Source organism: Pan paniscus, chromosome X, assembly GCF_029289425.2.
Source record: "Pan paniscus chromosome X, NHGRI_mPanPan1-v2.0_pri, whole genome shotgun sequence".
Taxonomy (NCBI): Eukaryota; Metazoa; Chordata; class Mammalia; order Primates; family Hominidae; genus Pan; species Pan paniscus.
Window position 1 is genome coordinate 94,545,353 of NC_073272.2, and position 72,089 is coordinate 94,617,441.

Sequence of the window (72,089 nt, forward strand, 5' to 3'; positions counted from 1 at the left end):
ATTCCCTCTCCTGCCACCCTGTGAAGAGGTGCCTTCTGCCATGACTGTAAGTTTCTTGAGGCCTCCCCAGCTATGCTGAATGGAGAGTCAATTAAACCTTATTTCCTTATAAATTACCCAGTCTTGAGTATTTTTTATAGCAGCATGAGAACAGACTAATACAGTAAATTCGTACCACAGAGAGTGGGATGCTACTTTAAAGATACCCAAAAATGTGGGAATGACTTTGAATCTTGGTATCAGGCAGAAGTTGGAATAGTTTGGAGGGCTCAGAAGAAGACAAGAAAACGTGGAAAAGTTTGGAACTTCCAAGAGAGTTAGAGGGCTCAGAAGACAGGAAAATGAGAAAAAGTTTGGAACTTCCTAGAGACATGTTGAATGGCTTTAACCAAAATGCTGACAGTGATATGGACAATGAAGTCCAGGCTGAGGTGGTCTCAGATGAAGATGAGGAACTTGTGGGGAAGGAGTAAAGGTTGCTCATGTCAGGCAAAGAGGCTGGTGGCATTTCGCCCCTGTCCTGGAGATCTGTGGAACTTTGAACTTGAGAGGGATTATTTAGGGTATCTGGCAGAAGAAATGTCTGAGCAGCAAAGCATTCAAGAGGAAGCAGAACATAAATGTTTGGAAAAATTGCAGTCTAATGATGTGATAAAAAAGAAGAAACAATTTTCTGAAGAGGAATGTAAGCCAGCTGCATAAATTTGCATAAGTAATGTTAATCTCCAAGAAATGGAGAAAATGTCTCCAGGTCATGTGAGAGGGCTTCGTGTCAGCCCCTCCCATCACAGGCCTGGAGGCATAAAACAGAAAAAATGGTCTGTGGGAAGGGCCCAGGGCCCTCCCCCTGACCCCCCTACCCCTGCTCTGTGAAGCCTTTGGATATGGTGCCCTGTGTCCCAGCTGCTTCAGCTCCAGCCATGGCTAAAAGGGGCCAGGGTACATCTTAAGCCATTGCTTTAGAGGGTGCAAGTCCTAAGCCTTGGCATATTATATGTAGTGTTGGCCTGTGGGTGTGCAGAAGTCCAGAATTGAGGTTTGGGAACCTCCACCTAGATTTCAGAGGATGTATAAAAATGTCTGTATATCCAGGCAGAAGTTTGCTGCAAGGGCAGAGCCCTCATGAAGAACTTCTGCTAGAACACTGTGGAAGGGAAATGTGAGGTTGGAGCCCCCACACAGAGTCCCCAGTAGGGCACTGCTTAGAGGAGCTGTGAGAAGAGGACAACCACCCTCCAGACCTCACAATGGTAGATCCACTGACACCTTGCACCATGCACCTGCAAAAGTCACAGACACTCAACCACAGCCATGAAAGTAGCCAGGAGGAGGTTTAATGACTGCCCCACTGGATTTTGGACTTGCATGGGGCCTGTAACCCCTTTATTTTGGCCAATTTCTCCCATTTGGAATGGTATATTTACCCAATGCCTGTACCCCCATTTTATCTAGAATGTAACTAATTTTCTTTTGATTTTGCAGGCTTATAGGCAGAGGAACTTGCTTTTCCTCATGTGAATCTTTGGACTTGGACTCTTAATGTTGGAATGAGCTAAGACTTTGGAGGACTGTTGGAAAGACATGATTGTGTTTTGGAATGTGAGGACATTAACTTTGGAAGGGGCAGCTTGGTTGGAATGATATGGTTTGGTTCTGTCCCTACCCAAATCTCATCTTTAATTGTAGTTCTCATAATCCCCATATGTCATGGAAGACTCCTGGTGGGAGGTAATTGAATCATGAGGGCAGTTTCCCCTATGTTGTTCTCATGATAGTGAGTTCTCATGAGATCTAACAGTTTTATAAGGGGCTTTCCCCTTTGCTCTGCAATCATTCTCTCTCCTGCTACCCTGTGAAGAGGTGCCTTCCACCATGACTGTAAGTTTCCTGAGGCCTCTCCAACCATGCAGAGCTGTGAGTCAATTAAACCTCTTTCCTTTATTCATTACCCAGTCTCAGGTATTACTTCATAGCAGTGTGAGAGCAGACAAATACTGAGAAGGCAATAAAGGTTAAGTGACGTCATAAGGATGGAGTCCTAATTTGATAGGGCTAGGGTCCTTTTAAGAAAAATAGACATCAAACCTTTCTCTCTGCCATGTGAGGACACAATGAGAAGGCAACAGTCTTCAATCCAGGGAAAGAAACCTCTCAAGGAACTGAATCAGTGATAAGAAATAAAAATAAAATTCTAAGCCCCTAGCTGACTGAACAAACACCCTATTGACCAAGAGGACCCCAGAGAAACCTTGATAGCTGAGTTTCTAGTCATAATACAATAGGAGATGGGACACATTTTACTATACCTTCTCCCTTGCTTACTGTCATCAAGCTTTCTTCTCTAACGGATAAACAGGAAACAGCTTTTTCAAAAAACTTCACACTAAAATTTGACTGGCTTTAAATAAAAGACTCTATGCTAATAATGTTGATTACTAGCTTATCTTCCTAGGCACAGAACAAAGAAAACATGAGATTAATCATGCCTTTGCTCCTCCCTGAGACATCTTTTTCTTCTTTTCTCCTGTTCTTCAAACATTCGCCTTATGTAAAATGTAGATTTAATGGGCACTATCTAAAGTCTCACAGGTATGTAAACATTTGTCTCATCGCTGTCCCCTTTTTATAGGAAAATGAATAAATACTAAACCTCCTGAGAATCTCTTTGAAAAAAGAAAAACACAGCCACAGATGCATTGGTGACTAGTGTTTCTTTCAGGTATGTCCTCAAACTGGCTCAACTAGCTTTTATGTATGTATTGGGTCACCTGACTTAGTCACCCAGTTTAGTTGCCAGCCAGTACCTTCATCTTGGACTTTGCAGCCTCCAGAAATGTGAAAACAAATATTTTTTGCTGTTTAAGCCACCATTCTATGGTATTTTGTTATTGGAAACTCAAGCAACGTATCATAATGACACAAAAAGAATGTAAAAAGTCAGTTTGCTTGCTCTTTGTCTTCTGACTGAAAATGCAAAGAGCTAGTAAAGAAGTTATTCCATTATACAGTGTGCCTGTATAATTTGAATAGGTAATTCAAATACCTGGAGATGATCCAGAGAGATCACCTACTGTTTATAGTAAATAATTAATTGCAAAAGTTTTAAAAAATAACTGGTTTTCTGAGCCATTGCCTAGGTCATACAAATAGTGTTCCTAAATCTTTTGTATAGAATTAAAAGTATTCATACATTTTTGTTATCCGAGTTATGTTTTATTTTTTCACTATACACTGCATTTACTCCTTTTTTTTTTTTTTTTTTTTTTTTTGAGATGGAGTCTTGCTCTGTTGCCCGGGCTGGAGGGCAGTGGTGCGATCTCCACTCACTGCAAGCTCCGCTGCCTCCTGGGTTCACGCCATTCTCCTGCCTCAGCCTCCTGAGTAGCTGTGACTATAGGCACCCGCCACCACGCCCGGCTAATTTTTTGTATTTTTAGTAGAGACAGGGTTTCACCATGTTAGCCAGGATGGTCTCGATCTCCTGACCTCATGATCCGCCTGCCTTGGCCTCCCAAAGTGCTGGGATTACAGGCGTGAGCCACCGCGCCCAGCCTACCCTTTTTTTTTTTGGAGAGAAAGGCTGTAAGCTTGCTCACTTATAAAGGCTCAGTGTTTTTAGCATTGTGTCCATTAACCACACAGAAATAGAAAAGAGATTTACTAGCATTTCTGTCCCCCCAAGTGCTTTAATAGAAAGAGGAAATGTATTATTACTACACAAATCTAATGTAAAAAATGTAAAGGGGTTAAATTTCTTTTAAGTGCACTCTTTTGTGAGATGCTTAGAGCCGATCCTATTCAGATATCTAGTACTTTCTAGAAAACCATCCTTACTTGTCAGAATCACCATGGTCTTTCCTAACTTTCTTACAGCAATCAAAATTTGATATATTGTGTTACATTCCTTGGGAACATGGAAGGTGAGTTAGCTTATTCAAATAAAAGGTTACTGGATACTGACATCTCAAAATATAATTTCATTCCTAGTTAGCAGGTGGGCATTTCAACAAGGATATTTACAACATTAGCCTAAGAATTGATTTTTGTAAAAATGTTAAGTACCATTTCAGGACAATGAAAGAAATATTTGTAAATCTCTAAATTTTATTTCACTGGAAGTTATTGTTTATTGATTTTTCCTCATATTACTAAAAACATATATCATAAATACCCACTTTGCATACTAAAAAAATAGGTAATTCAAATATGTTCAAAAGTTTAAATAATGTCCCAGCTTATTCTTGAGTAGATAATAAATACTGTGGGCCAACTTTTAGTTACCCTACATTTATTTTGTGAAAGTAGTTACAGATAGTAAAAAAAAAAAAAGAAAAGAAAAAAAGTGCTACTATGATCTCCAACTCTTAAACCTCCCTATTTCCAACAAGGATATTACCAGAAAAAAGATTTTCTTGTAATTAAAATTTAAATACATGTCTCCTGTGATTTTTCACGATAAAGGGGAGCTACTTATCTGATAAAAAATACTAGAAGTTATTTGGAACTTTTTTTTCCCAAAGATATGTTTTAGGTCAAGATACTAACCACAAACACATAGTCCAATTGTTATTGCTGGTATTTTTTAACGTTTTTCAGATGATGTAGTTTTATTTCTGGAAAACCTCAACAACACAGGTAAGTAAAAGATAAATAAATAAACACTTCCATAAAAGCCTAATAGATTTTTTAGAAAAATTGCTTTATTTTTGTCTTAGGTTAAATACTACATGTTTCTTACTATATTTTAGAAAAAGTGTTAACTACTATGCCTGATGTATTAGTTCACTCTCACATGGCCATAAAGAACTGCCAGAGACTGGGTAATTTATAAAGAAAAGAGGCTTCATAGGCTCATAGTTCCACAGGCTATACAGGAAGCATGGCTGGGGAGGCCTCTGAAATCTTACAATCATGACAGAAAGTGAAGGGGAAGGAGGCACATCCTACATGTCTGAAGCAAGAGGAAGAGAACAAAGGCGGGGGTGCTACACACTATTAAACAACCAGATCTCGTGAGAACTCACTTGATACCATGAGAACAGCAAGGAAGAAATCTATTCCCATGATCCAATCACCTCTTGCGAGGCCCTTCTTTAACACTGGGGATTACCATAAAACATGAGATTTGGTCAGGGGCACATATTTGAACCAACCTGAGATAAAATAAATGTTTATATTTGTCTTAACAATTACAATATGATTTCCATAAAGGTAGAAGTTGCCTGCATACCTTATCACCTCTGTACCCATATCTGGGGCCTTTTAAGACTACCATAGTGCTTTAAATGTAGAAGTCATTTATGAGTAGAATCCTGAGTAATTGAATGTCTTCAAAAACAGTTGAGTAGAAAAGAATACTACTTTACAGAAAATGAAATAATATTTAAAATTATTGAGATTTTTAGTTTATTCATTTTTTCATTGCAAAAGCAGTACAGATTCATTATAACAAACCAAACAAAAAATAGATGCATAACATTAATAAGAAAATAACCTCTTTTTCTACATAATCTCACTCAGAATTTATTTTTCCACACATTGCCTGCATTAATAACATATAAGCATATATATTTACTTCTATTTTGTATAAAATACTATATTATACCATTATTCTACTTTTGTAAATAAGAACTAAATCACAGATACCTTCTGTGAGCTAATGCATACAGACTTAATATATAATTTCCATTAACTGCAAATTATGCCATTAAGTCTTCTATAATATTTTCTTTCTCTCTCTATATATATATTTAGGTTATTTCCAATTTTTATATTTTCAAATAATTATATAAGGAAAAATACTGTATATTGATCCTTTGATTTTTACATATTTCATTCCTAAAACATAGAATTTCTTGGTCAAAAAGACTGTTATTCTAAATAGGTTCTTACTAATTACTTTTCAACAATATATAAGGCATTAGTAATTCACATGCCTAAATATAATGCATGAGTATCTGATTTCCAACAATTAGATCAATAACAGATGTTGTAAATATTTTAAACTTTTGGTAATATGAGAAAGAAGAAATCATATCTCATTGTTTCGATTGGTATTTTATGGACTACAAAGTGAAACTGATGATCTTTCTATGTATTTGTTGGGAGTTTAAATTTGCTGTTTTGTGAGTATTCTGCTCTTACATTTTATGAATTTTTCTACTTGCTGGCTGTTTCTTATCAATTATAAGACTTTGTCCATGAAAAAAAAGCCAAACTTTGTAAGGTATTTGAAGAGATTTATTCTGAGCCAAATGTGAGTACCATGACTTGTGATCCAGTCTCAGAAGGTCCTTAGAAAATGTGCTTAAGATGGTTGAGTTACAGCTTGATTTTATACATTTTAGGGCGACATAAAACATCAATTAATACATGCAAGTTATACATTGGTTCAGTCTGGAATGGTGGCACAACTAAAAGCAAGGGAGCTTTCTGGTCATAGGTAGATTCAAAGGTTTTCTGATTGGTAATCAGTTGAAAGAGTTATCTAAAGACCTAGAATTGATAGAAAGGAGTGTCTTGGTTAAGATAAGGTGTTGTGAAGACCAAGGTTCTTATTTATTTATTTATTTATTTTTGAGACAGGGTTTCCTTCTGTCACCCAGGCTGGAGTGCAGTGGTGTGACCACAGCTCACTGCAACCTCTGCCTTGCAGCCTCAAATAATCCTCTCATCTCAACTTCCCAAGTAGCTGGAACCACAGATGTGTGCCACCACGCCTGGATAATTTTGTATATTTTCTATTTTTGGGAGAGACGGGGTTTTGCCATGTTTCCCAGGCTTGTCTACAACCGTTGGGCTCAAGCGATCTGCCCACCTCAGCCTCCCAAAGTGCTGAAATTACAGGTGTGAGCCACCATGCCTAGCCACCAAGGTTCTTAGTATGTAGAGTCTCACAGGTGGCCACTCTTAGAGTTAATGGATAGCAAATATTTGCTATTCGGGCCTTTAAAAGGTTCTAGATTCTCAGTTAACATCTTCAAGATCAGAAAAAAACCTGAAAATGGAATAAGCTTCTCTACAAAATGTACATTTTTCCCACAAGAAACAGCAATGCATGGCTGTTGGCAAGTATGTGTCAAAAAATACATTTTGGGGTATCATGTCCATTTCTTTGTGGACATGATATCTTTTGTGTGGTGTTATACTACAGTTATGTTGAAATTTAATGTCTTACTACTAGAAAGAGTCTGTTTTGTCAGTCTTAAGATCTCTTTCTAAATGTGAATGCTGGTCAGTTATGTTTGAACTTTAAAGGGAGGAGAGTATAATGAGGCGCCATTGAACAAACCCTTTCCATCATGGCCTGAGCTAGTTTTTCAGGTTTCTTTGGAATCCCCTTGGCCAAGAGAAGACGCCATTCAGTAGGTTGGGGGAATTAGAATTTTATTTTTGGGGGCTGGAGCCAAGATGGCTAGCTAGAAGGAGCGGCGATCAGAGGCTCCCACTGAAAAGAACCATAATAGCGTGTGAATCCTGCACCGGCAAATGAGGTATCCAAGTTCTCTTATCAGAACTGACTAAGTAGCTGGTGTGACCCTCAGAGAGGACGGAAGAGCAGTGTGATGTGGCAGCCCACCTGAGAGCCACATGGGGCAGGGGAGCCCCCAACTCCCAGCCAAGGGAGGTGGTGAGCGTGCTACACAGCTGGAGAAACCGCGCTTTTTCCACAGAACTGTGCAACCCACGAATCAGAAGATCTCACTTGTGAACCCATGCCACTGGTGCCTAGGGTCCCAACCCAAGAACCTCACAGATTCTCAACTTCTCAGATAGAATTTGCTTAAGCCTGCCGCATTCCCATGGGAAGGCACAACCAGCACTTTAACTGTGGCTGCCTGCTATCTAAGCCATTTAAGCTGCTTTGGAGAGAGGCAGCAGCCAGCACTGGGACTGATAGCTGCCTAAGATGCTAAGCTCCCTGGGTGGGGGAAGGGCAGCAGACATCTTTATAGCTCCAAACAGTGCTTTTCCCCTGCTGGAGCCATGGAGGCTGGATGGCTTGGTCCCAAGAGGTGTCCCCCACATCTCAACACACTGGCTGTGGCAGACTGTGGCCAGAGTGCCTCTTCAAGCCTGACCCTGACCCATCCGTCCTCACTGGGCAGAGCCTCCCTGCAGTAACTCCAGCAACTCCAGCCAGGGTCTCAGGGACAGAACCCTGATCTCCCTGGGCCAACACCCATAGGGGAAGGGGTGGCTGCAGTCGCTGCAGACCAGCAGACATAGCCTTCTCTCCTAGTATTTCTGAGGAATCCAGGCAGCCCAGATGAGTGGGTTTCCCCCCAGCAAAGCACACCACCTCCACCAAAGGACAGTCAAAGTGCTTCATTAAATGGGTCTTGTTACCCATGCCACCCAACTGGGTGAGACCCTCCAGCAGGAGTTGTCAGACACACTATACAGGAGCAATCCTACTGAAATCAGGTTGGTGCTTCTCAAGGTCAGAGATCCCAGAAGAAGGAGCAGGCACCCATCTTTGCTGTTCTCCAGCCCCCTTGAGTAACATCTCCAGGTGCAGAGCAAACCAGATGAATAGGGCCTGAAGTGAACCCCCAGCAAACTACAACAGCACTACAGAAGAGGGACCTGACCATTGAAAGAAAAACAAACTAACAGAAGACAACAACAACAGCATCATCAACAACAAAAAGTTCCCACAAAAACTCCATTCATGGGTCACTAGCCTCAAAGTTCAAAACTAGATACACTCACGAAGATGAGAAAAAATCAGTGAAAAAATGCTGAAAACCCAAAAGGCCAGAGTGCCTCTTCCCCTCCAAATGATCACAACACCTCTCCAGCAAGGGTGCAGAACTGAACAGCGGATAAAATGGATTAATTGACAGAAGTATGGTTCAGAAGATGTGTAATTAAAAAACTTTGCTGAGCTGAAGTAGCATGTTCTAACCCAATGCAAAGAAGCTAAGAATCTTGATAAAAGGTTGGAGCTGCTAACTAGAATATCCGGTTTAGAGAGGAACATAAATGACCTGATGGAGCTGAAAAACACAGCACGGGAACTTTGTGAAGCATACATAATTATCAATAGCTGAATCAACCAAGTGGAAGAAAGGATATCAGAATTTGAAGACCACCTTGCTGAAATAAGGTAAGCAAACAAGACTAGAGAAAAAAGAACAAAAGGGAAAGAACAAAGCCTCTGAGAAATATGGGACTATATAAAAAGATCAAACGTACTATCTATTGGAATACCTGAGAGAGACGGGGATAATAGAAAAGCTGGAAAACACACTTCAGAGTATTATCCAGGAGAACTTCTTCAACCTAGCAAGACAGACCAACATTCAAATTCAGGAAATACAGAGAAAACCACTAAGATACTCCAAGAGAAGATCAACCACAAGACACATAATCATCAGATTCTCCAATGTCAAAATGAAGGAAAAAATGTTAAGGGCTGCCAGAGAGAAAAGCCAGGTCACCTAGAAAGGGAAGCCCATAAGATTAACAGCAGACCTTTCAGCAGAAACCCTACAAACCAAGAGAGATTGGGGGTCAGTATTCAACATTCTTAAAGAAAAACATTTGAACCCAGAATTTCATATTCAGCCAAACTAAGCTTCATAAGTGAAGGAGAAATAAAAATCTTTCCAGACAAACAAATGCTGAGGTATTTTGCCACCACCAGGCCTGACTTGCAAGAGTTGTTGAAGGAAGCACTAAATATGGAAAGGAAACACCAGTACCAGCCACTGCAAAAACACACCAAAATATAAAGACCAATGACACTATGAAAAAACTGCATCAACTAGTGTGCAAAATAACCAGCTAGCATCATGAGTACAGGATCAAATTCATACATAACAATACTAATCTTAAATGTAAATGGGCTAAATGCCCCAATTAAAAGACACAGACTGACAAATTGGATATAGAGTAAAAACCCATCCATGTCCTGTATTTGGGAGATCCATCTCACGTGCGAAGACACACATAGGCTCAAAATAAAGGGATGGAGAAAAATTTACCAAGAAAATGGAAAGAAAAAAATAAAGAAAAAATAAAGAAAAAATAGGAGTTGCAATCCTAGTCTCTGACAAAACAGACTTTAAACTGACAAAGATCAAAAAAGACAGAGAAAGGCATTACATAATGGTCAAAGGATTAATTCAACAAGAAGAGCTAACTATCCTAAATATATATGCACCCAATACAGAAGCACCCAGATTCATAAAAGAAGTTCTTAGAGACCTACAAAAAATGTAGGATCCCACACAATAATAGTGGGAGAGTATAACACCCCACTGTCAATATTAGATCAATGAGACAGAAAATTTACAAGGATATTCAGAACATGAACTCAGCTCTGGATCAAGTGGACCTAATAGACATCTACAGAACTCTCCACCCCAAATCAACAGAATATACATTCTTCTCGGTGCCACATGGCACTTATTCTAAAATTGACCACATAGTTGGAAGTAAAACACTCCTCAGCAGATGCGAAAGAACTGAAGTTATAGCAGTCTGTCAGACCACAGTGCAATCAAATTACAACTTACGATTAAGAAACTCATTTAAAATCACACAATTTCATGGAAATTGAACCACCTGCTCCTGAAAGACTCCTGGGTAAATAATGAATTTAAGGCAGAAATCAAGAAGTTATTTGAAACCAATGGGAACAAAGAGACAATGTACCCCAATCTCGGACATAGATAAAGCAGTTAAGAGGTAAATTTGTAGCAGTAAATGCCCACATCAGAAAGCTACAAAGATCTCAAATCAACACCCTAACATCACAATTAAAAGAGCTAGAGAAGCAAGAGCAAACTAATCCAAAAGCTAGCAGAAGACAAGAAATAAGATCAGAGCAGAATTAAAGGAGATAGAGACATGAAAAACCCTTCAAATAATCAATGAATCCAGGAGCTAGTTTTTTGAAAAAAGTAACAAAATAGATAGACTGCTAGCTAGACAAATAAAGAAGAATAGAGAGATGAATCAAATAGGCATAATAAAAAATGATAAAGAGGACATTAGCACTGACCGTGCAGAAATACAAACTGCCATCAGAGAATACTATACACACCTCTACACGAATAAACCAGAAAATCGAGAAGAAATGGATAAATTCCTGGACATATACACCCTCCCAAGACTAAACCAGGAAGAAGTCAAATCCCTGAATAGACCCATAACAAGTTCTGAAATTGAAGTAGTAATTAATTGCCTACCAACTGAAAAAAAAAAAATAAAAGCCCAGGACAAGATGGATTCACAGCTGAATTCTACCAGAGGTACAAAGAGGAACTGGTACCATTCCTTCTGACACTATTCCAAACATCGAAAAGAAGGGACTCCTCTCTAACTCATTTTATGAAGCCAGTATCATCCTGATACCAAAACCTGGCAGAGAAACAACGAAAAAAAAAAATAAATAAATAAATAAGTAAGTAAATAAATAAATAAAACTTCAGGTCCATATCCCTGATGAACATCTAGGCAAAAATCCTCAATAAAATACTGGAAAACTGAATTCAGCAGCACATCAAAAAATTTATCCACCACGATCAAGTTGGCTTCATCCCTGGGATGCAAAGCTGGTTCAACATATGCAAATCAATAAATGTAATCCATCACATAAACAGAAACAAACACAAAAACCACATGATTATCTTAATACATGCAGAAATGGCCTTTGAAAAAACTCAACATCCCTTAATTTTAAGAACTCTCAATAAACTAGGCATAGATGGAACATTTCTCAAAATAATAAGAGCTATTTATGACAAACCCACAGCCAATATTACATCGAACAGGCAAACGCTGGAAGCATTATCTTTGAGAACTGGTACAAGACAAGGATGCCCTCTCTCACCACTACTATTCAACATAGTATTGGAAGTTCTGGCCAGCACAATTACAAGAGAAAGAAGCAAAGCGTATACAAATAGGAAGAGAGGAAGTCAAATTGTCTCTGTTTGCAGACGTCATGATTCTATATCTAGAAAATCCCATCATCTCAGCCCCAAAACTTTTTAAGCAGATAAGCAACTTCAGCAAAGTCTCAGGATACAAAATCAATGTGCAAAAATCACAAGCATGCTTTCACACAAACGATAGACAAGCAGAGAGCCAACTCATGAATAAACTTCTATTCAAAATTGCCACAAAGAGAATAAAATACCTAGGAATACAGCTAACAAGAGATATGAAGGACCTCTTCAAGGAGAAATACAAACCACTGCTCAAGGAAATAAGAGAAGACACAAAGAAATGGAAAAACATTCCATCCTCATAGAATCGAAGAATCAATATTGGGAAAATGGCCATACTGCCCAAAGTAACTTACAGATTCAGTGCTATCCCCATCAAACTACCATTGACATTCTTTACAGAATTAGAAAAAAAAAACTGCTTTAATTTTCATGTGGAACCAAAGAAGAGCCCATATAGCCAAGACAATGCTAAGCGAAAAGAGCAAAACTGGAGGCATCACGCTGTCTGACTTCAAACTATACTACAAGACCACAGTAACCAAAAGAGCATGGTACTGGTACCAAAACAGACATATAGACCAATGGAACCGAACAGAGACCTCAGGAATAACACCACACATCTACAACCATCTGATCTTTGACAAACCTGATAAAAACAAGCAATGGCGAAAGGATCTCCTATTCGATAAATGGTGCTGGAAAAACAAACTAGCCATATGCAGAAAAACTGAAACTGGACCCCTTTCTTACACCTTATACAAAAATTAACTCAAGATGGATTAAATACTTAAATGTAAAACCCCAAACCATAAAAACCTTAGAAGAAAACCTAGGCAATACCATTCAGGACATAGGCATGTTCAAAGACTTCATGACAAAAACACAAAAAGCAATTGCAACAAAAGCCAAAATTGACAAATGTAATCTAATTAAACAGCAAAAGAAACTATCATCACAGTAAACAGGCAACCTACAGAATGAGAAAAAAAAATTTGCCATCTACCTATCTGACAAAGGTGTAATATCAAGAATCTCCAAGGAACTTAAACAAATTTACAAGAGAAAAACAAACAGCCTCATCAAAAAGTGGGCAGATGATACGAACAAACATTTCTCAAAAGAAGACATTTACATGGCCAACAAACATATGAAAAAAAGCTCAACATCACTGATCATTAGAGAAATGCAAATCAAAACCACAATGAGGCACCATCACATGCCAGTCAGAATGGTGATTATTAAAAAGTCAAAAAACAATAGATGCTTGTGAGGCTGTGGAGAGATAGGAATACTTTTACACTGTTGGTGGGAATGTAAATTAGTTCAACCATTGTGGAAGGCAGTATGGCAATTTGTCAAGAATCTAGAACCAGAAATACCATTTGAGCTGGCAATCTCATTACAGGGTATATACCCAAAGGAATATAAATCATTCTACTATAAAGACACATGTACACTTATGTTTATTGCAGCACTATTCACAATAGCAAAGACATGGAACCAACCCAAATGCCCATCAATGATAGACTGGATAAAGAAAATGTAGTACATATACACCATGGAATACTATGCAGCCATAAAGCAGAATGAGATCATGTCCTTTGCAGGGACATGGATGAAGCTGGAAGCCATCATCCTCAGCAAACTAACACAGGAACAGAAAACCAAACATCACATGTTCTCACTCTTAAGTGGGAGTTGAATAATGAGAGAACATCGACCCAGGGAAGGGAACAACATACACCAGGGCCTGTTGGGGACTGGGAGATGAGGGGAGGGAACTTAGAGGACAAGTCAATAGGTGCAGCAAACCACCATGGCACAAGTATACCTGTGTAACAAACCTGCACGGTCTGCACATGTGTCCCAGAGCTTAAAGTAAAATTTAAAAAAAGAAAAATAAATTTTTGATTTATAACTTATTTATGCTCTAATGACTTTAAATTTTACCTATTCATTTAGGCTACGAATGTTTTCCCCCAAGCTATTCTTAATCTGACTTTATAAACTCCTTTGACATTCCTTTAACAATATTTATGAAGTTAAACCTGTTTATCTTTGTATAGATTACACATTTTCTGTTTACAAAAGGAAAATATTCTACCTCCCCCATTCTGAAATTTTACAAATACTCTTAAGTTGTGTTGATGTTTTTATTTACTATTTTATCCTTTTGATATGTAATTTTGCATATTCTCTGACTTAGATTTCTAAAATTTCTTTTTTTCAGACAGCCATTTTAAAAAGATAGTTTGTTAAATAAACTACCTATTTACATAATTGAATTGAATTATTCATTGAATTGACAGTGATGTTTTGATCAATCAACAGACCTTTACTGAGGACATAGTATAACCCAGGCTTTTTTTCCTATAAGGTAATAAATTTTATAAATGGTGTTGCTACCCTCTAGGAATTTACATTTTAGCCTGGAAAGACCCACATTAAATACACGAACAAATCAATGAGCTAAGTTTTGGTAGAGATATATGTAATAAAAAAATGTAATAAAGACATGGCAAGAAAGGCAAATCTGTTAGAGTAATCAGAAATGGGCTCTCTGAGGAAGCAATATGCTGAGACTATAATAATATAAGAGAGTATTAGTATACTGACAAATTGATACATAGAAAATTTTAAGATTGAATCACAGAAGTTTAGAAAAAATGGTTTTAGCATGAAAAAATGTAAGAACTACGTGGAATATGGCATAAGAGTTCTTTTATGTGCAACTGCCACCTGAAAAGAACAGGAGAGATAATAGAACACAGCAATACTTAAAGAAATACTGGCTTAGAATTTTCCAAAAGTGATAAAATACATTAAGTCATAGATTCAAGAAGATCAACTCTCCCAAAGAAGGATAAGTACAGAGGAGAAAAAAAAATCTCTACAGCTGTTAATAAACTGCTGAAAACCAAAAGCAAAGATAAAATCTTAAAAGCAGACATAGCAAAAAAAAAAAAGGGCACATAACCAAGGGTGAGAAAATAAAATTGACCGATGAGTGTTCAATACTAATGATAGAAGCCAAAATGTAATAAAATGACAATGTCAATGAGCTCAGTAAAAATAACTGCTAAGCCAGACTTCTACAGTGAATGTTCTACTGATTTACAAAAAAAAAAGCCTTTTCTAGTGCTGAGAGAGAAAGAAAATCACTCTTAATAAAGGCTGCTAGTTCCGTTGTATATTCTGTTCACATGGAAAATAATAAAACCTCTGTCGTAGAAGGTTAAAAATCAATTTAAAGTATATCAGAGATTTAATGTGAATTTCAAAACAAATGTTTTTCTGTATGAAGATAAAATACTTTCATGATTCTAGATTACACAAAACACAGAAAATAAAACCATTAAGAAAATAATTGCAAAATTAAATAACACATCTAAAAATTTAAAAAGGCAAGCTGTAACTGCCCAAGGCGTTTTTCCTGCCCGCTGCATAAAGAAAGACCATGGCATTGTAGTAGAGTAAGAGTTTAATAGACACAAGGCTGGACATGACACATAGGAGATAGAGTTTGTATTCAAATTATCTCATCCAAATCCATAAGTTAGGGACTTCTCAAAGGCAGTTTGGGGGAAAGGGGAGGAGTGGCAAGGTAACAGGTGCTTACTGCTGATGGTGTTGGAACAGAGATAAAATCATGAAAGGTTAAAGCTGTCCTTCTGTGGCCTGAATTGCTTCTGGGTGGTATCACAGGAGCAGGGTTGGCAGTCCAGATAGACATAAAAAAAACCTGGAAATATATCTCAGAAGACCAATCTACAATAGTGATGTTATTTGCAGGAGTAATTGGGGGAAGTTGCAGATCTTATAACCTCTGAAATAATGGCTGACAACCATTTATGTCTGCACCTTAGCTGGACTCAGGCTCCTCTTCTACTGCAAGCCTGATAGCCTCCCATTAGCTTTACAAAAACAATTGAGTTTTGGGCAAGGCCCATTATAATTTACACTGCAGCCTAAATGTTTTCCAAAGTTAGCTCAGCTCAACAGCCCAGGAATAATTAAGGAAAAGGCAAGATGGGGAGGGGGTGTTAGCTTGCCTTACTGTTCCAACTTTTCTCACTGATATCATTTTTGTAAACTCATTTTCAGTTCTCTTCTTTGGCTTTTATATACCTTATTCTTAAAGTGTTGGCTATAGAGATGGAAAAAGGATGACAACCACTCTGGATTCTTCCTGCTGACAGAAGGTTTAGTTGCAGGGAGTGGTCCCAGAGGAATAGGAGTAAAACTGCTCCTTTGCAATGACCTGCCTGTACTCTGGGGTGTATATGGCAAAGATGTTAATATCCTGACTTACAGTTCTACTACAGAACTTAAGTGAACAGTAGACTATAGGTTGTTAGAAAAGACAGACTGAGCAAATTTAAATATACTGTCTCATATATATTTTAGTCAGTGTCCTAGTCCTGTTACTAGAATAAACAGCTGTTTCCCATTATCAGGAGGTGGCAGTGCAGATGGGCTAGGCATCTGTATGTCATGAAGGCAAACAGTTTTTTTTTTTTTTAATAAGAGACATTTCTATAAAGACAGAATAAAAACAAAGGTCAATGTTGGGCACAATTTATCCAGATGTTAGGCTCAAAGCATTTTTAGTTACAGAGAAGGAAGGCAATGACAATGTGACCTGTTTTTCTCTTTCCTATATTACAAGGAGTAAGCTTCAGTTTGCAGGGCTGTTTGAAGGTTCCTCATAAAAACTGAAAATGGAGCTACCATATTTTCCAACAATCTCACTGCTGGGCATATACCCAAAATAAAGTAGTAAAACAGTAATATCAAAGACATCTGCTCTGTTTGTTGCAGCACTGTTCACATTAGCTAAGATTTGAATGAAAATTAAGTTTCCCTCAACAAATGAGTGGATAGAGAAAATGTGGTATATATGCACAACTGAGTACTATTCGGCCATAAAAAAATGAGATCATGTCATTTGCAACAACATGGATGGAAGTGGAGACAAACATTCCATGTTCCATATTCTCATTTATTTGTGGCATTTAAAAATCAAAACAATTAAACTCATGAACATAGAGAGTAGAAGGATGGTTACCAGAGGCTGGAAGGGTAGTGGTGGCTTGGGTGGGAGGTTAGAATGGTTAATGGGTACCAAAAAAATCGCTAGGAATAATGAGTAAGACTTGCTATTTGATAACACAACAGGATGACTATAGTCAATAATAACAATTGTACATTTTTTAATAATTAAAAGAGGATTGTTTTTAACACAAAGGCTTGAGGGAAGGACAACCCATTCTCCATGATGCGATTATGTCACATTGCATGTCTGTAACAAAATATCTCATGTACCCAATAAATATATACACTTACTATGTACCCACAAAAACTAAAAATAAAAATAATTTAAAAATTTATATTTCTGGCTTATGGTTCCCAATTGTTTTGTTAGTCTGGCAATTTTTCTTTTTTAGAAAGTTGCTACATGACAGTTTTTTTAATATTTATCCAGAATTTATAGATGCTTGTTGCAGTTTTTTTCACATTTTGCCATCTTTTATAATTTAGAGATCATCAATCTAAATGCTAACATTAAGCCACTTTTGCTTTAGAATTTTTAATTAAAAAAACAGTGCTGATTGAGTTGTAATTCCCCAGTTCTTCATGAATTTCATATTCCCTGCATTCATTGCTAAATTCATTTTGAATTTGTGTTTCTATGTCAGTTTTTGTTTTATACTTTCATTCAACATACAAAATTTTAAAATACATTTGTTTAATACGTATAATGTACTCTTCTAAGTACGTTGAATAGTTAATCTAATTTAATTTCACAACAACCTATTAGGTATTTACCATGCTTTTTTCACTTACGGATGAGGAGTAGAGACACAAGAAGATAGCGTGTCAAAGGTGACAGAAATAGTAAACATTGAAAGAATTGAGATTCCAACACAGGCAGTTTTATTCTAGAATTCCTGATGTGCTTAACCGGTAACAAGCAAAGTAGAGTTCAATGTTTTAAATAGATACAAGGATGGCATTTAAGCAACTTGAGTTTTTATTTAACATTATGATTTCGAGATCCAATTATGTAAATAGATTTAGAATAATGTATTTATTTTAATTATTTTAGAGCATTCTATTTAATGAAATTCAGATATCATTTATTCATTTAACTTTTAAGAGATTTTCCTATGTATTACTCTTACATTACAATTAATATTCATGTGGATGTGCAGACATTTTTCTAGATTGTAAAAGAAAAGTCAAGAAACATATCTGTTTTGTCCTTCTGTATTTTTCTTGCTTTTCTTTTTATGACACTTCTAAGGATCCATAAATAAGACAGGATTTACTTTTGCTTCCCATATGTTCTTTTTTTCTTCACTCCAATTAAGCCTGTAGGATTAATTATGCAATGGTTTTATAAAATGAGTTCTCCAAGATCAGTTGCTAATAAGCTAAAGCAAAATACTAAGAAATATAAAAAATATTTTCATATAGAATAATCTGTCTTGTACATTTGTTATTTATTAATCTGTCTTGTAAACATCATATACCTATTTCTGAAGTTGAGGGGTCAGTATAACATAGTAGTCAATAACACAGATGCTAGTGTCAGATTGTTTGAGTTTAAATCTTAGCTTTGCTACTTGTTCACAGCGTGACCTGTGGGCAAGGTACTTAGCTGGTTATTTTCTCAGTTATCTTACATATAAACTGGGGATCATAACAGCATTTTTCTAAAAGTGTTCTGTTGAATATTAAGTGATATATGTACAGTGCTTAGCAGAGTTCCTAAAATCAAATATGTCATATTTACTTATTTTAAAAATCATTTTACTTTGTCAATTATACAAGCAATACATAATATGCATTCATTGTAAAAAAAAAGATAAAAAACTGTATACAACAAAAAAGTGAAAGTTTACTCTCACTCCATTCCAAACCTATTTTCCCATACTTTGTTGTGTTTTTTCTAATTGTTTGTATAGATATAGATATATTAACATATAGCTTATATCTATATGTAACATATATATTTATCTTTTAAAATGAGTGAAATGTTATGCTATATTATTTTGAGGTCAATTTTTTCCTTAACAATATACCAGTAAGATTTATGAAAATAATAATGCACACTGCTGTTTTGAGAATTATTAAAGGATATAATTTTCTTAAAATAATATTTGGCACATAATAAGCTCTCAATAAGTTATTCCTATTGTCTTTCCTCATAAGTATATAAAGAAATAAAAATTAAAATGAGAAAAATTTTTTTAATCAAGTACAATGATTTTTTTTAAACAACTGTTGTGAGAGTATTCAAATTGGCCTCTCATATATTTCTTGTACAGAAGAAATAAATAAAATACAATTATTCTGAGGGAGCAATTTATAAGTTGTTTCAGATGTCTTAAAATGCACATGCTTGGTCATTTTGCAGATAATTTGGCATAAACATATTCTGTCTCTATTCACTCCCAAGTGTAACCCATCTGCCTTTCCTGAGTCAAGTGGCTGCATGGCAGTCAGAGGAAGGCACAAAAGGGCTCAGGGTGACTCCTGGCAGAAAGGATTAAGCATATTTCCTCCTCTCCAGGCCTGAGGAGATACTTGGGAAAGTTTATTAAAAGTTCTGATTGTAGGAAAAGTTTGGTTTTCAGCAATCTATCTCTATCTCCTCTCTCAAGGCAAGGGTGACATTGGTTACCATGAACTGATGTGATTTCTTTGGTCACCTATGAGCACAAGTTGTTCTGGTAATTCACCCCGAAAACTGCAGGAATGTGAGACCTGCGTAAAAAGAAGCTTCTTCCTGAGTACTGTCAGTGGTCTGACATTATGCAAAGGGATACTTAATATATAAATCAATTATGTGTTTGTCTCAAGCTCTGTAAGGTGAGCATAAGATAAGGTGAACATAGAGTAGCTTCCTGTGGAGATGTTTAACCTTTTATCTGTAGCTATCTGCTTAGGAACACAAAGAATGTCACTTTCTTGCATGACTCAGCTTTCAGCTTATTTTTTTTCTTTTGGCATAGTGAATTGGGGTCCTAAGATTTTATTTTCCATTTGCAAACTTTGACAGACAAGAGATGGAGCTACCTAGCCAGAGAAAGAACAAAGGGAATATTCAGAAATAGACTCTAACTAAGTGAATGACTTGAAGAAATGGACAAATTAATGACAATAAAGCACTTAAAATATTTAAGCATTGTACAAATGGGGACTTTCTAGAAGCAAAACACTATTTCTAAACAAAAATATGATAGACAAATTGAGGGAGGTGATGGTTACTGTCGGGTATTCAGTAACTTAAATTGAAAAAAATCTCAAGCACGGAACAAAATACAATATTGTAAACCTTGAAAGAAAAGATGAGAGATTAAAAAATGTGTCAAGGAGAAGTGATGTGCAATTCACAAGCATTCTGGAAGATGAAACAAAGAAAAAATGGAGAAATGTGATTATAAATGAACAAATAATAGAAGAAATTAGAAACTTTCTTTAAGTAAATTGGTGAAAGATGTAAAAATAGCAGAAAATGAACAGATTCATAAAGTTTCAGGCTAGAATTGTGAGAAACAACACACACAAAAATTAAAATCCAGGTAAATGTTCTCAGCTCTGGGATAATGAGAAAAGTTTTACAAACATTTAGCCAAAAGAAAAAGGCAGTTGTAAAAGAGAGATATAAGACTAGTGATGGCCATCTGATCTGTAACATTTGAAGCTATTGAGAAAAATAATAATTCAGCCCATAAAATTTATTCATTACTAAGATACACTTAACTATCATAATCAAAGAAAGGTACAGTATCTGCTTTTGTTAAGAACTCAGAGTCAATAATATAGACCAAAAAACTCAAGAAAACAGTCAGGAAAAAGAAATTCTACAGAAAACAAGAGGACTGAAGTGTTGAGATCAGGATAGATGTAAAATAGTAGAAATACTCGTGTGTAATTAATGCTGCAATACACTGGGTTACATCTAAATAGAAGATATAATCCATCTGGGATTGTGTAATATGAATGCTAAACAATAGTGAAATAGAAGAGGTAATTTAATGTAATGTAAGGGAATTTCTAGTAATTTATTATATAATTATTACTACTAAAAGCAAGGTTGTGGAGCTGTGGTGTAGAGAGAGGATGTAAATAGTTCCAAATGCCTTTTCTGAAAATTGGGAGAAGAATAGAAACTGCAAGTATTACAGAAGTTTTACCTTTTGGAGTTGAAAGGAGAGCAGTGGAAAACCCAAACAACTTGGTGGGAAAAATAATTAATAAATTGTTTTAACATAATGATATTATAGAAAATATATTAGGATGAAGCAAATGTAATTGTGCTTTTTGCAATTACATTTATGGCAAAGACTGCACTTACTTTTTCAACAACCTGATACATGGTAGAAATGGTAGAAAATATACATCTGATTACTAGTGCTGAAAATTAAAGCCATTTAAGGAACCAGAAAAGTACAGTGAAATTTTGAAATTAACAAATTTCCAAATTATCCTGGATATAAAACAATTGAATGGAAACTTTACATAGCAACTTAATGATATGTGAAAGGAAAGGAGGATGCTATATTTTAAAAAATCTACAAATATAAAATATTATCAAATTGTTACAATAATGTGAACAGACTGAATGTTCTGCTTAAAAGGTGGCATCTGCCTGATACTTATGGTTATCAGAGGCTATGAAGGGTGTATGTAAGTTGGGGAGTGGGGATGAAGAGAGGCTGGGTAATGGATATAAACATGTGATTAGATGGAAGAAATATGTCCTAGTGTTCAATAGCCCAGTAGGGTGAGTGTAGTTAGCAACAATGTATGTACATTTCCCAATAGCTAGAAGAGAAGATTTGAAATATTACCAACAATAAAAACCAATAATTTGCTGGTTCAAAGTAATGATAAATGTTTGAGGTGATGGGTATCCTAAATACCCTGATTTGATTTGATCATTATACATTGTATGAAATTACTTATTACATGTTCTCCATAAACATGTACAATTATTATGTATCAAATTTTTAAAATGTAAAAATGTAAAACTACAGGGTAAATAAAACAAAAAAAAAACCATGTCCAAGAACCTGGTAAAAGTTCTATTAAAGGATGATATTTGAATAAATCCCTTCAGAATGAGAAGATCTATTTACCAAGAACATAGAGGAATTAAAAATGCAAACAGCAAACTCCAGTAACTCTGCTAGATTATTACTAACATTACTTCATTTCATCCTTATAACAACCCTGAAATGTAAGTATTTTATCCCTATTTGAATGGAAGAAAAATTGAGACTCAGTGCTTAAGCAACTTACACAAGTTTACATAGGTAGGAGATAGCTAGTGCATAGAAGAATGAATATTTAAACCAGGCCTTCCTGACTAAGGGGCTCTCTGCAGCCCTACCTCAGCCCGCTCCACCCCTGCTTTTTAAATTAGAGTAAGAGGTAGCAGAACAAAATGTTCAAGACTGGGGATTCTGCCAAGCACTATGTAACCTTGAAAAGTTTAATTAACCTTTCTGTGTTCCAGTTTTCTAATATGACAAATGAAGATGATGCTCTAATTATTAGACCATAGGGTAGCTGTGAGAATCAAATGTGGCAATACTTGCAAATACTTAAAGCCATACTTCACAGAGAATAAGTGGTAATTACCAGCTATGCTTTTCTTGGTGCTTTATCCTCCTACAGTCATAGAATTCTGAGTTAAAAAACTACCTCTAGTTAACAGTGACAAAATGATTAGTCATAGACTATTATGGTCAAGATTTTAGGGCTCAGACTAAGTGAAAATGATTGTCATTAACATGTTGGTATAGATCTTCAACTCAATATAGAAGAGAAAAAAGGAGATAAACTAGTGTTAGGGCATTGCATGACTAGGCCCTTAAGTCACATCATTGCATAGGACCAACATTATGTAGATATATTATTTTCTCTAATTATTGTTTCTATCAGGAGGCAAAATTAATTTATCAACTCACTTTCAAAAGTTAAGTATTGGCTGGGCGCTGTGGGTCATGCCTGTAATCCCAGCACTTTGGGTGGCTGAGGCGAGTGAATCACCTGAGGTCAGGAGTTTGAGACCAGCCTGACCAACATGGTAAAAACCTTGTACAGATACAAGGAAAAACCCTAAATGTATTTGGCTCTCATCCCTACTTCATTTCCTCTGGTCTACTTTTTTTTCCTTTATCACATTATAAACAATTAATTATACTTGTTTCCAAATTGTCTTTCTTATTAATTTTTGGTAGCGGGTGCCTGTAATCCCAGCTACTTGGGAGGCTGAGGCAGGAGAATCACTTCAACCTGGGAGGCGGAGCTTGCAGTGACCCGAGATCGTGCATTGCACTCCAGCCTGGGCAACAGAGTGAGATTCTGTCAAAAAAAAAAAAAAAAAAAAAAAAAAAGTTAAGAATTTAAACTGAAAAGTCAAGTTGAAGTATGTTTAGTATCCTATTGAAAGAGTGAGTAAATCTGTTTTTCAAATATTCAACTCAACTCAGTAAATTAGATTAATTAAATGCGGTTAACATACCCTTGTTCTTTCTTTATTCTTTTTTATATTATCTACCTTTTGGCATTTTATTTTTTGATATTTGTTGGTTATAACTTTACGTATTGGCTAGAAAAGGATCCAACTTTATACTTTGGGATCTTGGGTGATTTTTCATCTGTGCTATTTTATGAATCCTATCATTTCTTCAGCTCTTATAATTATAAGATTGGCTATAGTCAATCGCAAAGAAATCTAACCTGCTCAGGTACATTAGAACCAAATCCCTGCAAGGTTATTTGGTGAAACATGAAATAATTTACTGACTCTAAGACAATTTTCACAGACATTCTTAACAAATTTCATCCTGTCTTTCCACTACAAATTACTATATAGAAGACAGAGGATGAGCATGCATAAAGAGTCAAGATTTCTTTACTGCTAGTGATGCAAATTAACGCAAAATAGAGTCAGAAAAAAGGCAAAGAGGGGTAAATTATTGCCTTACATAAATGGAATAGGCTTATAGGACAAGATCCAGAAATTTGGAGAATATCTTTGAAGCTGTTTTTCTCTACAACTCTAAAATTTAGTTGGATACTAAGGTGGTAGCAAGACCACAGACACCCCACCCCCATTCACACTCCCATCCTAACCTGAGTAATTATTGACCGAAGTCTTACAATCCTGTTGATGACTGACTGGAGATGTCCAGTCATATGTCCATCTCTGTGATGGGAAGAGTGGGTGAGATGAAGTCAGGCCCAACTAAATCAACTGGAATAGGAGCCCTGCTGGGTGGATTTGTTGTGTTATCAGCAATAGAGAAAAATAGGCATTGAACAACCTTATAGATATCCACTGTGTATAGAACAAGGAAAAACCCTAAATGTATTTGGCTGTCATCCCTACTTAATTTCCTTGGTCTACTTTTTTTTCATATTATAAACAATTAATTATACTTGTTTCCAAATTGTCTTTCTTATTTTCTTTTTGGTATATATTGACACTTTTTTTCGGGGGGGTGGTGGAGATATGTGTGATAATTTTATCTCAGTTCAAATACTTTGATGAATTCCTAAAGGCAATATTGCTTCTTTCACCACAGAATTATCTTTATGCATTCAAAAGATAAGTAGTCTGGCCTCTTACTATTCAGAAGTTAAAGGTTATTAGTACTTTACAATCAATAATTAAACTATAATAAAATTCCATTTACTTTTCCCTTCTGTGATCAAAATTAAAATCAAATTTTGGGGTATCTTGTGTTTTAACCCTCTATTTCTTATATACCTTAATGAAAAACTGATCATTTAGTGTTCCTCTATTCTTTTTTCTAACATATTATCATTTTATTTTAAGTCCAAATATTTTTAGATTTTTCAAAAGTGCTTTATTTGCTAATGAAGTGGCATCTAACAAATGACAAATTGTACCAAAGCTGATAGACTAATTCCCCTTTTACTAGTAAGAAACATGTCTCCAGGTAACAGTATTAAGTAGCAATAATCCATTTTGTAGTATATATCACAGAATCATATATAATAAACATACCATAACTTAATTTTAGTTAAATGAGTATCCTCAGTTGTATTTTTCTGGTGTCATTGCAAAATGACAGAATTGCTACCTCTCAAAAATGGATGGTTGACATTTGAAGTTAGTCAGTTTAATTTGGAGACACCCAATGACAGGGAATAAATATTTATGATTCAGAGTATTTTCAAAACTCCCCATTATAGTACAATGCAGGTTTGTTACATATATTGCAAAATTATTATAGATAATTTTATATTAAAAACATTGAATGGCAGTCATAGAATATAACACTGAAATTAATCAGGATAAGTGTTTTCTCTGTACAACAGAGAATACAATAGTATAAACATTATGTCAATATACAATACGAATGATCTTCTCTGCATGGTGCAGCAACACTCAACTTCCTAATTTATGCTGAGAATATAGCTTAACATCTGCAAATATTCTCAGTACACGAGACATTATGATTGTTGCACACAAATTTAAACACATTTTAATATTATTTTTTATCCCCATAGCACTTATTACAAACTTATATGAGAAACACACACTTCCCTTTTAAAGATTAACAGGTTAAAGTTTGTTACTTTGAAGAGACAGTAGAATAAATATATACACACATTGGACTCTGAGTACTGAAGACAGATATCCATTATAGACATACAGAAAAGGAAGGAAAAATAGAAATAAATCCCCTCAAAGAATATGCACTTAGCATTATTCAAAGACAGAGAATACCCAAATTTCAAAGTAACTGTAAGTCAAATAAGAAAAATAATAAATTATCAGAACATAATCTGTTACACTTCTGCTCCACTGAAAGGCTTTGTGGCAAGTAAAGGCAGAACAAGAAACCTATAGAGCAGAGAAAAGGGAGATAGCAATGGGGCTTTGGGTTGATATAAACCACTGCCAAAAGACAAAAGGCTCAGTTCACCCTAATTATAAAAAATTCAAAGGAACAAAATCCTGTCTAGAAGCAAGCACAAGCTACACAAAAAAATCCAAAATGTGGACTTTCTGTATCCACTTGGGGATGCACCACTCCTAACATTACAATGAAAAGTAAAAGGAATAAGAAGAAACAGCAAAATTCTTTTGAGTTCTGAGGTTGTGGAACAAACTGGGCCCAAATTGAAGGTGAGATAGATCCTGCAGAAAGAGATGAGACATAAGCATGACTTACCAGTCAAGATGCAGATAGACATTAATATGGACCGTTTAAGATGGGTGATTGTGGCATTCTTACCAAAAAATATATTACCTTTATTCTAATCATTGAAACAAAGCAGACATACCCATGTGGAATGGCACCCTAAGGTATGCCTAACCAATTGTCTTCCAAAGTGTCAAATTATAAAAGACAGAAAAAAAAAAAAAAAAAAAGACCAAGAGACTGGCCAAGATTGTAGGAAACTAAATAGACATCACTACTAATGAACTGTAGGATCAGGGATTGGATTCTAATCCAATGAAAAGCATTAGTAGGAAAATTGACAAAATTCAAATAAAGTCTATATATTAGTTAATAGTGTTGTACCCAATTTAATTTCCTAGTTTTTATAAGCACAGTTGTTATGTTATAGGTTTATAAGTGCAGTATGTGTTTATAAGTATACTATGTTTATGTTACCATTAAGTGAAAATAAGTGAAGAGTGTTTAGAAAATATCTACTATTTTTGCAACTTTTCTGTAGGTCTAAAATTACTTCCAAATAATAATCTAAAACATTTCAAAATTTAGATTATCTTAAATATATGCATGAATATTTAAAATCAGAAATATCTTCTTTATTTCATAGGTTTTTTTTAGAATTGGAAAATTAATCAAATTAACTTGATAGTAATAAGCACTTACTACTTATTGCTGTATATTTTTTACATTCCCCAAGGGACTTTCCAATAAATGATCTCACTTGTCACTTACATCAGTCCTGTAAAGAAAATACCAGATCATGTTACAGATGAGGAGTGAATATTCAATGAGGTTACAAAGTGTCTTGCCCAAGGGCATATAACTATTTTGTAGCAGATTCACTGTCTGATACTACGCTGCTTCCAAGTGCCTGCTATGTGCAAGACACTGGCCAATCTCTAGCAACACATATTTGATTTTTTGTTAAAACAAAATTGTACTGAAGTTTGGAAAAGCATATTACACGTAAAGGATTCATTGAGGTTTGTTGAGAGCATTAATCATGAATCAAGGATGTGATATCAGATGATGTAAAAAAGCAGTCAACGGTGCAGGCATCTTTGATTAGAAACAGAGCAAGAGAGAAATCACTTTCTATTGTGTTTGTGCCTCAAGCTCCTCAGATTTCAGATGGATTACATTTAATTGCCAGAAATACTTAGGCATTTTGATACTTTTCTAAGCAACCATGTTGCTTTTCTTTTAGATAATACAACATCAGTGGTTGAGAGAAAGCCAATTTGTTTTGTCAAAATTCACTTATTGTGCACTGTGGGTGTTTCTCTATTTGGCAGATGCATGCCTCATATTAAAACTAAAAGCAATTCCATTGCCAATTGAGGTACTTATCTTTGACATTTTCTGTCACTTTTCTCACCACTCAAATGACAATAACAGCTTAATATTTTGGTTTTGTTTATATGACATTACTAAATCACAGCCAAAGCTTGTTCCCTCAAAATATGGAGCATCGCAATGTTAATCATCAGAGTGGCAGGCATAGATATTGGGCTGATAATGCTATATTTTGTAAAACACATAATCCCTAGTTGAAATGGGAGAAAGAAGAAAGGTTATTATTGTTTGAGTATTTTTTTAAGAAAAACTATCACTAATGTAGATGGCCAGTTTTACAATGCAGGTAAAGACACATTTCAGTCGCTCTAGAGTAATGGCCTGGAAAATGTCAGAGAAAACTGTTCCACGTTATGTTTCTAATGTTTCAAGGCCTTTCTTGAAAACATTTCATTTTGACCACAGGGACTTCTTTTCTTTAATTGTTGAGACCAAATAAAGTCAGTAAATAGCTTTGTTTTTAGAGGTGCAAATATTCTAAGAACTGTATTGAAAAGTTCAATTCACATTAATTAAACATCCTTTCTTAAAATAGTTTCACAAGTACTGGAGATACAAAGGAGGTTATGACAATGTCCCCTAGAGCCTTCACTTATTCGACATAAGTTTAAATGAATATTTATTGACTGCCCCTCATGTCACCCACTTTTATAAGCATCAGAGATAAGGCAGTGAATGAAGTAGTCAAAACTTCTGTTATCAGAAGCTCATACACTTACGGTAGGAAAGTAGGTATTATTTACTGTGGCAGTGTTCTCAGTACTTTATATGCTTTTATTCATTTAATTATCACAGCAATTCTATGAGAAAATAATATTATTTTTAGGAACTCTCTTAACATTAGCTCTATTAATGATTACATAAAATACAATAGGATTAAGTGGTTTAAATGCAGTAGTACAATGTCTTCAGCAATTGGAGGGTTTTTATTATTCTAGCATTATTACAAGTGCTTTGTTAATTTTTTAAAAATTCAGGTTTATTTTTGAAATACTGACATGCAATTTTTTTAATTATTTTTTTCTTGATTTTTTTCTAATTTTTTTATTTTCCTTATGTAGGATTAGTTGTAGCATAGCTCACACATATAAATGCACTTAACATATTGGCTTTATATCAACACTCATTAAGGTCTGTTATGTTTTATTTATGGTTCTATGTACTATTGCTACTTTTTCCCCCTACCGAAAATGAAATGTTTACAATGCAAACATTATCAAGATACTGAAAAAAGGAAATGCCAAGTAAAAGTATCTCATTATGAAATTTATTTCTGACCTTATAAAATCAGTAACTATAAGGTTGACAATAGTGACCACATATTAGATACAAACTGAGGAAATAGAGATGTTATCACAGATGTACACATAAAAATAAATGCAACTTGCCACAGATGGAATTTCACATTAAGAAAAGTAATTCATCACATATTTTACAAGTTAGATCTGAGAAAAGTGTTCCAGAAAAAAACTGTAGCACCTCCTATAAGCATGTTTTAGAATGAAGATTATTTCTGAATTTTCTGTGATTTTAATTTATTTTAAATTTAGATATAATACATGCCATAAAATTCACATTTTAGTGTGTAAAATTCAAAGCTTTTTAGTATGTTCTCTAGCTTGTTAAAAAATAATCCCTATGTAATTCCAGAATATTTTCAGCACCCTTAAAATTAAAAAAATTAAAAAAAAAATGCCTGTTGCTGTAAATCCCCAAATACCCTACTCCCAGTCCCTGAAAACACTAATATACATTCTGTCTCTATGGATTTGTCTATCATGGAATTTCTTTTCATCTATTATTGTTAAGTTACATCATCTTTGTATACCCTTATTAATTATTCTAATAGAAATAATAATAGAAATTTTTCTAATTTTCCTGTATTATTTTTACTTTAACTTCTATTAAAATATTAGATTTTTTTGTTACTGATTTCTAAGAGCTCATTTATGATTAAGGATGTTGCCATTATATCAAGTATTGCAAATGAAATACCATGTTACTTCTCATTTATTTTACCATGGTGTTTTATTTTTTGGCTGTATAAAAGTTATATATTAAAATATAATCTTGTTATGTCTTATGATTTTTGAGTTTTGTGGGTTTTTTAAAAATTGTTTACATTACTATCATCCAATTATTTGTGTTGTGCTCTATTATTCATCAATTATTATTTTTGATTAATCATTACTGTGGTGTTATTCCATTAAATATTTAAAATGCTGACATTGACATGTACAGCTACCATTTATTTTAAGTTCTACCATAATCATAAAGAAAGGATCCACATGAAAAAAAAATGTAATCACACTTTATGTGTTTTTTTGTGTATGATTAATTTCATTTAACATAATATTCTTAAGGTTCATCCATGCTGAAGCATATATCAGTACTTCCTTCCTTTTTATGGCTGCATAATATTTCAGTCTATTTGTATATCACATTTGGTTTATTCATGAATTAGTTGAATGGATATTTGGGCTGTTTGCACCTTTTAGCTATTATGAATAATGCTGCTATGAGCATTCATGTACATGTTTTTGTAGACATATATGTTTTAAATTTTCTTGAGTATATGCCTAGTACTGGAATTGCTGAATACTATGGTAACTGTATGTTTAACTATTTATGGAATGACAAGCTGTTGTCTAAAGGGACTGAACGATTTTACATTTTTACCAGCAAGATGATACAATTTTCCTACTTTCTTCTGATTCCCTCCATGCCATTGTCAACATGCACAAAGATCTCCAAGACTACATGCAGCAGTAAAGGAGCCCAGCTTCTTTATGGCTTTTCTTTATGGTTGGGCACAGAGTTCTGATTTACCTAAAAGGACCTACAAAATAGGAACAAAAAAAAGGATGGGGAATCATTTCATTGCTAGGATGCTCCAGATGAAAGTCACTGCAAGGTCCTGAAGACAAAGACATAAGCCAACCCAAGGCCACAGGCGCAGGAAAACAAATTACCTGTAGGACTGAGATGAAGGCTGGTCCAGGGTACATGCACAGAACAGGGTACCATGATAACAGATAGGAAGGCAAGGTTCACGGTACGCAGTAAGACGGATTTATTCTGAAATCCCAGAGATAGAGGGCTTTTTCTTATTCCCGTATCTACTCTGTTCTCAAGTGGATAATCACACCTCCATAATATGTGGAACCAAGGTTAGGGTATCCAGTGGGATAATCACACCTCCATAATATGTGGAACCAAGGTTAGGGTATCCTTTATCCCAAGGATGAATGGGAGATGTCTTCTTCATGGATAGTAGGTAAATAAGAGGGGACACCTTCTTTTTCATTTCTCTCCTCTGTTCTCGCTTCATGGATGAGTAATCATATCTCCATACGACAGGATATATCCTTGGATATATCCTCAAGAACTGGGAAAAGTTTGACTCCCAAACCCTAAAAAGGAGAAGGCTAATATTTTTCTTTAACACAGCCTGGGTTAAATACAAGCTCCAGGACCAGGAATCTTGGCCCCTAAATGAAAGCATAAATTTTAATATGATCCATCAGTGAGATTTGTTTTGCCACCAGCAGGAAAATGGACACAGATTCCTTTTCAGTCTTTCATGGCCCTGAAAGACAACCCTGACCTTTATCAGGCTTATAAAATGTATCCACCAATAGCAGCAGTCACACTCAGGCAAGCTCCTCCAGTTAGTCTAGGAGACCCATTATCAAGCTTGCCCAAAGCTCAAACCCCAGAGGAGCAAAAGGCAGAACCTAACTCAAACCCCACTGCTCCTTCTACCCACATTATATCCAAGTTTTCCAGTCCCAGAGCCTTCCCATCCCTACCCAGGGCTATCCTCAGAACACGAGCCCCTTAAGTTATGTTTCCTTCGAAAGGTTGGCAACCCTAGTGGGCCCACTAGGTTTCAGACTTCATTCCCTATGCAGGACCTGAGCCAGGTTAGAACAGAACTAGGAAAGTTTATGGTTAACCCTGAAAAATACATTAAAGTGTTCCATAAACTGGGCTTAATATTTAAACTCATTGGAGGGACCTCACAGCCATACTGGGTCACTTTCCGAGGGAGACTTTCCATTATGGAGGTAGCTCTGTAATGCGCAAATGTCATGCACATAACTGACCGTAGTGGCTACCCTGTGGGGGCCACCACAGTTTCTCAGGTTAGCTCCAACTGGGATTACAATGCCCAGGGGAATATTTGGGAAATAAACCACAAGTTACTCTTTCTAATACAGTGAATACAAGCTAGTAGAACAAAGCCAGTGAACTATAATAAATTAGCCTTAATAGATCAAGGCCCACTTGCAACTCCCACTACTTTCCTAGAGAGACTGCAAGAGGCTTTAGTAAAACACACTAACCTAGACTCAAAAACACCAGAAGAGGCTGGGCGCGGTGGCTCACGCTTGTAATCCCAGCACTTTGGGAGGCCGAGGCGGGCGGATCACGAGTTCAGGAGATCGAGACCATCCTGGCTAACACGGTGAAACCCCGTCTCTACTAAAAATACAAAAAATTAGCCGGGCGTGGTGGCGGGCGCTTGTAGTCCCAGCTACTCAGGAGGCTGAGGCAGGAGAATGGTGTGAACCTGGGAGGCGGAGCTTGCAGTGAGTCGAGATCAGGCCACTGCATCCAGCCTGGGTGACAGAGCAAGACTCCGTCTTAAAAAAAAAAAAAAAAGAAAAAAAACCAGAAGAGCAACTGGCCCTAAAGGAGCTTTTTCTAACTCAGGCAGCCCAAATATTTGGAGAAAACTCAAGAAACTAGCACTGAGACCCAACACCCATACTATGCCTGACATCTTCAAAATAAGTTCCTTGATCTTTTACAACTGGGGCCAGGAAGAAAAAAGAAGGACTCAGGAAAGGGAGAGGCAAAAGAAAATGCAGCAGTTCCAACTATTGGCTGCTCCACCAGCCCTCTCCAAGTTACCCTCAGAAAGCCCCCCCAGGCAACTGCCATCAATGTAGGAAGGCAGGCCACTGGAAGGCAAACTGCCCCAAAGGGGTAAATGGAAACAAACCCCGTAAGGCTTGCCCCCTTTGCCAGAAGCTTGGTGACTAAAATTCGGACTTCCCTAAAGGCTGAAGGGCCCCCAGGACAAAATTGCAATCCTTGGAAACCTTGAGCTGAAGGAGCTCTACACTCTGGCTCGCTCCCAGATCAAATATCACTATTGAAGGAATGGAGCCAATGGCTGCTTTGCACATTGCAGGTAAGACAATAACCTTCCTTTTCGACATGGGAGCTACCTTATTGGTGATTACCTCTTTTCCTCTAAGTCCTGTCAGGTAATGAGGGTAAATGGGCTGCTCATTATGCAGAGGTTTACTCCTGCTCTATGGTGCCTGTGGAGGAGAACTGACTTTTCCCATTTATTTTTAGTAATGCCAGAATGCCCTACAACCCTTTTGGGCAGAGACATTTTGTTCAAACTTCTTAGTTTGAACTTTGAGACATTTTGTTAAAATTCCTTAGCTCAATTAACCTTTCTTCCAGGGACTCCCCCTTTTCCAAATGCAATCTTATGCTTCAAGAAAGCCACGCAGTGATAACCTGCTCCTAAGCCTTCATATTAACCCAGAAGTCTGGGCCACAGAAATACCAGGGAAGGCTATAGTGGTAATGTCTGTAGTATTCAGCTAAAGATCCCTTCTAGCTATGATTATAAAAAGCAATTTCCTCTTCAGGTAGAGGTCAAAGCGAGACTTAGGCCCCTGATTAACAAGTTTCTTAAACATAGGCTATTTATACCCTGCAGCTCACCCTGTAACACCCCAATCTCACCCTAAAGAAAAGCAATGATGAATACGGGCTAGTCCCGGACTTACAAATGGTAAATGAGGCTGTAGACACAATACACCCAATGGTCCCCAACTAATATGTAATCTAGGATAAATACCTCCAAATTCTTAGTGATTTTCAGTTCTAGACCTCAATGATGCTTTCTTTGTATCCCCCTTGATATGGTTTGGCTGTGTCCCCACCCAAATCTCACCTTGAATTGCAGTAATCCCCATGTGTCAAGGGGGGAACCAGGTGGAGATAATTGAATCATGGTGGTAACTTTCCCCATACTGTTCTTGTGGTAGAGAATAAGTCTCATGAGATCTAATGGTTTTATAAATGGAAGTTCTCCTGCACAAGTTCTCTTGCTGCCATGTAAGATGTGACTTTGCTCCTTCTGTGTCTTCCACTATGATTGTGAGGCCTTCACAGCTTGTGGAGCTGTGAGTCAATTAAACCTCTTTTCTTTATAATTTACCCAGTCTTGGGTATTTCTTTATTAGCAGCATGAAAACAGACTAATACAGTAAACTGGTACCAGTAGAGTGTGGTGCTGCTGTAAAGATACCCAAAAATGTGAAAGCAACTTTGGAACTGGGTAACAGGCAGAGGTTAGAAGAATTTGGAGGGCTCAGAAGTAGACAGGAAGATGTGGGAAAGTTTGGAACCTCCTACAGACTTGTTAAATGGCTTTGACCAAAATGTTGTTAGTGATATAGACAATAAAGTCCAGGCTGAGGTGGTCTCAGATGAAGATGAGAAACTTGTTGGTAACTGGAGCAAAGGTGGCTCTTACTATGTTTTAGCAAAGAGACTGATGGCATTTTGCCCCTTCCCTAGAGATTTATGGAAATTTGAACTTGAGAGAGATAAGTTAGGGCATCTGGCAGAAGAAATTTCTAAGCAGCAAAGCCTTCAAGAGGTAACTTAGGCAATGTTAAAAGCATTCAGTTTTATGTATTCACTAAGATGTGGTTTTGAATTGAAACTTAGGTTTAAAAAGAAAGGAGAACATAAAAGTCTGGAAAATTTGCAGCCTGGTAATGTGATAAAAAAGAAAAACCAATTTTCTGGGGAGAAATTCAAGCTGCCTGCAGAAATTTGCATAAGTAATGAGGAATGAAATGTTAATCACCAAGACAATGGGGAAAATGTCTCCAGGGCATGTCAGGGGTCTTCACAGCAGCCCCTCCTATCACAAGCCCAGAGGCTTAGGTGGAAAAAATGGTTTTGTGGGCTGGGCCTAGGGCCTTGCTGCTTTGTACAGTCTCAGGATTGGTGCCCTGCATCCCAGCCGTGGCTAAAGGGGGCCAGCGTAGAGCTCAGACCATTGCTTTAGAAGTTGCAAGCCCCAAGCCTTTGCAGCTTCCACATGGTGTTGGGCCTGCAGGTGCACAAAAGTCAAAAATTGAGGTTTGGGAACCTCAATTTTGGGATCTGCCTAAATTTCAGAGGATGTATGGAAATGCCTGGTGTCCAGGCAGAAGTCTGCTGCAGGGTCAAAGCAAGCCCTCATGGAAAACCTCTGCCAGGGCAACACACAAGGGAAATGTGGGGTTGGAGCTCCCACACAGAGTCCCCTCTGGGGCACTGTTCAATAGATCTGTGATAAGAGGACCACTGTCCTCCAGACCCCAGAATGGTAGATCCACTGACAGCTTGCACCATGTGGAAAAGCCACAGATGCTCAATGCCAGCCTGTGAAAGCAGCCATGAGGAGTTGTGTCCCCTGCAAAGCCACAAAGGTGGAGCTTCCCAAGGCTGTGGGAGCCCATCACTTGCATCAGCATGACCTGGATGTGAGACATGGAGTCAAAGGAGATTATTTCAGAGCTTTAAGATTTGATTTTTTCCATTGGATTTTGGACTTGCATGGGGCCTGTAGCTGCTTTATTTTGACCAATTTCTCCCATTTGGAATGGGTATGTTTACCCAATGCCTTTACCCCTGTTGTATCTAGGAAGTAATTAACTTGCTTTTGATTTTTACAGGCTCATAGGTGAAAGGGACTGGTCTTGTCTTAGATGGGACTTTGGACTGTGTGTGTGTGCATGTACACGTTTCTTCATGTGTCTGCATGTGTAGCTTTATTGAAATATAATTCATATGCCATAAATTTACCAACTTAAAATATGTGATTCAACAATTTAATATACTCAGAGTGTATAACCATCGCTACTGTCTAATTTTAGAATATTCTCATCAATCTAAAAAAAAAACTCTGTACCCATTAGCAGTCACTCCTTATTCCCCCTAACCCTTTCAACCTTAGGTAATCATGAATCTATTTTCTGTCGCTATGGATTTGCCCACTCTTGACATTTCATATAAATGGCATATTATGACATGTGGGTTTTTTGTAACTGGCTTTATTCACTTAACACAATTTTTTGTTTGTTTGTTTGTTGGTTGGTTTTTTTTTTTTTTTTGAGACAGAGTCTCGCTCTGTCGCCCAGGCTGGAGTGCAGTGGTGCGATCTTGGCTCACTGCAAGTTCCATCTCCTGGGTTCACGCCATTTTCCTGCCTCAGCCTCCTGAGTAGCTGGGACTACAGGTGCCCGCCACCACGCCTGGCTAATTTTTTGTATTTTTAGTAGAGACGGGGTTTCACCATGTTAGCCAGGATGGTCTCGATCTCCTGACCTCATGATTCTCCCGCCTTGGCCTCCCAAAATGCTGGGATTACAGGCGTGAGCCACCGTGCCCAGCCAACACAATGTTTTTAAAATCCATCCATGTTGCAACAAGTATCAGTAGTTCATTACTTTATTGTCAAATAATGCTTCATTGTATAAAGATAGCCCATGTTGTATACCCATTAATCAGTTGATGGACATTCTGAATTTTTCCACGATTAGTTATTGTCAATAATGCTTGTATGAAAATTATTGTACAAGTTTTTTGTGTTACTATGACATATTAATTATGAATAATAGTGTAAAGCACAAACTTTTCAGCTAGCATTTTAGTTTACAAATCACTATGTAAATAACGGGTATATTTTGACCAGCGATCAATCACATCACTCCTTTTAAGTCTGTCCGTGACTATTCACTGCATGTGTTATTCAGTTAATGCATAGCAGCAAAGCATGTAGTTTTGTTTGCTTCTGTCTCCTAGTAATAAACCCTTGTGACATTTTTCAAAAATAATTAAAATAGGGAATCACCTAATAAAGATGAAAGTATAGCAAAGAAACAAGAGGTGATAATACTGAAAGTAAAATTAGAATCAAACATAAATGTAAGTATAGAAGAAATAGCTACCCATGGGAGTCTTAACACTGCCACTGCCTGAGAGAGTCTACCTGTGCAGCCAGAGGAAATTAATGAAGGGAAATTTATCCACATAAGTGAGGAAAGTTGGGACAAAAGAAAAAGGATGAAGATGACCAAGAGAAAGTTACACCAATCAAAGCCTTCACATTAAAGGGACTATCAGAAAGGTTTTACAACACTGATAACGCAAAAGATAAAATGATGGGAGGTTATCCAAACTTATAAAGGACCAGACAGTTTTCCAGAGTAGAGAAAGGATGCTTGCTCTTTATTACTAGTCATAAAATGAGGAGGCAAGTACAATAGAAACTACTCTTGAGTGTTTTCTTGTAAAGATATAAAACACTTCAATTCTCAGTGTTTCTAATGTTTTAAATAACAGTGAAATTTTCTTTTTATATACATTTATAATAAAAGTTTCTTATGTTTTGACCAAACTTTTTTTAAGTTCAAGGGTACATTTGCAAGTTTGTTATATAGGCAAACTTGTGTCATGGAGGTTTTTTCTACAGATAAATTTATTCCCCAGGTATTAAGCTGAGCACCCACTAGTTATTTTTCCTGATCCTCTCCCTCCTCTACCCTCCACCCTCTGGTAGGTCCCAGTGTGTTTTGTACCTCTTTATGTGTCCATGTGTTCTCATCATTTAGCTCCCACTTGTAAGTGAGAACATGCAGTATTTGGTTATCTGTTCCTGTGTTAGTTTCCTAAGGATAATGGCCTCCAGCTGCATTCATGTACCTGGAAAGGACATCATCTCATTCTTTTTAATGGCTGCATAGTATTTCATGGCGTATATGTATGACTTTTTTTTTTAGTCTACCATTGATAGGTATTTCATGTCTTTGCTGTTGTAAACAGTGCTACAATGAACAAATATATGTATGTGTCTTTATGAAATAACAATTTATTTTCCTTTGGGTATATACCCAGGAATGAGTTTTCTGGGTCAATTGGTAGTTCCGTTTTTAGGTCTTTGAAAAATTGTCACATTGCTTTCCATAATAGTTGAGCTAATTTACACTCCCATGGATAGTGTATAAGTGTTTCATATTCTCCCCAGCCCCGCCAGCATCTGTTATCTTTTGACTTTTTAGTAATATTCATTCTGTATGTTGTGAAATGATATCTCATTGTGGTTTTAATTTGCTTTTCTCTAATGATCAGTGATATTGAGCTTTTGTCATGTGCTTGTTGTTCACATGTGTGTCTTCCATTGAAAAGTGTCATGTCCTTTGCCCACTTTTTAATGGGATTTTTTTTTGTAAATTTGTTTATGTTCCTTATAGATGCTGGATATTAGATTTTTGTCAGTTGTATGGTTTATAAATACTTTCTTCCATTCTCTAGGTTGTCTAATCACTCTACTGATAGTTTCTTTTGCTGAGAATAAGCTCTTTAACTTAACTAAATCCCATTTGTCAATTTTTGCTTTTGTTGCAATTGCTTTCTTTTCTTTTGTTTTTTTTGAGACGGAGTCTTGCTGTCGCCCAGGCTGGAGTGCAGTGGTGCAATCTCGGCTCACTGCAGGCTCTGCCCCCCTGGTTCATGCCATTCTCCTGCCTCAGCCCTCCCTAGTAGTTGGGACTACAGGTGCCCGCCACCTCACCCGGCTAATTTTTTTTTTGTATTTTTAGTAGAGACGGGGTTTCACCGTGTTAGCCAGCATGGTCTCGATCTCCTGAACCCGTGATCCGCCCGCCTCGGCCTCCCAAAGTGCTGGGTGCAATTGCTTTTGACATCTTGGTCATGAAACCTTTGCCCATTTCTGTGTCCAGAATGCTATGGCTTAGATTGTTTTCCAGGGTATTTATAGTTTTGGGTTTTACATTTAAGTTTTTAATCAAGCTTGAGTTTATTTTTATATATGATGTAAGGAAGGGGTCTAGTTTTCATCTTCTGCATATGGCTAGTCAGTTATTTTGTCAGCTTCTTCAAAGATCAGACGGTTGTAGGTGTGTGGATTTGTTTCTGGGCTCTCTATTCTATTCCATTGGTCTATGTGTCTGTTTTTGTACCAGTATCATGCTGTTTTTTGTTGTTTTTCACTGTAGTCCTGTAGTATAATTTGAAGTCAGGTAGCATGATGTCTACAGCCTTGTTCTTTTTGCTTAGGACTGCCTTGGCTATTTGAGCTCTTTTTTGGTTTCATATTAATTTTAAAATAGTTTTTCTTTATATAGTTCTGTGAAGCATGTTGTTGGTAGTTTAACAGGAATAGCATTGAATCTGTAAATGTATTTGGGCAGTATGGCCATTTTAATGACATTGATTCTTCCTATCCATGAGCATAGAATGTTTTTCCATTTGTTTGTGTCATCTTTGATTTATTTGAGCAGTGTTTTGTAGTTCTCCTTGTAGTGACATTTCACCTTTCTGTTTTGTTGTATTCCTAGGTATTTTATTCTTTTTGTGGCAATTATGAATGGGATTGTGTTTCAGATTTGGCTCTTGATTTGACTGTTGTAGTGTATAGGAATAATGGTGATTTTTGTACATTAGTTTTGTATCCTGAGACTTTGCTGAAGTTGTTTATTAGCTTAAGGAGCTTTTGCATCAAGACTATGGGGATTTCTATATATGCAATCATATCATCTGCAAACGGGGATAGTTTGACTTTTTTTCTTTGTATTTAGATGCTCCTTTTTTTTTTCCTCTTGCCTAGTTTTTCTGGCCAGGACTTCCAATATTATGTTGAATAAGAGTGGTGTGAGAGTGCATCCTTGTCTTGTGCTGGTTTTCAAGTGGAATGCTTCCAGCTTTTGCTCATTCAATATGATGTTGGCTGTAGGTTTGCCATAGATGGTTCTTATTATTTTGAAGTGTGTTCCTTCAACACCTAGTTTATTAGGAGTTTTTAATATGAAGTGGTGTTAAATTTTATCAAAAGCCTTTCTGCATCTATTGAGATAATCATGTAGTTTTTGTTGTTAGTTCTGTTTATGACAAAAATGTCATTAGTTCTGTTTATGTTCTTCTGTTTATGTGATGAGTCACATTTATTGATTTGCATATGTTCAACCAACCTTGCATCTTGAGAATAAAGCCTACTTGATCCTGGTGAATAAGCTTTCTGATGTGTTGTTCAATTTGGTTTGCCAATATTTTGTTGAGGGTACTTGTTTCAATGTTCATCAAGAATATTGACCAGAAGTTGTTTTTCGTTTTGTTTTGTTTTTTGCATGTGTTTCCACCATGTTTTGATATCAGGATAATGCTGGCCTCATAGAATGAGTTAGAGAGAAGGCCATTCCCTTCCATTTTTTTTGTTTGTTTGTTTTTGAAATAGCTTCAGTAGGAATAGTGCCAGTTCTTTTTTGTACATTTGGTTGAATGTAGCTGATAATCCATGTTTCTAGGCTTTTTTGGTTGGTAGGCTATTTATTACTGATTCAATTTAAAAGCTGGTTATCAGTCTGCTCAGAAATTCAATTTTTTCCTGGTTAAGTGTTGAGAGGGAACATGTTTCCAGGAATTTAATAATTTCTTCTATGTTTTCCAGTTTGTGTGCAGAGATGTTTTAGTAATATTATCTGTTGGTTATTTGTATTTTTCGGAGTCAGTGGCAATATTCCCCTTTTCATTTCTCTTTGTGTTTAGTTGGAACTTCTCACTTTTCTTTTTATTAGTCTGACTAGTAGTCTGTCTATATTTTTATTTATTTTATTGTTGTTTTTTTTTTGAAAAACCAATTCCTGGATTGTTGATCTTTTGAATTGTTTTTGTGTATCAATCTACTTCAGTTCAGCTTCGATTTTGGTTATTTCTTCTCTACTGCTAGCTTTGGGGTTAATTTGCTTTTGATTCTCTAGTTCTTTTAGTTATGATGTTAGTTTGTTAACTTGAAATCATTCTAACTTTTTGATTTGGGCATTTAGTGCTATGAATTTCCTTCTTAGCATCACCTTAGTTGTGTCCCAGATATTGTGGTATGTTGTTTCTTTGTTTTCATTAGTTTCAAAGAACTCCTTGATTTTTGCCTTTATTCCATTATTTACTCCGAAATCTTTCAGGATCAGGTTATTTAATTTCCATGAAATATTATGGTTTTGAGCTATTTCCTTTGTCTTAATTTCTAATTTTACTGCACTGTGTTCTAACAGAGAGGTTGGTATAACTTCAGTTTTTTTGCATTGCTGAGAATTGTTTTAAGCCTTATTGTGTGGTCAGTAGTAAAGTATGCGCCATGTGACAATGAGAAGAATGTAGATTATGTTGTTTTTGAGTGGAGAGTTATGTAGATGTCTATCAGTTCCATTTGATTTAGTGTTGAGATCAGGTCCTGAATTTCTTTTTAATTTTCCGCCTCAATAATCTGTCTAATATGGTCAGTGAGGTGTTAAAGCCTCTTACAATTATTGTAGGGGAGTCTAAGTGTCTTTGAAGGTCTCTAAAAATTTCTTTATAACTCTTTGTGCTATTATGTTGGGTGCATATATATTTAGGATGGTTAGGTCTTCTTGCTGAATTAAACCCTTTACCATTATGTAATTAATGCCTTTCTTTGTCTATGAAGATCTTTGTTGATTTAAAGTCTGTTTCCTTTGAAATTAGAATTACAACCTTTGTTTATTTCAGTTTTTCATTTACTTGGTAGGTAATTATCCATCTCTTTATTTTGAGCCATTGGTTGTCTTTGCATGGAAGATAGGTATTTTAAAGACAGCATAACATTGGGCACTGCTTCTTTATCTAACTTGCCACTCTGTACCTTTTAATTGGGACATTTAGCCTGTTTACATTTAAGGTTAGTATTGATATGTGTAGATTTGATCCTGTCTTAATTATATTAGCTCGTTATTATTCAGATTTGTTTGTGTGGTTGCTTATTTGTGGTTGCTGTCACTGGTCTGTGTACATAAATGTGTTTCTTTAGTGTCTAGTAATGGTTTTTAATTTCCATATTTAATGCTTTTTCCAGAAGCTCCCGTAAGGCAGGTCTGGTGATAACAAATTTCCTCAGCATTTGTTTGTCTGAAAAGGGTCTTATTTCTCCTTCACTTATGAAGCTTAATTTGGCTGGATGTGAAATTCTGAGTTAGAAAATCTTTTCTTTAAAAATGTTAAATATTGGCCCCCAATCCCTTCTAGCTTGTAGGACTTCTGCTGAAAGGTCTGCTGTTAGTCTGATGAGTTTCCCTATGTAGGTGACCTGACCTTCCTCCTAAGCCACTTTAACATTTTTTCTTTCGTTTCCATCTTGGAGAATCTGATGATTATATGTGTTGTGGATCACATTCATGGAAAGTATCTTGCTGGGGTTCTCTGCATTTCCTGAATTTGAGTCTTGGCCTCTCTAGCTAAGTTGGGAAAGTTCTCATGGATGATATTCTGAAATGTGATTTCCAAGTTGCTTCTCCCCATCTCTTCCAGGGACACCAGTGAATCATCAATTTAGTTTTATTATGATTCATAGCCTCCTTCAATTGAGTTGCAACGTAATCCTGTAGCTCAATGATCTTTCTTCCTATCTCTATTCTGAATTCTATTTCTGTAATTTCAGCCATCTCAGCTTGTTTTAGAACCTTTGCTGGAGGGCTAGTGCAGTTGTTCAGAGAAAAGATGCAACCCTGGTTATTTGAGTTATCAGAGTTTTTGTGCCGGTTCTTTCTCTTCTTTGTGGATTGACGTTTATTTCAATCTGTGAAGTGCTGTCTTTCGGATTAAAAAAATATTCTATTTTATTACCTTAATGATTGGATTGTGGTATAAAGTGTGTTCAGTTGACTGGCTTCATTTCTGGAATATTTTATGGGGCCAAGGCTCAGCTCACAGCCCCTGAACTTTGCACTCTAACTCCGGAGGACTTGTATCAGGCCTTGACTTTGTTATCTGGCTCCTGGAGGTTAAGAACCCACTGCACTGGGGAGAGCCAAGGTGCTCCTAGACCATTGGTCATAACACTCTGATGTGTGATGCCAGCCAAAGCATTTCACAGAGCAGTGGCGGTGGAATCCATCATTGTTCACATGTGTGAGTGGCAGTAGAAGTGGCAAGCAGCAGCACAATGGGGTGCACATTAATCAGCTGAGGCAGGGTGCTAGTGGGTGCCAGGCTGCTGGGGGGTGCCAGCTTCCATGTGGGCATGGAGAAGTGGTGGAGGCAGCACAGCTTGAAGGAGAGGGGCCTCTGCTGGTGACTGTGTGTGCATTTTCACTGGTAGTGGTATTAGTACGGGGGTGGGGCGCTGGCAGGCACAGAACTGTGTGCATCCTGTGTGTCCATTCATGCAGGAAAAGGTGGCTACTCAGGGTGTCAGAAGATTTGTTGTTTTTTGTGTCTAGTTTCACTCCAGTGGCAGTGTTGACACAGGTGTGGGACACTGGCACAGGCAGTGCTGGTGGGCTGTGTTGCCATCAAGGTTGTGACTGCACTGTTGGTATGGCAGGGGGAGGGGGGACACAGTGTACTCACACTGACAGTAGTGGCAGGGCAGGGTGCAGACACACATGCACGCTGGCATGGCAGAGAAGGCAAGATCCATTCATGTACATGTGCACCAGCAATGCAATGTTGGGGTGGTCTTGGGCCTGGGGGAAGGTGCAGTAGGGGGAGGAAGTGGGGAGGCTGCTGCATGTCCACAGTGGCTTCTTTGCTGGAACTCTGTACCTGTCAGGTGTGTCCTGCCAGTGCAGCAGCTATGATGTAATCCCCCAGGGAACCCAAGGCTGCATTTCAAGCAGGCATGGCTAGGCTGGGGCCCTGGGAGAGGCCAGCCGCCCAAAGGGTGCTCTTTTCAGACTAGGCTCGTCTGATGGGAAAGACTGCCCTGTAGAGTTCAAGTCTTAAAGTTCTGCTAGGGCTAGAGTGTCCTGTGGAAGCAAGTCGAACCTGGGGAAGTGAGTGTCCCTTCCCTTGCTCCACTGCAGACATGCCTGCACCAAACCCTCTGTGTCCTGCACCAGATTTTAAGTGCTGCCCATACCCCTTCTCTAAGCAGCTCTCCCTGCCAACTCAAGCGTCCATGGTGGTAAAGAAGTCTCCTTCTGCAGGGATTCCAGAGGCTTGTGGTGAGAGTGGGTTGCTCCTTGCCAGTTCAACTCACCTGTTCCTCCAGAGTCATTGGGGACCAGAAACATGCCCTGGTGCATTTCTGCCTGTGTCGGATTTTCAGTTTCATCTCCCTTTAGTGCAGCTTCCTTGTCTTCCCTCTTTCCATTCTCAGGACCTTCCCTCTGAAGATCTTTTAGGAAGGCACCAGTCAGTCCCTTGGTGGTAGTTGTTCCACCTAGCTGCATCTAGTTGGCTAACTGTCCCAGCTCCCACAAAGAAGCATTTTAGAGGTCACGGAACAACTGTACATTTTCCCATCGATTGTTAAGATTACTTCTCAAGTCACTTTTAGAGTTCAACACAATTATGGAAAGTGAGGATGACCTAGATATTAAAATATTATTATTTACCCTATGGTGTGTCTTCAGTGCAAATTTGTAAACATTTTAAGTCAAAGAATATCTCAAGCTTAACTTTTTTAATATTAAATTTTTATTTTGGAATAATTTTAGATATGCAGAAAAGTTACAAAGATAGACTTCTCATATATTTTTTACCCAATAGCCCCCAATGTTTACATCTTATATAATCATGCCAATTTTGTTAAAAGTAGTAAGTACTGGCATCCTATGATTTCATGTGTATTTCAACAATTTTTTTACTAATATTTTTTATTCCACTAATTGCCTTATCAATTAATCAATGAATACCAGTGTACATTCCAAGTAATCTTTCAGAAATTATCACTTTCCTTTGTTCCTTCCTTCTTTCGTTTATGTACTTAAGACACATTTTAAATGTCTATATGCTAGGATACGTTGATAAACAAGGCATGATTCTAGCCTTCAAGCAGCCCATACTTACACATAAAATTGGATTTCAAGTGTTTTTTTTCCCTCTGTTTAAAAAGAATGAGAAAAAGTATAAATAGAAAAAAAAATTTTTACCCAAATGTCACTTAAAAGATTCTAGCTTTTATTTATAAATGTTATTAACTTCATTGACCATTATTATCTCTTATTACAACTGCCTTTTAAAATAAATATGTTTTGCGAATTACTGAGTAATCCCTGTATCTTCTAATTTCCTTCAACATTACTGTTTACTTTTAAAATCTGTTTTTTCTTAAATTTCTGTATTCTTTCTACTGAAGCTAACCTTTGTGTAATATTCAATGTATGATTTCATATAAGCTCTGTTGTGGTTAAACTAAAAATTTGAGCCATTGGCTGAAAAAATAATGGCCCATGTTTCAATCCAGATATTTACTTTAACCCCTACATTATTAAGAGGTATCTTATGCCTTCCTTAAATTCTTAGATACTGTAAGCCTCTGATCTAGAGGGGTATGTGGTTGTTTCTATCCTGACAGAAACAGTTATGGTAAGGGCTTCTTATTATCTCCCTGTCTATTAAGAGAAACATATGGCTCACTGCTAAGACATCTTACCATGCAGGGTACCTTCCCAGTTGCTGTCGGTGTGACAATAAAGGCTTCTTCTATTTCTCTTTGGTAATAAATGCATTGAATCACAAAATAAAAGCAGATTGTTTGTTCAGTCTTCAAATGGAATGGAAAGCAGTTCCTGAAATTTGCCTGTGTAAAAGGCAGTTAATAATTTATATTGGCCAAATAATGTAAGATATGAGTAAAAAGCATTTCCTTAAAGGGTTCATGTTATGACAAGGCACTTATCTATATGCTCTGATTTGAGGGATTCTAGGACAGACACGTGATCCTAAAGAAATACCATTCTCCATGTCCCCATTCCCTGGTCATTGAAAAAGAGGAAGAGGCAACACTTTTGAACATAAAATACCAGGGTGGAGAACATTTGGCAACGATGTTTGTGGTTGCATGGATTATGGCATTGGGGGAGAAGATATCTAAATAAAAACAAGTGGAAAAAGAGGAATGAATAAGGCATGTTCTCAAGAGAAGTTTTGAGTTATAGAATGTCAGAAATTACCCCGTGTGTTCAATTGCTTCATCTTGCAGATGATGAAACTGAACTTCAGGGAGGTAATCTTAGTTATTCTGTGAGAAGACAAAATAGAACGTGGGACTAGAACATAGTTCTCAGACACACAGTTCGGTGCTTTTTAAATAGTTCATTACTGTTTCCCAATTTTTCTGAGAGTTGAAATCAAGACACAACAAAATTCACAGTGATTCAGACGAAGTGCTGAATCAGAAAACATTCTTAAAATTTGTAGGGATTTTGTGTTATTCTGTAGATATGTATACTAATTTTTTAATTTTAATAGTTTTATGTATTTTAACAAATTGCTGTAATGCAACATTTGACTGGGGCCAACAACCTCTTTAATATACATCTTGCAATTTTAAGTCAAACAATTTTTGTAGATTTGATGATAGAAATCTTAAGGTTCTTAGGATAGGAAATGCAATTAAATATACAAGACATGGTAAACTGCCTAAAATTATTAGTTTAATTTACTCGAGGGGTTTACATTCAAAGCCACTCCTTTGCTAACCAATTTTTAAAATGTATTCCAACATCAATAGAGTATTCAAGTAATTGCCTTATTTATAGTTGTCAGCACTGATGATGACACAGCCGGTGAATTTTTAAATTCTGCTTTTATTTACCAGACTTTGACATCTCTGTCTCAAACCCCTTCATTGTGCCAGCTGACTTTGATGGACATGTCGATTTTCACCCCACCTCAACTATCGTTCCCCATGGTCTCACCTAGATTTACAGATTGCTAACTTTACTATTACCATTGTATCTGTCCTCTGATTTTGTAAAAACCTCCAGTCTATTAAAACCTCTTTTATTTTTCCCCACATACCAGCTTCCTGTAGCTTTTACTTCCTACAAAATGATTAATTAGATTTACCTGTCTTTAATTAACTTTATTTTATTTATTCATCATTTACTCCTCCAGCAATTCTAATCTGAAAATTGCTAGTGATGCAATCCAGTCACTGCCATCATTAAACTTGCTACATGTAATGCTTTTATACTTCCAGATACAGGTCCTTCAGTGGTGGCCTGAGGATGTTCAGGAAGAAAAGTAATTCAGAATATGGTATTAAAGGAGTCTCTTATCTCTGAGCTCAGAAAGCTCCTGACCCCAATTTCTGACAGTGCTCTGTCTAGATTAGCATCAGAGTACACTCACTAATGGAAGCAGAATGTGGACATTCTTGCTGCAATGAAAGAAGCTGTATCCATTCTATGCATGAATTGTTGACTTTTGCATCTTAATATACCACTGCCTTTTACATAGAACAACAAGATAAATTAGAAGTCTATTGCAATGTAACTTGATACATAGTGAGGGAGCTAACTTAAAAGTCAGTTAATTTGCAAACTAGTGGTCCAAAAAGCATTAGTGCAGTAACTACTTGTTTTAAATACTGCATTCTGATCTACATTACTAACTAGTACAATCAATCATGCTAAATCTGCAAAAGGCAGAAGTGAGCATGTAAAAATTAAGCAGAAAATCACCTGTTTGTCTCGCACTGAAATTCAGCATACCACTTTAAACTTAGGTTCATAAAGTGCAAAATATAAAATCTTAAAATAGTAATGGTGAATACTGAAAAAAATTTCTATTTTAGTTCAAATAATTGCTTCATTTATGCTTACTTTTATTAAAGCAATATTTTCTTATAGCTATACTGCTTATCTTAAAATTTCAATGACTTCATGAAACTGCAATATTTCAGATTGGTCGCATCATTTCTGAATACATTAACAGGATCATTTGAATTGTGAATAGTTACTAATATTAGCAGGTGCTTCGAATATTTAAATTAGTTTACAGTTATTAGTATTTTGGTAGCTGAAACAACAATATATTGCTGAAGACCAGGATTCCCCCCAAAATAGATCTAACAATATCTATAGCCACATCCACATCTGTATTGACATATATTTATATAGGGTATGTAAAAATTGATAACTATTATGATATTTATATCTATGTGCTGTGTATATAATCATAAATGTGTTCTGCAAGTGTGGCAGAATTGTTTATCATAGTTTCTTAAAAAACACTTTTGGGGTGGAACAAGTTGGTAGAACAGAAGCCCACGCTATTTATCCTTCCTGCAGGAACACCACATTTTAAAAATTATCTGCACATAGAAAAGCACTATCACAAGAAGCAAAAATCAGGTAAGCAATTAAAACACATGGTGTTAACTTCATATCACTGAAAGAGACATTGGAAAGGGTCAGAAAGAAAATCTTGAATCCTTGATGTCATCCCTCCCCATGCAGAGGCTATGCAGCATAGAGAGTTTGTGCACTTGTGAGTGGGAAAGTGCAGTGACTGGGGGAACTCTACACTGAACTTAGAGCATCCCTGTCATAGCAGAGAGCAAAGCCATGCTTGGATCAGCCTGCACCTGTACACAGAGGGAGCATTTGGAACGGCCCTGGCAAGAGGAGAATAACCCATTCCAGTGGTCAGAATTTGGGTTTTTCCACTAGCCTTACCATAGCAGACAAAAGTGCTCTGGGGTTCCAGGTTAAATTGAAAGGCAGTCTAGGACACAAGGGCTGCAATTCCTAGGCAATTCCTAGGGATATGCTCGGCTTAGAGCCAGAGGACTAGGGCTACATGTAACCTAGGGAGACATGAGTCAGGGTATCTAACAGAGTGCTTGTGCCACATCTCCCTCAACACCAGGAAGTGCAGATCACAGCAATGAAGGTGACTCCTTCCTTCTCCTTAAGGAGAGGAAACTGAAGAATAAAAAGGACTTTTTCTTGCATCTTGGATACCAGCTCAGCCACAGTAGGATAGGGCACAAGTTAAAGTCCTGAGGCCCAAATTCCAGGCCGTAGCTCATGGATGACATTTCTAGACACATCCTGGTTCTAAAGGGAACCTGCTGCCTTGAAGACAAAGACCCAGCCCTGGCAGAATTTATCACCTTCTGACTAAAGAGCCCTTGAGAGCAGAATAATCAGCAATGATGCCCAGGTTGTATGCCATGGACCCTGGGCTCTGAGACATGCTGACTTCAGGTGTGACTCAGCATATTCCCAGCTGTGATGGCTATGGTGAAAGATTCCTTCTGTTTGAGAAAAGCAGCGGGAAAAATAAAGGGGACTTTGTCTTGCACCTTAAATACTAGCTCGACCACAGTGTGGTAGAGCAACAAGCAGGATCTTGGGGTTCCTGTGTCCAGGCCTAGGCTCATGAACATCATTTATGGACCTTCCCTGGGCCAGAGGGGAGCCCACTTCCCTGAAGGGTGAGACACAGGCCTGGCAGCATTCACAACACACTGACTAAAAAGCCCTTGGGGTTTAAGTGAACATTGGCGGTGGCCTGGAAGAAGCCTCCATGGGTCGGTGGTTGTGGTGGCCATGTGGAGAAGCTACTCTCCATGTGGAAAGGGGAGAAAAGGGTGGGAAGACCTTGATATTGTGGTTTTAATGCCAGCTTAGCCATGGTAGAATAGAACATCAGGTAAATTTCTGAGATATGTGACTCCAATCACTGGGTCCCAGACAGCATCTCTGGACCTGTACAGGATGTGAGGGAACTTGCCACCCTGGAGGGAAGGACACAACCTAGCTGGCTTCAACACCAGTTGATTGTAGAGCCCTAGGGTCTTGAGAGAACATAGGTGGCAGTCAGGTAGTGGATATACGCCTTAGGTGAGTTAGATAGTGGTTATAGGCCTTGGGTAAGACCTAGTGCTGTGCTGGCTTCAGGTCTGACCCAGTGCAGTCCCAGTGGTGGTGGCCACAGGGGTCTTTGTATTACCACACCCCCAATTCCAGGTGACTCGGCACAGAGAGAGACCCTGTTTTGGAGAAAGAAAGTGAAAAGGACAAGATTTCCCTGCCTGGTAACAGAGAATTCTTCTGGATTACTTCCAAGATGATCAAGGTGGTACCTCCATGAGTCTTTAAAAACCACAGCGCTATTGGGCTTAGGGTTCAAGTTCCTTTGAAGACCTGGAAAGCCTCTTCAAGAAGGACAGGCAGAAACAAGCTCAGACTATGAAGACTATAAAATTTCTTAATTCATCCATGCCTAGACATTAATGAACATCTACAAGCTTCAAGACCATGCAAAGAAACACGATCTCAGAAAAGGAAATAAATAAGGCACCAGGGAACAATGTTGGAGAAACAGAGATAAGAGAACCTTCAGACAGATAAAATAGCTGCTTTGAGGAAACTCTAAGAAAAGCATAGCCCGGAGAAAAGAACTAGACAAGAATGCCCACTTTCAACACTTCTATTTAACATCATTCTGGAAGTCACAGCTGGAGCAATTAGTCAAGAAAAAATAATAAAGGGCATCCAAATTGGAAAAGAGGAAGTTGAGATATTGCTGTATGCAAATAATATAATTGTATACCTATAAAATTGTAATTTTTTTTAAAAGATTCCTAGATTTGATACATAAATTCTGTAAAGTCTCAGGTTACAAAATCAATGTACACAAATCAGAAGCACTGCTATACACCAACAATTACCAAGCAGATAATTGAATCAAGAACTCATTTCCTTTTAAAATAGCTTCAAGAAAACAAAACAAAACAAAACAAAAAAAAACCAAAAACCTGGGAATATACTTAACCAAGAAGGTGAAAGATCTCTACAAAAACAACTATAAAACACTGCTGAAAGAAATCATAAATGACCCAAACTAATGAAAACACACCCCATGATCATGGTGTTGAAGAATCAATGTTGTGAAAATAGCCACACTGCCCAAAGCAATCTACAGATTCACTGCAATTACCATCAAAATACCAATATCATGTTTTATAGAATTAGGAGAAACAACCCTAAAGTTCATATGGAAAAAATGAGCCCAAATTGCCAAATTAATCCTAAGCAAAAAAAAAAAAAAAAGAAAAAAATCTGGAGGCATTACATTACCTGACTTCAAATAATATTACAAGACAATACTTACCAAAACTGCATAGTACTGATATAAAAGTGGGCACATAGACCAATGGGATAGAATAAAGAACGGAGAAATAAAGCCAAATATGTACAATCAACTTGACAAAGCATACAGAAACATAAATTGGAAAATGTACACCCTATTTTAATAAATGATGGTGCAGAAACTAGCAAGTCACATGTAGAAGAATGAAACTGGATTCCTATCTCTTCCCATATATAAAATCATCCAACATGGATCAAAGACTTAAATATAAGACCTGAAACTATAAAAATTCTGGAAGACAACATTGAAAAGTCTCTACTAGATATTAGCCCAGGCTAAGAATATATGACTAAGACCTCAAAAGGAAATGCAACAGAAACAAAAATAAATAAATGGGACTTATTTAAACTAAAAATCTTCTGAAGAGCCAAAGAAATAATCAGCAAACAGACAACCCACAGAATGGGAAAAAAAATTTTGTAAATGATGTGTCTGACCAAGGACTAGTATCCAGAATCTAAAAATAACTAAATCAAATCAGAAAGAAAAAACAAAAACCAAAAAAATTGTCATCACAAAGTGCGCAAATGTCAAAAATAGATATTTATGAAAAAATGCCCATCACTAATGGATCCAGAAAATGCAAATTAAGACCACAATGAGATACCCCTTTACTCCTAGAAGAAGAATCATTTTTAAGAAGTCAAAAACCAATAGATGTTGGCATAGATGTTGGGAAAAGAAAATGCTTATACACTGCTGGTGGGAATGTAAATTAGTACAGCCTCTATGGAAAACAGTATGGAGATTCTTTAGAGAGGTAAAAGTAGATCTACTATTCAATCCAGCAATTCCTCTACTAGGAATCTACCCCTCAAAAAGAAGTCGTTATATGAAAAAGACACCTACACATGTATGTTTAGAGCAACATAATTCACAATTGAAAAGATGTGAAACCAATCTAAGTGCCTATGGACTAATGAGTGGATGAATGAAATGTGTTATATACACATATGGAGTACTACTCAACCATAAAAAAATGTCTTTTGCAGCCCTTGGGTGGGGCTGGAGTCCATTATTCTAAGTGAAATAACACAGGAGTGAAAAACAAGCAAAAAAACTGAATGTTTTTACTTATAAGTGGGAATCTAGCTATGAATATGAAAAAAAATTACAGAGTGATATAACAAACTTTAAAGACTAAGAAGAGGGAGGAAATAAGGGAGGTTAGAAATAAAAACTACATATTAAGTAAAATGTACTCCACTTGGGTGACAGATGCAGTAAAATCTCAGAATCCACCATCACATGACTCATTTATGTAACAACAACAACAACAAAAACAATAAACAGCAACAAAAACATTGTACCCTAAAAGGTACTGAAATGAAAATTTAAAAAACTGAATCAATCAGGATTCTAGAGTAGAAAAATGAATTGACATCCTAAAAAAATGCATGAGTTTCTTAATAGCAGAATTTATCAAGCAGAAAAAATAATTAGCGTGCTTAAAGCAGGCTATTTGAAAATACACAGTAAAAGGACACAGAAGAAGATAGAAGAGAGGAGAAAGAAGAAAATAGCCTCGAATGGGCAAATCCAGGTTTTATTGGCTATAAAGAGGAGGTAGAGATAGAGATGGGGTAGAAAGCTTATCGAAACAGATAATAAGAGATAACTTCTCAAACCTAGAAAGAGATATCAATGTCCAAATAAAAGGTTATAGAACACCAAACACATTTAACCCAAAATAGACTATCTCAAGGCAATTAATAATCAAACACCCAAATGTCAAGGATAAAGTAAAGATCCTAAAAGCAGCAAGAGAAAGGAAACAACATACAATTGAGCACCAATAAATGTGGTGGCAAATTTTACAGTGGAAACCTTACAGGCCAAAGAGAGAGTGACAAGACATGTTTAAAGTACCGAAGGAAAAAAAAAAAAACTTTTATGCTGCTAGAATCGTATATCTGGTGAAAATACTCTTCAAACATGAATGAGAAATAAGGACTTTCCCAGACAAGCAAAAGCTGAGGGATTTCATTAACACCAGACTTGTCTTTAAAAAAATGCTAAAGGGAGTACTTCAATTAGAAAGAAAAGGTTGTTAATGAACTATATATAAGTAACAACCTGAAGGTACAAAAAATTTGTAATAGTAAGTACACAGAAAAGCACAGAATTTATAACACTGTAACTGTGGTGTGTAAACTACTCTTATAAGTAGAAAGACTGAAAAAAGATTCAATCAGAAATAATAACTACAAAAACTTTGGAAGACATACTCACTACATCAAGATACGAATGAAAACAAAAAAAAAAGCGAAAAAGCAGGGTGATGAAGTTAATATGTAGAGTCTGTATTAGTTTTCATTTTGCTTGTGTGTTTGTTTATGTCAAAAACTTTAAGTTGTTATTGGGTAAAAATAATGAGTTATCAAATAGTATTTTCAAGCCTCATGGAAACTGAAACCAAAAAAGATACAATGGAGACAGAAAAAATAATTACCTGGAAATTAGCTTAACTAAAGAAGTGAAGATGTCTATAGTAAAAACTATAAAAAACTGATGAAAAAACTGAATAACAGTCAATAAAAATATTCCATGTTCATGGATTGGAAGAATTAGCATTGCTACAAAATTTTTATACAACTCAAAGCAATCTACAGATTTAATGGATTCTCTATCAAAATACCAATGTCATTCTTCACAGAAACAGAGAAAACAATCCTATAACTTATATGGAACCACAAAAGGCCCAGAATACCCAAAGCTACAGTAAGCATAAAGGCCAAAACTGGAGAAATCACATTACCTGACTTCAAATTATACTACAGAACTATAGTAACCAAAACAGCTTGGTACTTGCATAAATACAGACACATAGACCAATGAAATAGAATAGAGAACCCAGAAACAAATCCACATACCTACAGTTAACTCTGGGAAAAAACAATCTCTTCAATAAATGTTGCTAGAAAAACTGGGTATCTATATACAGAATAATAAACTAGACCCTTGTATTAGTCTGCTCTTACCCTGCTGATAAAGACAAATCTGAGACTGAGTAATTTATAAAGGAAAGAGATTTAATTGAATTACAGTTCCACATGGCTGGGGAGGCCTCACAATCATGGCAGAAAAGCAAGAGACAACTTACATGGCAGCAAGCAAGAGAAAAATGAGAACCAAGTGAAGAGAAAACCTCTTATAAAACTATCACATCTCCCAAGGCTTATTCACTACCATGAAGACAGTATGAGGGAAACCACCCCCTGATTCAATTATCTCCCACTGAGTACCTCCCAGAACATGTGGTATAATAAAGAGCCAAAATTCAAGATGACATTTGGGTGGGAACACAGCCAAACCATATCATTCTGTATCTGCCCCCTCCCAAATCTCATGTCCTTACATTTCAAAACCAATCGTGCCTTCACAAGAGTCCCACAAAGTCTTAACTCATTTCAGCATTAATTCAAAAGTCCATAGTACAAAGTCTCATCTTAGACAAGGCAAGTCCATTTTGCCTATGATCCTGTAAAATCAAAAGCAAGTTAGTTACCCCTTAGATATACTGGGGGCACAGGTATTGGGTAAATACAGCCATTCTGAATGGGAGAAATTGGCCAAAATGAAGGCATTAAAGGCCCCATGCAAGTTTGAAATCCAGTGGGGCAGTCAAGTCATAAAGCTCCAAAATGATCTCCTTCAACAACACGTCTCACATCCAGGTCATGCTGATTCAAGAGGTGGGTTCCTATGGTTTTGGGAAACTCTGTCTCTGTGTCTTTGCAGGGTACAGCCTCAGTCTCGGGTGTTTTCACAGGCTGGCATTTCTGCAGCTTTTGCAGGTGCATGGTATATGCTGTTGGTGGATCTACCATTCTGGGGCCTGGAAGATGGTGGCTCTCTTTTCACAGCTCCACTAAGCAGTGCCTCAGTGGGGACTCTGTGTGGAGACTTTAACTCCACATTTTCTTTCCACGCTGCCCTAGCCGAGGTTCTCCATGAGGGCCCTGCCCCTGCAGCAAACTTCTGCCTACACATCCAGGCATTTCCATACATTATCTGAAATCTAGGTGGAGTTTCCCAACCTCAATTTTTAACTTCTGTATACCCGCAGACTCAAAACCATGTGAAAGCTGCCAAAGCTTGGGGCTTGCACTGTCTGAAGCCACAGCCCTTGGCCCCTTTTAGCCATGGCTAGAGTGGCTTGGATGCAGAGCACCAAATCCTTAGGCTGCACACAGCAGGAATCCTTAGGCCCAGCCCACAAAACCATTTTTTTTCTCCTAGGCCTTGGCTCTGTGATGGAAGGGCCTGCTACAAAGGTCTCTGACATACCCTGGAGATATTTTCCCCGTTGTCTTGGTGATTAACATTTGGCTCCACATTACTTATGCAAATTTCTGCAGCTGGTTTGAATTTCTTTTCGGAAATAGGGTTTTCTTTTCTATCGCATCATCAGGCTGCAAATTTTCTGAACTTTTATGCTCTGTTTCCTGTTTAAAACTGAATGCTTTTAACAGCACCCAAGTCACCTCTTGAATGCTTTACTGCTTAGAAATTTCTTCTGCCAGATACCCTAAATCATCTCTCTCAAGTTCAAAGTTCCACAAATCTCTAGGGAAGGGCCAAAATGCCACTAGTCTTTTGCTAAAACAGCAAGAGCCACCTTTACTCCAGTTCCCAACAAGTTCCTCATCTCCATCTGAGACCATCTCAGCCTGGATTTCATTGTCCATATCATTATCACCATTTAGGTCAAAGACATTCAACAAGTCTCTAGGAAGTTCCAAACTTTCCCACATTTTTCTGTCTTCTTCTGAGCCTTCCAAACTATTCCAGCCTCTGCCTGTTACCCAGTTCCAAAGTCACTTCCACATTTTCAGGTATCTTTACAGAAGCACCCCACTCCCACTACCAATTTACTGTATTAGCCTGTTCTTATGCTGCTAATAAAGACATACCTAAGACTGGGTAATTTATAAATGAAAGACTTTAACTCACAGTTCCACATGGCTTGGAAGGCCTTCAGAATCATAGTGGAAGAGCAAGGAATGTCTTACATGGCAGCAGGCAAGAGAAAAATGAGAGCCAAGTGAAAGCGAATATCCCTTATAAAACTGTCATATCAGGTGAGGCTTATTCACTACCATGAGAACAGTATAGGGGAAACTGCCCCCATGATTCAATTATCTCCCACTGGGTCCCTCTCACAACATGAGGGAATTATGGGAGCTTCAATTCAAGATGAGATTTGGATGGGGACACAGCCATGCCATATCAACCCCTAGCTCTCAAAATATATAGATCTAAAATAAAAATTGATGAAAGACTTAAATATAACACCTCAAACTATGAAACTACTACAAGAAAACATTGAGGAAAATCTCCAGGACCTTAGTCTGGGCAAAAATTTTTTGAACAGTAACCCACAAGCACAGGCAACCAAAACAAAAATAGAAAAATTGGATCACATCAAGTTAAAAAGCTTCTTCACAGCAAGGGATACAGTCAACAAAGTGAAGAGAAAATCCAGATAATGAGAGAAAATGTTTACAAACTAACCATCTGACCAGGAATTAATAACCAGAATGTATAAGAAGCTCAAAAAAACTCTACAGAAACACATCCAAAAATCTGATCAAACAGTGGGCAAAAATTACAATAGACTTTTCTCAAAAGAAGGAATAAAAATGGCAAATGGGACCAGGAGTAATGGCGCATGCCTGTAATCCCAGCACTCTGGGAGGGCAAGGCAGATGGATCACTTGAAGTCAGGAGTTTGAAAGCAGCCTGGCCAACATGATGAAACCCCATCTCTACTAAAAATACAAAAAATGAGTTGGGTGTGGTGGCACATGCCTGTAATTTCAGTTACTTGAGAAGCTGAGACAGAATAGCTTGAACCCAGAAGGCAGAGCTTTCAGTGAGCTGAGATCACACCATTGCACTCTAACCTGGGTGACAGAGTGAGACTCCGTCTCCAAAAAACAAAAAAACAAAAAAAAAAAGAAAGAAAAAAAACGACAAACAGGCATATGAAAAAGTGCTCAATGTAGTTGATCATCAGAGAACTGCAAGTCAAAACTACAATCAGATATTATCTCACCCCAGTTCAAATGACTTATATATAAAAGACAAGGAATAACAAATGTTGGTGAGGATTTAGAGAAAAGAGAATCCTCATACACTGTTGATGGGAATGTAAATTAGTACAACCACTATGGAGTACAGTTTCACAGCTCATCAAAATACTAAATGTAGAGCTACCATAAAATACAGCAATCTCATTGCTGGGTATATGCCCAAAAGAAAGAAAATCAGTATATTGATGAAGTATCTGTACTTCCATATTTGTTGCAGCACTGTTCACAAGAGCCAAGATTTGAAAGCAACCTCAATGTCCATCAATACATAAATAGATAAAGAAAGTGTGGCTTATATACACAATGGAGTATTATTCAGCCATAAAAAATGAGACCCTGTCATTTGCGACAACATTAATGAAACTGGAGATTATTAGGCAAGTGAAATAATCCAGGTACAAAAAGATATACATCACGCATTCTCACTTTTTTGGGGGACCTAAAAATCAAATCAATTACACTTGTAGAGAGTAGAAGGACGGTTAAAAGAGGCTGAAAAGGGTAGTGGGTTGTTGGGAAGAGGTGAGGTGGGGATGGATAATAGGTACAAAAAGTAGTTAGAAAGCACAAATAAAACCTACTACTTGATAGCACAACAAGGTTACTATAGTCAATAACTTAATTTTACATTTAAAAATAAAGAGTGTAACTGAATTGTTTATAATGCAAAGCATAAATGCTTGTGGTAATGGATACCCCATTCTCCATGATGTGTTTGTTTCTCATTGCATGCTTGTATCAAAACATCTGGTGTACCCCATAAATATATACACTTACTATGTACCCACAAAAATTAAAAAAAAAAAGTAATTGACTAACCAAGGTCACCTAGATTTTTATTCCAATGTTATCTTCTAGTTTTACATTTTTGCATTTTATATGTAGGTCGATAATCCATTTTTAGTAAATTATGTAAAATGTGTAAAGTCTGTGTCTAGATTTTGTTTTTGGTTTGGTTTTGCTTTGTTTTGCATTTGGATACCCAGTTTTTTCAGCACCATTCATTGAAAATACTATCATTTTTCCTTTGGATTATCATTGTCAAAGATCAGTCAACTATTTTAGTTTGGGTCTATTTCTAGGTTGTTTATTTTGTTCCAGTGATATGTCTATTCTTTTATCAGTACCAGAGTGTTGATTACTGTTGCTTTTTTGTAATTCTTTATGTTTGGTAGTGTCAGTCTTCTTTTTCTCTTAAATACTGTGTTAGATATTCTGTGTCTTTTTCTTTTCACATAAGCTAAAGAATCATCTTGTCAATAGCCATGAAATAACTGTCAGGGATTTCTAAATGTTTAGTTGTAGTCAAAAACCTGTAAATTTTACCATCTTAATTATTTTATAAAGTTTAATAGTATTAAGTATATTTACATTGATTTGCAACAGTTCCTTAGACATTTTTCATCATGCAAAATTGCAACTCTATACCAATTGAACAACGAATCCCCATTTCCTTCTCCCCAAGTCCCAAGGAAATACTATTCTACTTTCTGTTTCTGTGAAATTGACAACTTTAGATACCTCTTATAAACAGAATCATGCAGTATTTTCTTTTTGTATTAGCTTATTTCTTTTAACGTAACGTTCTCAGTGTTCATTTGTGCTGTAACGTGACAGAATTTTCTTTGTTTTAAGGCTGAATAATGTTTTATTGTAGGTATATACAAAATTTTATTTATCTATTAATCCATTGATGAACATTTGAGTTGCTTTCACCCCTTGGTTGTTGTGAATAATGGTGCAATTAGCATGGGTGTGCGAAGATCTTGCTTTAGATTTTTTTGTACATATGCCCAGAAGTGGAATTCCTGGATTATATGGTAATTCTATTTTTATGTTTTTGGGGAACCCTCATACTGTTTTTTTAATGTAAAATAGGTGTGGCATATTTCGTTCCCACCAATTGCACAAAGAGTTTCCAATTTCTCCATATCCTTTCCAACACTTGATATTTTCTATATATTTTTATCGTAGTGGTCATCCCCATGAATATGAGAACGTATCTCATTGTGGTTTAATTTGCATTTGTCTAATGGTGTAATGTTGAGCATCTTTTCATATGCTTCTTTCGAAGAAATGTCTATTTAAGTTCTTTGCCATTTTTAATGGACTTGTTTGTTTTTGTTCTTGAGTTGTAGGTTTTTTAATGTATTCCAGATATTACTCCTTATCAGAAGTATGATTTGCAAATATTTCCTTATATTTCATAGGTTGCCTTTTACTTCGTCAATTGTTTCTTTTAATGTATAAAGGTTTTTAAGTTTGAAGTAGTTCCATTTGTCAATTTTTGCTCTTGTTGCCTGTGCTTTTGGGATCACATCCAAGAAATCATTGTCAATCCAATGTCATGAAGTTTTCTTCTCCACTGTCTTTTGTCTTCTAAGAGTTTTACGCTTTTAAATCTTAAATTCAAATTGTCAGTTCATTTTGAATTATTTATATATATGGTATAAAGTAAGAGTTCTACTTCATTCTTTTGCATGTGGAAATCCAGCTTCCCCAGCACCATTTGTTGAATAAATTATCCTTTCTTCATTGCATTATCTTGACACTGTCATTGAACAACATTTGACCATATACGTGAGGGTGTATTTCTGGGCTTTCTATTCTGTACTCCTGGTCCATATGTCTGTCCTTATGCCAGTGTCACAGTATTTTGATTATTGTAGCTTTGTAATATGTTGTAAAATCAGGAAGTGTGAAGCTTCCAACTTTATTCTTCTTTCACAATATTATTTTGGCTATTTGGAGTGTCTTGCTGGAATTCTGAAAATCATTGTATAAAATTGATAGACTGTGTTGGGAAGGACTGACATCTTAACAAATTGAGTCTTCCTATTTATGAATAGAGACTATTTTTTCATTTCTTTAAATCTTCTTCAGTTTCTTTAATCAGAGGCTTATAGTTTTTCTTACATAGACCTTGTTCACATTCTGTTAAACATGTACCTATTTAATTTTTTGGTGCTAATGTATATGGTATTTTATTTTTCATTTCAAGTTCCAATGTTCATTGATGGTATATATAAAAGCAATTGACCTTACTTTAATAGTTTATTAATTCCAAAGGTTTCTCTTGTTGTTGATTCTTTGGGATTTTCTTCATAAATAATCATATCATCTGTGAACAAATACAATTCCATTTTTTCCTTTCCAAACTATATATATTTTATCGGGGAACCAGCCCCCAATATTTCAATGTGGATTCTTTTCTATTTTCCCTAACTGTTGGCCAGTCTGAGAAATAAAGAGAAAGAGTACAAAGAGAGAAATTTTACAGCTGGGCCTCCAGGGGTGTCATCATATATTGGTAGGACCGTGAAGGCAACCCCGAGCCACAAAACCAGCAAGTTTTTTTTAGGGATTTTAAAAGGGGAAGGGGTGTACGAATAGGAAGTAGGTCCCAAGGATCACATGCTTTAAAGGGCAATAAAGATCACAAGGCAAGGCAAAATTAGAATTACTGATGAGTGTCTATGTCCCACGGTGCACGCGTTGTCTTGATTAACATCTTAACAGGAAACGGGGCTCGAGAACAGACAACCGGTCTGACTAGAATTTACCAGGCTGGAATTTCCCAACCCTAGTAAGCCTGAGGGTACTGCAGGAGACCAGAGCGTATTTCCGTCCTTATCTCAACCGCATAAGACAGACACTCCCAGAGTGGCCATCTATAGACCTACCCCCAGGAAGGCATTCATTCCCCAGAGTCTCAATTATTAATATTCCTTTTTGGGAAGACAATTCAGCAATATTTCTTCTACTCGCACGTCCATTTATAGGATCCCTGCAAGAAGAAAAATATGGCTGTATTCTGTCCGACCCCACAGGCAGTCAGACCTTACGGTTATCTTCCCTCATTCCCTGAAAATCACTGTTATTCTGTTCTTTTTCAGGGTGCACTGATATTTTTCAAACACACATATTTTACAATCAATTTGTACAATAGTGGTCCTGAGGTGATGTACATTCTCAGCTTACGAAGATAACAGGATTAAGAGATTAAAGTAAAGACAGGCATAAGAAATTATAAGAGTATTGATTGGGGAAGTGATAAATGTCCATGAAATCTTCACAATTTATGTTCAGAGATTGCAGTAAAGACAGGCATAAAAAAATATAAAAGTATTAATTTTGGGAACTGATAAATGTCCATGAAATCTCCACAATTTATGTTCTTCTGCCTTGGCTCCAGCCAGTTTCTCCATTTGGGGGTCCCTGATTTCCTGCAACAATATTTTATCTTCTTGTCTTATTGTATCAGCTAGGAATTCTAGAATGACGTTGAATAGGGATAATGAAAGGGTACAGCCTTCTCTAGTTCACGAGTTTAACAACAAAGAATTTTATTTCTCACCATTAACAATGATGCTAGCCTCAGGGTTTTTGCAGCTATTCTTTATCAAGTAGAGGGAGTTGCCCTCTATTTCAAGTTTATTAAAGGTTTTTATTGTGAATAGATGTTGATAGTTTTTATATTTGAATCCTTGGTGGTTTTAAATTGTTTTTTTTTTTTTTTTTTTGTGACGTTTACCATGTAGTTAAAAAGATGTCTGGTATATTTTATACTGTGATTTTTAGTGTTAGTGGAAACAGATACTTGGCATATCTACCAGATAATAAGGACCGAGAGGTATCTATGTTTTCTTTTTTCACCCTTATCTCTGTATCCCAACACCCTATTTTTTAATTATTTCTATATTTACTTTTAATATATCACTTTACACTTATAGATCTCATGATCTTCAATATATCTCATGTAGTGGCACCAACTCACCTTTAAAAATAACATTACCAAACTCTTTTCTTCGTAAATTAAGTTATAAAAGTAACTCAATTTTAGGGAAATTTTAATTTCCTCTGTCCCAAAGCAGATAATCACCTAAATCTACATACAAGCTTCATGAAGAGATAGTATTTTTTAAATTAGAATTTAATGTGTAAAACACCTATACTTTCCCCTGTATTATAGCCTTAATTTGCTATATGGTCATTTTATTTTTTCACTTTATTCTGAAATAGTAAATAAAATTATATATTCATATAGTACACATTATTTTTTATCTCAAAAGGGATGCAGTTTTTCAACTAAAATTCAAAATCCTCTTTATTATACTCTTCATTACTCTTGGTGAGTTATTCATGGAGCATAAAATGTCTGGCTTTGGTACCAGCAAACCTAGGTTTGAAATAATTCTACTCCAGGTTAAAAATTAAAATATTGTCTATATTATATGATTACTGAAATAATTAAATGAGATAACATATTAGACTCTGTCCAATATACCACTGTTCAGTTAGTAGATGGTCAACAGATACTTATTTGGATTCTCTGCTTACAGACATCAGATCAATTTTGTTAACATAAATGGATCACATTTTATTTGTAACATATTCTTAACTAAATGAACAAATGACTCCATTTTACTTTTTTAATAATTTATTTTTATTAGAATATGACAAACAATACCAATATACAGCTTGATGAATTATCACAATTAACATACTCAGGTAAACACCCAAAATATTCAAGAAATAAAGCATTACCAGCAATTCAAAAATTGTCACTTTGCCATCTTATAATCACTATCTCTTACTTTGGCTTGAGATAATAGCTACTCTGTCTTCAATCCCCATAGATTAATTGTCTTGTTTTCAAGTTTACATCAATAGAATAAAATGTTATATAATGATTTGTCCCTCACTTCTGTCATTCACCATTATTTGTGAGATTCCACCTAGTTGTTGAGTACAGCAGTAGCTTGCTCATAGTCATTTATCTATAGTACTCTGTTCTATGAATATGTCATATTTTAAAAAATTAATTATACTATTGATGTGCATTTTGATTGTTTCTAGTATTAAGCTATGAATATTTACATATATTTTTGTGGAGCTATGTATGAATTTCTGTTGGTTACATACCTATGTGTAGAACTTCAGGACTGTAGAATATATATGAATTTACCTTTATATATACTGAGAAAATGGTCCCTAATGTGGTTGTACCAATTTAGAAAACCTTCAAAGGGTTTGAGAATTCCAGTTGTACCATCTTCTGATCAACATTTATTTTCAGGATTTTAAATTTTATCTCTAATAATGCATACTTATTGATTAATGTTGAATAATAAACTAAATATCTTTTATTTATTTTCATTATACTTTAAGTTCTGTATTACATGTGCAGAAGTGCAGTTTTGTTACATAGGTATACACGTACCATGGTGGTTTGCTGCACCCATCAACTCGTCACCTACGTTAGGTTTTTCTCCTAATGTTATCCCGCCCCTAGCCCCCCACCTCCTGACAGGCCCAGGTGTGTGATGTTCCTCTCCCTGTGTCCATGTGTTCTCATTGTTCAACTCCCACTTATGAGTGAGAATATGCGGTGTTTGGTTTTCTGATCTTGTGATAGTTTGCTGACAATTATGCTTTCCAGCTTCATCCATGTCCCTGCAAAGGACGTGAGCTCATCCTTTTGTATGTCTTCATAGTATTCCATGGTGTATATGTGCCACATTTTCTTAATCCAGTCTATCATTGATGAACATTTGGGTTGATTTCAATTCTTTGCTATTGTGAATAGTGCCGCAATAAACATACATGTGCATGTGTCTTTATCGTAGAATGACTTATAATCCTTTGGGTATATGCCCAGTAATGGGATTGCTAAATACTTTTTTATATGTTTAGTGGAAACACAGATATCTTCCTTTATGAGGTGATTGTTTAGGTATTTTGCCTCTTTAAAAAAATTGCTTGTCTCTTGCTTATTGATTAGAAGGAATTTTTTTCTATATACATATTCATTCTTTATTAGTCCTTTTTAAATATAGAATATATATATTTATATAGTTAATGAATATGTTATATAGATGTAAAAATAGAAATATATATTTATTTAGATAGAAACATAGATATACAGGGAGATAGATTTATGGATGTAGTCTCTCCCTGTGCCTTCGCTTTTATTTTTTTTTTTTAATTTTTTTTTTGAGACAATATCTCACTCTGTTGCCCATGCCTTCCTGGCTCAAGTGATCCTCGCACCTCAACTTCCCAAGTAGGTGGAACTTCAGGCACATGCCACCCAGCCAAGCAAATTTGTGTGTGTGTGTGTGTTTTTATTTATTTTTATTTTTTTATTTTTTAGAGACTGGGTTTTGCTGTGTTGTCTAGGCTGGTCCCAAACTCCTGGGCTCAGGGGATCCATCCACCTCAGCCCCGCATAGTGCTGCGATTATAGGCATGAGCCACTGCACCCAGCCCCTAATCTTTTTCATTTTTCACTCTTTATTAATGTCTTTGATGAACAAGGTTTTTCATTTTAATTTGGTTCAATGTATTATTATTTTCCCTTGATGATTAATGTGTTCGTATGCAGTTTTAGAAAGTTTTTTCTCATCTGTAGTCATGAAGAGAGTGTCTTATGTTATCATCTATAAGCTACTCATTTAATCTTTCACATTTATATCTAGAATTTATTTTTGTGTGTGGTCTAAGATAGAGGTAAAAACATTATCCATATGAGTATCCAGTTTACTCAGCATCATTTAATGCACAGATTCTTTTCTCCATTGCTTTGAAATGTCACTTTTGTTATCTATATATTTGTGAGTTTCTGGACTCCTATTCTGGTTCATTTTTTTGTGTATGTCTGTTCTTGCAAATTTAGCACTTTGTTTCAATCACAAGAGCTTTTTAAATGTCTCAACTCCTAGTAATATTAGACTTCCCACATTGTTCTCTGAGATTACCACAGTTACACTGGTTTTATATACATTTTCATATAAAGTTTGTCAATAGCTTGTCAATTTCTGAAAAGAAAACAAAACTGAAATTTTTATTTGTATACCATTGAATATATAAATCAATTTGGGTATAATTGAAATTTTTAAATTCAGTGTAACTCCATGTAAGGCCACATTCTGCTTACTTAAGTCTCCTCAGTTTCTCTCAATAATGTTTTATATTGTTTAAGGTACAGGGCTTACAAATCTCTCCTTAGAATAATTTCTAAGAATTAAGTGTTTTTACAATTACTCAATGAGTTATTGTAGTTTAGTATTATTTTATAATTGTTGCTGATATATAAACATAAAATTTATTTTTATATAATTCTTGTATTCAATAATCTTGCTTGATTCATTTATTAATTGTCATAGTTTATCTGTAGATTTTTCTGGATTCTGTACGTACATAATTTTTTTCTTTGTGAATAATTGCACCTTTTTTTTTAAATCTCAAGCTAATATTTTTATTTGTTTGTTTGTTTTTATTACCTGTTTTACTTGCTAGGACACTGAGTATTATGTTAAATAGGTGTGGTGATAATGGGTGTTCTTGTCCTAAAGAAGATTCCTTCAAACTTTATCTTGCTAAAAAATTTTTATTTTTAATAATTGCTGGGTATTCCTGTCTTTGGATAATTACGAATGTAATTATATAGATTTTATTTTTTTCTTTATTTATTAAATCAATCATGCTTCTTTAAAAATAATCCAATTTTCTTTTTTTGGGGGGGGTAGGTTTCTTGTATTATTGCTGAATTTAATTGGCTAATATTTGCTTAAATTGTTTGTATCAATGCTTATGACAGAGACTGTCCTATAATTTTTTTCCCATAGTATCCTCGTCAAGTTTTAATACCAAGTTTATTCTATATTTTATATCTTATAAAACAAATTGAGAATTTGTTCTAATTTGTTTGTTTTTGTGTGTGTTTCCTAATCTTTGGAGATGTTTGTATAAGATTGTGAGGGCCTACGGTTTGCTTTATGGGAAGGTTTTTAACAAAAGAGTCTTATAGTTTTTTCATTATTTTCTTAGTAATTTTTTTTAAATTATCAATTTTAGTATTCACAAAAAACAATTTTTTTCTTTCTTAAATATTCTGTTGTACTTTCACTTTCTGTTTAATTGATATATGATATTAACTTTAACATTTTATTCTTCTACTTTCTTCGAGTTTAATTTTATATTATTTTAACTTGCTTAGATAGAGATCCAGATAATTGATTTTCAAACATTAGTGATAAACATCTCTCTGAGCACTGATTTAGCTGCATTATAAGTTTTGATATACTAGTTTTTCACTATTAATCAGTTCAAATTATTTTCTAATATTTATTGAGGTTTTTTTCTTTGCACCATGATTATTTAGAAGTATATTTTGTTTATTTCCTAACATACAAGAATTTTCTACTTATATATTTTTTATCTACATCTATCTTAATTGCATGGAAATATGAAAATACACTGTATTATTTAATTTTAAGAAGCTGTGGACAATTTGACTTTAATCTAGCATATGGTAAATTTTAATCAATGTTTCAAGTTCAAATGTTCCACATTGAAAAACTTATGTATTATTCAACTGATTAATACTGTATTTCATATAGGGCAAATATCAAGTGTGTGAACTGTATTCTTCTACATCCCACCCTTTTTTTTTCTGCTTGTTGTATTAATTACCAAGAGAAATGTGGTAAAATCTCACACTGAAATTATAAATTTTAATTTTTCTTCTGATTTTTGTACGTTTTGCTTTAAAATTTTTACACTATATCTGTAGCTGAATATAACTTTTGAATTGCTGTATCTTTGAAAGATTGAAACATTTATTATTATTAAATCTTTTTTATATCCATATAATGATATTTTCTTAGATTACACCTTGTATATATATCCATGTAAGTAAATCTACTGCTTCCTTCAGTTAGCAATTCTATGGTATATCATTTTCAACCCTGTTGACATTTTTGTTTCCTTATATTTAATGCACCTTTTCTTTGAGTAGCATATATTTCTATTTTTTATTCGATTTTACAGGGTTTGCTTTTTAATTGAAGTATTTATTTCTTTTATATTTAATATAATTATTTATATATGTGGCATATACATACCATCTTAATACTTCATTTCTATTTGTATCATCTGTTTTATGGTTTTCTAAAAATCTTTTTTTGCTTTCTTTTATATTAGATATATCTTTAATATCTCATTTTTTCTCTCTATTACCTTTGTAATTACATACTTTTTAACTTGATTTTATTAGATGCTCAAGATATTACAACATATATTCTTGTTAATAAATTCTAATGATCTCAGAAGTTGTACTATTTCCCAAGTAACACAAGGACTTTAGAACAATTAAGTCCTACTACCCCACTCCCTCATTTGGGAATTGTTACATATTTTTATTTTATTTCATTTTTAAAATTTTTCGTTATTTTCATAGGTTATTGGTGAACAGGTGGTGTTTAGTTACATGAGTAATTCTTTTGGTGGTGATTTGTGAGATTTTGGTGCACCCATCACCCTAGCCGTATACGCTGCAACCAATTTGTGGTCTTTTATCCTTCACCCTCTTCCCACCCTTTCCCCCTGAGTCCTCAAAGTCCATTGTGCCTTTCTTATGCCTTTGCATCCTCATAGCTTAGCTCCCACATATGAGTGAGAACATACGATGTTTGGTTTCCATTCCTGAGTTACTTTGCTTAGAATAATGGTCTTCAATCTTATCCAGGTCACTGCCCATGCTCATGGATAGGTAAAAACAATATTGTGAAAATGACCATACTGCCAAAAGCAAACTACAAATTCAATGCAATTTCCATTAAAACACAACTATCATTCTTCACAGAAATAGAAAAAAAAATTCTAAAATTTATATGAAACCCAAAAAGAGTCTTCACAGCCAAAGCAAGACTAAACAAAAAGAACAAATCAAGAGGCATCACATTACCTGATTTCAAACTATACTATAAGGTCATAGTCACCAAAGCAGCATGGTACTGGCATAAAAGTAGGCACATAGACTAATGGAACAGAATAGAGAACCCAGAAATAAACCCTAATACTTAACAGCCAAATGATCTTTGACAAAGCAATCAAAAACATATAATGGGAAAAGACACCCTATTCAACAAATGGTGCTGGGATAATTGGCTAGCCACATGTAGGAGAATGAAACTGGATCCTCATCTCTCACCTTATACAAAAATCAACTCAAGATAGATCAAGGACTTAAATCTAAGACCTGAAACTATAAAAATTATAGAAGACAACATTGGAAAACCCTTCTAGACATTGGCATAGGCAAGGATTTCATGACAAAGAACCCAAAAGCAAATGAAATAAAAACAAAGATAAATAGCTGAGGCTTAATTAAACTAAAGAGCTTTTGCACGGTAAAAGGAAGAGTCAGCGGAGTAAACAGACAAACCACAGAGTGGGAGAAAATCTTCACAATCTATACATCTGACAAAGGACTAATATCCGGAATCTTCAACAAACTCAAACAAATTAGCAAGAAATAAACAAACAATCCCATCAAAAAGTGGGCTAAGAACATGAATAGACAGTTCTCAAAAGAGGATATACAAATGGCGAACAAACATATGAAAAATTGCTCAACATTGCTAATGATTAGGGAAATGCAAATCAAAACCACAATGCAATATTACCTTACTCTTGCAAGAATGGCCATAATAAAAAAACAAAAGATAATAAGTGTTAGCATGGATGTGTTTAACAGGGATGTGGTTAACTTCTGCACTGCTGGTGGCAATGTAAACTAGTACAACCACTATGGAAAACAGTGTGGAGATTCCTTAAACAACTAAAAGCAGATCTACCATTTGATCAAGCAATCCCACTACTGGGTATCTACCCAGAGGAAGACAAGTCATTATATGAAAAAGATACTTGCGCACACATGTTTATAGCAGCACAATTTACAATTGCAAAAACATGGAACCAACCCAAATGCCCATCAATCAACGAGTGGATAAAGAAACTGGTATATATATATATAATATGTATACATATATGTGTGTATATATATGTATACATATAATATATATGTATATATGTTGTGTATATAGATGCATACATATATGTATATATGTGTATATATACATATATGATATATACATATATATTATATATACACATATATATTATATTATATATACATATATATTATATATACACATATATTATATATACATATATATTATATAGACACATATATATATTATATATGTATACACATATATATATTATATATGTATACTCAGTAGTATTCCATCTGGCTTAGGCAAGGATTTCATGACCAAGAACCCAAAGCAAACGATATATATATATATTATGGAATACTACTGAGCCATAAAAAAGAATCAATTAATGGCATAGTTTTATTTTAAAACTCACAACGCACCATCACCATCATCATCACCATTATTGTTTTATAAGTCAATTTTTATTTGGTGTTATTCACTTGTATTCGTTTGCTAGGGCTGCCATAAGAAAATACCACAGAGTGGATGGCTTAAAAAGCAAAAATTTATTTTCTCACAATTCTGGAGCTGAAAATCCAAGATCAAAATTTTGTCAGCTTTGATTTCTTCTGAAACCCCTCTCTTTTGCTTGTAGATAGCCATCTTCTTACTATGTCCTCACATGGTCATCTCTTGGTGTTTTCTGTCCTAACCTTTTCTCTTTATAAGTGTACCAGTTATAGTGGACTCAGACCCAACCAAAGAACCTCTATTTCACTTCATTGTCTCTTTAAAGTTTCTCTCTTTAAATATAGTCCAATTTTAAATTTGGGATTTAATGTATAAATTTTCAGAGGACACAATACAGCTTATGAGATTATATACTTATGTTTGCGTGTGGTGGCTGTCACCTGTAATCCCAACACTTTGGGACGCTGAGGCGGAAGAATTTCTTGAGGCCAGGAGTTCAGGATTACTCTGGAGAATATAGCAAGACCAGGTCTCTATAAAAATTTTTTAAAAATTGTCTGAGTGTGGTGATGCATGCTTGTAGACCTAGCTACTCAGGAAGCTGAGGCAAGAGGATCGCTGGAGCCCAGGAGTTTGAGGCTGCAGTGAGCTATGATTGCACCACTGCACTCTAGCCTGGGTGACAGAGTGAGTCTCCATCTCTTAGAAAAAAGTATACATTCTTACGATTTTAATTATTCTTCCTTTATTCTGTTTCTTCGTGCTTTCACCTGGGATTATTTTTCTTTTGCCTAAAGAATTGCTTTTAGTATGTATTTAATGTAAGTCTGCTGCCATTGAATTAGCTCAGTTTTTGTAGATTAGAAACATCTTTGTTTTCTCTCCAGTTTTTAAATGGACTTTATTTTTTCAATAATTTAGAAAAATAATTTTAGGTTTACAGCAAAATTAACAGAAGGTATAGTAATTTCACATATATCACCTGCCTCCACACAGACATACATTCTTTCGCTAATATCCCCATCCTACATCAAAGTGACACATTTACTACACTAAATGAACTTACATCGACCCACCATTATGTGCAAGTCCATAGTTTACATTCGAATTCATTCCGATATTGTATATTCTATTGGTTTTGACAAATGTATAATGACATGTGTTTACCATTATAGTATCATATAGAAAAGTTTAATTATGATAAAGTTTTTCTTCGTTCTGCTAATCCATCTCTATCTCTTCTCTAATTCCTGGCAACCACTGATTCTTTTACTGTCTCCCTAAGTTTGCCTTTTTCAAAATGTCACATAGTTAGGCCGGGCGCTGTGGCTCACGCCTGTAATCCCAGCACTTTGAGAGGCCGAGGTGGGCGGATCAAGAGGTCAGGAGATCGAGACCATCCTGGCTAACACGGTGAAACCTCATCTCTAGTAAACATACAAAAAAATTAGCCGGGCGTGGTGGCGGGCGCCTGTAGTCCCAGCTACTTGGGAGGCCGAGGCAGGAGAATGGCGTGAACCCGGGAGGCAGAGCTTGCAGTGAGCCGAGGTCGCAGCACTGTACTCCAGCCTGGGCGAAAGAGTGAGACTCCGTCTCAAAAAAAAAAAAAAAGAAGGTCACATAGTTAGAAACATAAAGTATGAAGTGATTTTAAATGAGCTTCTTTCACTTAGTAATGTACATTTGAAGTTCCTCCATGTTTTTCCATGGTTCAATAACTTATTTATTTTAGCTCTGAGTAATATTATATTGGCCAAATGTACCACGGTTTATTTATCTCTTCACCTAAAGACATCTTGGTGATTTCAGGTTTCATAATTATTAGTAAGGCTGCTATCTATGTGACATAAACTTTTTATGACATAAGTTTTAAACTCATTTTAATAAATTCTAGCAAACGTGGTTGCTGAATTATATGGTAAAAGTATATTTAGTTTTGTAAGGAACTGCTGAACAGGGCCTGATGCAGTGGCCCATTCCTGTAATCTCAGCACTTTAGAAGGCGGAAGCAGGAGAGTCCCTTGCAGGTAGGAGTTTAAGACAAGCCTGAGCAATGTAGCAAGACCTAGTTTCTACCAAAAATAAATAAATGAATATAAAAATCTGCAAAATTGTCTTTCACAGTGGCTAGACCATTTTGCATTCTCATCTACAATAAATAATATTCACTGTTACTCTACATCCTCAACAGCATGTGGCATAGTCAGTATTAAATTTTTGCCACTCTAATAGGTGTGTAGTGTTATCTCATTGTTATAATTGCAATTCCATAATGACATATAATGTTGAGCGTAAGTGCATATACTTACTTTTTATCTGTACATTTTCTGTAGGATTTTTTGTTTAAATCTTTTACACTTTTTTAATTGGGTTGTTTATTTTCTGATTGTTGAGCTTTTAGTAGTCCTTGTACAATTTAGGTAACAGCTCTTTATCAGATACGTATTTTGCAAATATTTCTCACAATCTGTGCCTTGGTTTTTTGATCTACTGATAGTGCCTTTTGCAGAGAATAAACTTTTAATTTTAATAAAGTGTAGCTTATTAATTTTGTTATCAACCATGCCTTTGATACTGTATCTAAAAATTTATAGCTATAACCAAAGTCATCTAGATTTTCTCTTATATTATCTTCTAGGCATTTTGTAGTTTTAAAATTAAGACTATAATTAATTTTGAGTTAATTTTTATGAAGGCTGTAAAATTTGTGTCTAGACTAATTTTTCTGCATGTGATTGTCCAGCTGTCCTAGCACCATTTGTTAAAAAAGCTATCTTTTTAAAATTTGCATTGCCCTTGATATTTTATTATAGAGCAGCTGGCTATATTCATGTAGTTCTATTTCTGGAATCCTTATTCTGTACCATTGATTTATGTATCTATTCTTTTACAAATAGCACACTATCTTAATTACTGTAGCTTTGTACTCAGTCTTGAAGCTGAGTAGGGTCAGTACTCTGACCTTTTTTTCTTCAATATTGTGTTTTCTATCCTGGATCTTCTGTATTTCCATGTAAATTGCAGAAGCAGTTTGTCAATATCCACAAAATAATTTACTGAACATTTCATTGAGATTGTATGGAATCTATAGTGCGGGTTGGGAACAACTGACATCTTGACAACATTGAGTCTTCCTTTCCAGGAACATGGACTATCTCTTCA